Source organism: Hippopotamus amphibius, chromosome 4, assembly GCF_030028045.1.
Source record: "Hippopotamus amphibius kiboko isolate mHipAmp2 chromosome 4, mHipAmp2.hap2, whole genome shotgun sequence".
Classification (NCBI taxonomy): domain Eukaryota; kingdom Metazoa; phylum Chordata; class Mammalia; order Artiodactyla; family Hippopotamidae; genus Hippopotamus; species Hippopotamus amphibius.
Window position 1 is genome coordinate 12573424 of NC_080189.1, and position 70551 is coordinate 12643974.

Genomic DNA, 70551 nt, shown 5'->3' on the forward strand with positions numbered 1-70551 from the left:
CTTCTGCAATCAAGTGGCTCACAGTGTCCTAATAAACCCTCTTTTTCTGCCAAGACTCACCCTGTCCCTAAATACCTCAGAAAAAAAAAAGAGACCAAAGTCCCCCTTGCCTTCTGTCCAAGTTCCTGGGCCGGGAGTACCCCCACCCAATACCCCCCACCGCTCTTGCAGAGTTGACCCCACAGATGGACAACTGGCCACGCGTCCCAGCTCCAGCCCACCTCACCCATCTCCAGGCACCCAAGGGGCTGGGCATCCAAATCTTACCTATGACCGTGAGCCTGGTGCCTGGGCCAAAATACTGCTCATAGGAGCACAGAGGAGAAGCCCGGCACTCAAACTCCCCGCAGCTCCCAGCCGCTCCCGCCCCAGGTCCCAGCGCCCGGCTCCTCTGGCTCCAGCGCAAGGAGGGGACCAGGTGCCCTGATCAGGCTCGCACCGCGCGCTCCGCCTTTCATCCCCGCCCCGCTGCCGGCTGCCGGGCCCCGGACACTCACCCATCACGGTCAGCCGGCTGCCGGCCCCGAAGGTCAGGGTGGCGCCTGTAAAGCACAGCCCCGGGGCGCCCCACCAAAACCCGAGGCGCGCCGCCCGAGCTCACCTATCACCAGGAGCCTCGTGCCCGGCCCGAAGTACTGGATCTCTGAGTCACAGCCCCCCAGCACCGCGCAAAAACCCGCTGCGCATCCCACCGCGTCCCCGCTCACCTAGCACCAACAGCCGGGTGCCAGCGCCGAAGTACTGAGTATCTGTGCTCACAGCTTCAGGGCTCAGCACAAAAACGGGTCCTGAGACCCTGCTGGCGTCCTGATCACCCCACTCCCTTTCTAGAGCCCCAGGGCAACCCACTCACCTAGCACCAACAGCCGGGTGCCTCCACCGAAAATCTGAGGGTTATTACTCACAGCCCAGAGGCCCAGGACAAAAACCAGCTCTACCCTTTCCTGATGCCATGGACTCAGCCCAGGTCCCCACTGACCCTGAGTGCAGCCCCAAACGGAGATGGGCAGCTGCCTACCTCTCTCCATTCCGCCCTAGGGAGCACTCAGGGACCCCAGCTGCCCTCCTTACCCAGCACAGTCAGCTTGGAACCATTCCCAAAGTACAGCTGCCCGGTGTTCACACAGCCCTGGGGACCCAGGAGCAAACTTTGCCTTCTCAGAGAGCAGCCCAGGAGGGTCCAGCACAAACTCCCCCAAAGCCAAGTTTCCAGGGGCCGTCAGGCTGGGCAGCCCATCCTCCCTCCCACCTGGAGACACCTCCTTACCTAGCACAGTGAGCCGGGTCCCTGGCCCAAAGTGCAGCTCATCATAGAAGCACAGTGGGAAGGGGCTGCCAAGAATTCCTCCCCCTCCCTTCCTCCCCTGACACAGAATGGGGCTCCCCTCCTTCTCCTCTCTGGCTTCTCTCCTCCCACTTCTCTCCAGAACTAGCTAGACACGGTAATCTGGACACTGCATGAGGTCATCCTCAATTTGTAGAGAATCAGCTTGGCTTGGGGACATACAATGACTGTGAAATTGGAAGCGGTATTGGTGGTGGAGATTTTGCTGGACTGCAAAGTGTTCCAGGCTAGACCCTGCCTCTTTCTTCTTCTGTCACCTGCAAGCTCCCTGGCCTTAGTTTCTCCATCTGAAAAATGAAGTAATACCTTCCCCACAAGGTTGTTGTGAGTGCTTAATTACACACCTGCAAGTGTTTGTCAAAAGGCAAGTTTTCTGAAAAGCACTGAATCAGGATTCCACTTTGGCTTGATTCTTCACTTTCCTGGAAGCTGAGTGTGGAGCAGGGAGAGGTAGGGGTGATCACTGAGTCCAGGTCCCTGTGAGAACTTGTCAGGGACCTGCTGCAGAGACCTCTCCCAGCTACTCTCCCCATACAGCAGCCCACCCTGGGCAGGTGGAGCTATTTTCTGAGGCAGAGCTTTTTGTAAAAGCACCTCCTCTACCTGAATCATCGTGCTGCTCCCATAGTCCCACAATGTTACACCAGGATACAAAAATGTTCTCTCCTGTGGTCCCGTTCCCCAAACCACTGGAAAGAGGCAGGAAGTGCAGGTGGCAGAGGTTGGTCTGATTCAGTGGGGTGGGAAGAGACAAACTCAGAGTACATTGAAATTGGGGGGGGGGGCTTGGGAAATGGCAGGGTGCTAGTGGTGGGGGAGGGGGTCAGGGAGGCCCCTTCTGGACCATATGCCACTCTGAGGAGATCTCCTATGTCATCAGGGCTCCCCTCTGGGACTCACTGTGCCCACCTGCACAGACTGGCATTTATAGTGAGGGGGGTGGGAGGAGCATCCCTAGAGCAGGTGATGGCAACTTAGGGCAGGAGGACAGCCTGGAAAGCTCCGAGATTCCCCACTGCTTCCTGGGTGGGGTCCAAGCTCCTGTCCCTTCATTACCCCACAGACGTTTAATGCACACGCACTATATGGCAGGCCGCGTGCTGGTTGCAGGGACAGAGTCCACTCTCACAGCGGGAAGCCCCCACCTGCCTTTCCAGCCTATGACTCTCATCTGGGACCTCGCGGTCAGCTGAGCGGAAGTTCCCAGAAGTGTCTGACCCTGTAGTTTCATGTGCCACTCATGCCTCTGACCACCATGACCTCTCTCCCACGTGGATAATTGAGACCAATGCTTCCTTGGAAGAGTCTGCCACCCTCTCAGACTCTCCCCAGATGGTCCCGGTCAGAAACCGGGGGCTAGCCTCTGCCTGCATGTTAGCAGACAGCTCGCATTGCTATTCAAAGCATCACCTGTGTGCTAACAGTTTCTACCCATGAATTAGCTATCCCCCTGTGAACAGGGACGCTTCTTGGGGACAGTGACTTGGGTATCTTTGTTTTCTTGAAGGTTAATAGCAGATACTGCAGTGATATGTGCTTCATGAGCAGGCTACTCTGCTCATGTAAAGATGGAAACCTGTGTGTATGCATGTCTGTTGGTATATGTACAGACACCCATGTAGAATGCACGCATGTGTTGCAGTAGAGAGAGGGGGCTGTGTGCTGCAGGCCTGTGAGGAGGAGGGTAGATGGCTGTTTCAGGCAGGCCTTAGGGTGACATCTGCTCCTGAACTGGGTCACTTTGGGGGAACTCATTGATTCATTCACTTATTCCAAGATAGTTTATTGGGTTCGTACACTGAACCAAGGTAGTATGTCACATCACAAGGATGCTGTAATAAAACGTGACTTGGTCCTCAAGGAGCTGACCATCCAGTGAGGGTGTCCAACAAGGCAAGACGTAGTTTCCATCAAGTGTGGTCAGTGGCAGGAAGGAGATGCACACAGGGTACTGTGATAGGAAAGTGCAGGGGGCATTTAACCCAGTTATGTGGAGTAAGGGGCAAGGATGCTCCAGAGAAGCTACTTGCCGGGGAAAATGTCACTGCTGAATCTGCAAGGATGAGTCGGAGCTCACGTATGTGTCATTCCAGGTAGAGGGGTGCAACATGGCTTGAGGACTGAGGCTAGGTGTGGAGGACAATGGTGTGTCTTTTATGCCATCCAGAGGACTCTGGGTTAAATCATCATGCTGACAATGGGACAATAAAGAACTTTGGAAGTATTCCTGGAAATACCAATAGGGCTGATCCTTGACCATAGGGAACTTTATTTTCTGTCCACCCAGGACTGTTCAGGGACATATTCACACACATTTAATTCATTAGAGTAAAATCGATAACCAGCTTTGTAACTTAAACAGGAAGGTATACCTGCTACTGAGAATAGATAGTAATAGTGATTTCTCTTCTTCTCACCAAGAGTCACCTCTTGGTGATGAAGGAAGCTGAGTAGTGCCCTAGTGGAGAGGAGTGGGGGTTATGTAATGGCACCCAGCTTTGCTGGCCATGCGGACAAGACCACTTGGCGAGTGGACACAGTTGTGTAGGTAGGCTCTTCCTCAGAGCACCTTTGTCATGGTAGGATAGAAAATTCCTATAGGCAACACCACCATTTTTCTAGGCTGTTCCAGAATGCCTGTCTTTATATCCTTTCACAGGTACTTAAGTTTCCCTGACAATGAGGAGTAGTACCAGCCACAGCCTGGGTCCCTCCAACCACTACCTGAGGGGACTGCACTTTCTTGATACCGCTTGTTTCTACCCTGACTGGAGTCACAGGGGACTTCCGAGATGGATGGAAGAGATATCTAGACACTCACGAGGCAGAGTCAAGCCAGATCAGGCCATATTTATTGGCTGAGTCAGTTCAAGCCCTCTAGGATCCCCCCCACCCTGGGTTAGCGGGATCGTGGACATGAGTGTTTGGGGTGCATGCATATGGTAGGTAGATACTGGGATGAGTAGAGAGATGAGAGCAGCTCTTCTGAAGCACTGGGTAGGAATGCAAAAAGCAGAATTCACATCAGGGCAATAGCAGGCTGGAAGCTCCTGGCTCCCCCTCTCAGCTGGCTTCAGGAATCCTTTCTCTTGACCTGAAGAAGAGAAGGTTGGGGGTCACCAGGAGCCAGGAGTGCTGCAGACTAAGAAGAAGTGGTGTGTTCCACGGACAAGATGAATAGCAGGGCTCCCCCAGCATCCATCCATTGGGTTTTCAGGTGACGCCAGTTTCTCCTGCTGGGCATGGCTCTTCCATTGTGCTCCCAGAGGTACAAGGTGTCTTCTGAGGCACATGGGGGAATCTCCCTCTTCCTCTCTGCCCACCTCTAGTCCTGGCACGGTCTCTATGTTCTTGGTGTGAGTGGCTGTGTTTCAAGCATCACCTCTAACCTGCCCGCCCCATCCTGCCCTCGTCCTTACCGTGGCCATCAGCACCAGGGCGCTGACCAGCACAGCATACAGGGTGGCCTTCCCCAGGAGGATCTCATAGAGGATGGTGGCAGACAGGACGCCTTGATGATAGGACACTGTTGGCAGGAAGGGAGAGCAGGTAGGGACCTGTGAGCAGGGATCTCTGGTCTCCTTCCCTCCCTAACTCCCTCACCAGAGTCATGGGTTCTCCATTTCTATTTCCAGAGGAAAGAGCATGGGAGATGGAGACAAAGAAGGAGAGGGCCACTTACCCGAGGTGACACCACAGTCTGAAAGAAAAAGGCGGGGGGAGGGAAATGGATGAGAGACTCCATCATCTAAATCAGATTCAAAACTAAGCAAGCTTTTAGTCAACACAGACTCCCAGGCTCAGAGCAGCCTCCAGCCAGAGTCCTAGCACTGCCTTCCTTCTGTTGTGCCAGTGTGGCCACAGCATCCTTGAAAGTCATGGAACGTGGCAGCACTGAAGGGGATGGGGACCCACCTCTCAGACCCTGAGTTGTGCAGGCAGGTACGGAGGGGACCTATCAACACAGATGAGCATCTTGGGGAGGAAGGAGCCCGAGGTGCGCTGTCCACCCTCATGATGAGCTTTGGTCTTCTCACTCCCCCCCTTTATTCCATATCTAGTCTTTCTGTTCTTCTCCCTGCACCTCTCCGTGTGTCTGCTCTGACTCCTTCTTTGTCAAACCCTCCCAGACCCGCTCACCTGCTTGGCCCCAGGCCTCGGCACTGAGGTTCTGGGTGATGGGTTTGGGCCTGTCCTGCTTGGGCCAGTCGTCCTCGTCCGTGAGCCCGTGGAACTGGACTTGGCAGCGGAAGTGGTTGCGGGGGTTGGACCAGAAGGCGGCCGAGACCCTCAGCCGGCTGCTCAGACAGTAGCGGGAGTCATTGCGGCTGGGGTCCTCCCTGTAGGGCTGAGGGTCCGTGCTGACCCCGGTCTGGACCTGCTTCCCGTTCACCCACCAGCTCAGCTCCACGTGGTCGGGGTAGAAGTCCGTGGCCAGGCACACGAGCGTGGCCTTCTGGGTCCGGGCGATCTCTGCTTCCGATGGTTCGAACACAGCCACCTTGGGTGGGCTCACCTGGCTCAGGTCATCTGGAAGGGACGGGTTGGGACCAGGGGTGGCCCGAGAGTTGGCTGGGTGTGGCGGGGGCTGTGCAGGTAGGTGAGTTGGGGGGGGCAGGGTACAGGAGAAGGGGCCACAGGGTCATCATAAAATAGAATTACGAAGCAGGAGGACCTGTTTGCTTGGAGGTCACCACCCGCTCCTCTGTGGCTGGTCTCCCTCTGCCTGCCTGTCCCTTGTACTCACCTGACATCAGGCCTGTCTCCTGCGTCCCCAGCCCCTAAGGTGACCTAACAAATGGCCCTGCCCAACATTCTGAGCCATGTCTCTTCTTTCACGTTATTTGATTCTTGATCCATCAAGAAAAGCTTCCCTGTCTTTTTCTCTCCATAATACGAAATAGTTATTTACAGAGCACTGGACTGGAACCAGAATAACAGAATTAAAGCTTGGAACTGACGTTGCCCACTAAGGAAACTTCAGACAGTCTCTTAATGCCTCTGCATCATTTTTCCTGCTTGTGAAGGGAGAATCCCAACACTGACTGTCCAGAGTGGGTGGGAGATGACATGTTATAAGGATTCAGAAAGGCCCTGCCCTCAGCTGGGTCACTTGTCTGGGAGTCTGGGGGCTGAGGAGTAAAGGGGATTTGGGGATGAGGGGGTCATTTGAATGTGGGGGTGTTTCTTCGGATGACAGTGTACAGATGGCATACTGTTGTGCGCTCACGTGAGGACAGCCTTCTGTGTTAGGGTGTGCTCCTGAGAGTGGGAGGTTGTCTTTCTTTCTGGTGATTCAGCAGGTCATCCTAGCCATTCCTCTGCCTCCAGGTACCCCTGAGTTTCCTCAGCTCAGACAGAGAGCCATCTCCTTGGGTTTTGAATTCAGGCATCTTCAACCTTCTTTGCCCCTTTGCTTCCACACATTCTACTTTTCCCTACCAGCAAGCTCCCTAAATATGCATCTGAGATCATCAGAGCAACTTCTTCTCCCAGTGTTGTTGATACTACTAAGCCTCTAGTGTGTGCGGTCCTCGAGGCCCCAGGGGAAGGCATCCCAATTAAAGCCCCTGCAGCCTTCGCATCTGGCTGGCTCATTGCTTCTGGGCCCTCTCTACAGTCATTTTATCCTGCTCTTCGCTTTTCATTCACTTGCTTGTGTGTTTCTGAGCAATTCTGTTAAAAGGAAGACGTCTCATTCTACAGAGATCTAGTTTAGCCTGGAAGATGGAGAAAGTGTTCCTCTGACACTTCATATTTCCACGGATGTGACCTGACTTCAGGGCTGGCTTCATGGGTGGCTGTCCTGTGCAGTCACACAGGATCCTACACGTAGGAGGGCCCCTTGTTGATTGAATGCACTGGTGTCCTCAGTTTGAAATTCTGAATACTTTTTTAACAAGAGCCCGGGGTGTTCGTTTTGAGGTCGTTCTGCGTCCCATCAGGTCAGCGGCCCTGCCCCGCACTGCTCACCCTGCCGCTCATGCCTCTGTCCCTAGGCGCCTCCTGGCTGACCGGGCCTGAAATGGAAATCTCCTAACTTCTCTCTGCTGTCCTGGCTCCATCAGGCTTTCTGCTCTCAGCCTGGTTATTCGCTCTCCCCTCAAAGACCCTGCCTCTGGGATTCTACCAGCCCTCCAGAGGCACTACAGAATCTGCTCCTCTGACTCCCTCCCCCAGCAAACACTCAGCCCTTACTGGAAAAAGTAAAGATGCCTCTGGAGCCATGTGCTATGTTCCCCGTGATGTTGATGGGATGGCGGAATGGTGAGAAGCACCATCTTCCTTACACCCTGAGGCACTGACCACACGGCTTCATGATGAGGACAAAGTCAGTTCTCCCTCCATGATTGTGAGTCCCTGTGGGGTGAGGGTGGGCTTGCCCATGTGGGTGTATGTGTGTGTCCTGGTGAGCTTCTGTTACATGTGCTCGGATGTGGGCTGGACCAGCCTCAGGCAGAATTGTGAGGTTTATCTGTCCTGTGCCCAGCCCATCTCTCATACATACCCAGCCCCCCTCCCCGTTAGCCACATGCCACACCTGTCCCTCCTTTGGCACGGGGCTCCCCTCCCTCGTCAGTGGCCACCTAGGGGAGGGGCAGGGAGGGGACCACTGAGTTACAACAGGTTTGCTGGATACTGTCCATGTAGCTACTCTTGAAATCCTCACAGCAGATTTAGCAGTAGGTATTGCTGATGATATAGTATGCTAGAGGGAAGGTTCCCATAGATTCACTCACTCAAGGTCACTGGATCATGAAAGGGCCAGGGCTTGCGACTTGGGTTACCTGGCTCTGAGGTCTCCTGCTTTTCTCCACCCTGGCTGACCGCAGGAACCCAGCTTTCCTCTGGGAACAAACACTTCAGCTGAGCCCCGCTGGCTCCATCTTAACGAGCCTAACCACACACAGCGCTCGCTGTTGTCAAATAAGCCAGTAAATATACCAGTATTGAGGGGTTCTTCCCCTCTGGAAGCTCAGGGCTCCCATCACCAGGGGACCTTTAAGGTCCCTTTCCAGCACTAAGAGCCTAAGACACTCACCTCACAAGCAAAATATCTGCATTTTAAGGCATGTCCTGCACCATCTGGCTGTCTAACCTAGAAAGCTGCTGTGAGGAGGGAGGTTTTGGCTGGGGGTGAGGGGGGTCCTTTTGGTGAGTAAATCCACCCAATGGCCCAGGTTCCCCCCCAGCCCCTGTGTACTGTGCACACAGCCTGGCCGGCAGGGGTCGGGGGCTTAGGAGGAGAAGAAGAGGTTTTAAGCCTAACTTTAAGTCCAAACTTCTAAGCAGGAAATCTACAAACCCCGCTTGTGTTGATTCTTTCCCTCACTGCCTCCTGTTTATCTGTGTCTCTCATGTTTCTGTTCCCCTCTTGTCTGTCATCCTTTTCCCGCTTCTCTGTTCAGTGGAAGCCTCCACCTGCACCTCCACCTGCACCTCCCAGGAGCCGCGCTGCAGGGGCCACCATCCTGCGCTCTTCCCTGCTTGTTCCTGCCCCTCCAGCTCATTGTCCTTTGCAGCAGGGACACCCCCTCCTACCCTTCCCGCAGCCCAGGTTGCCCTCTTTGGTCTTCTTCTGCAATCAAGTGGCTCACAGTGTCCTAATAAACCCTCTTTTTCTGCCAAGACTCACCCTGTCCCTAAATACCTCAGAAAAAAAAAAAAGAGACCAAAGTCCCCCTTGCCTTCTGTCCAAGTTCCTGGGCCGGGAGTACCCCCACCCAATACCCCCCACCGCTCTTGCAGAGTTGACCCCACAGATGGACAACTGGCCACGCGTCCCAGCTCCAGCCCACCTCACCCATCTCCAGGCACCCAAGGGGCTGGGCATCCAAATCTTACCTATGACCGTGAGCCTGGTGCCTGGGCCAAAATACTGCTCATAGGAGCACAGAGGAGAAGCCCCGCACTCAAACTCCCCGCAGCTCCCAGCCGCTCCCGCCCCAGGTCCCAGCGCCCGGCTCCTCTGGCTCCAGCGCAAGGAGGGGACCAGGTGCCCTGATCAGGCTCGCACCGCGCGCTCCGCCTTTCATCCCCGCCCCGCTGCCGGCTGCCGGGCCCCGGACACTCACCCATCACGGTCAGCCGGCTGCCGGCCCCGAAGGTCAGGGTGGCGCCTGTAAAGCACAGCCCCGGGGCGCCCCACCAAAACCCGAGGCGCGCCGCCCGAGCTCACCTATCACCAGGAGCCTCGTGCCCGGCCCGAAGTACTGGATCTCTGAGTCACAGCCCCCCAGCTCCGCGCAAAAACCCGCTGCGCATCCCACCGCGTCCCCGCTCACCTAGCACCAACAGCCGGGTGCCAGCGCCGAAGTACTGAGTATCTGTGCTCACAGCTTCAGGGCTCAGCACAAAAACGGGTCCTGAGACCCTGCTGGCGTCCTGATCACCCCACTCCCTTTCTAGAGCCCCAGGGCAACCCACTCACCTAGCACCAACAGCCGGGTGCCTCCACCGAAAATCTGAGGGTTATTACTCACAGCCCGGAGGCCCAGGACAAAAACCAGCTCTACCCTTTCCTGATGCCATGGACTCAGCCCAGGTCCCCACCGACCCTGAGTGCAGCCCCAAAAGGAGATGGGCAGCTGCCTACCTCTCTCCATTCCGCCCTAGGGAGCACTCAGGGACCCCAGCTGCCCTCCTTACCCAGCACAGTCAGCTTGGAACCATTCCCAAAGTACAGCTGCCCGGTGTTCACACAGCCCTGGGGACCCAGGAGCAAACTTTGCCTTCTCAGAGAGCAGCCCAGGAGGGTCCAGCACAAACTCCCCCAAAGCCAAGTTTCCAGGGGCCGTCAGGCTGGGCAGCCCATCCTCCCTCCCACCTGGAGACACCTCCTTACCTAGCACAGTGAGCCGGGTCCCTGGCCCAAAGTGCAGCTCATCATAGAAGCACAGTGGGAAGGGGCTGCCAAGAATTCCTCCCCCTCCCTTCCTCCCCTGACACAGAATGGGGCTCCCCTCCTTCTCCTCTCTGGCTTCTCTCCTCCCACTTCTCTCCAGAACTAGCTAGACACGGTAATCTGGACACTGCATGAGGTCATCCTCAATTTGCAGAAAATCAGCTTGGCTTGGGGACATACAATGACTGTGAAATTGGAAGCGGTATTGGTGGTGGAGATTTTGCTGGACTGCAAAGTGTTCCAGGCTAGACCCTGCCTCTTTCTTCTTCTGTCACCTGCAAGCTCCCTGGCCTTAGTTTCTCCATCTGAAAAATGAAGTAATACCTTCCCCACAAGGTTGTTGTGAGTGCTTAATTACACACCTGCAAGTGTTTGTCAAAAGGCAAGTTTTCTGAAAAGCACTGAATCAGGATTCCACTTTGGCTTGATTCTTCACTTTCCTGGAAGCTGAGTGTGGAGCAGGGAGAGGTAGGGGTGATCACTGAGTCCAGGTCCCTGTGAGAACTTGTCAGGGACCTGCTGCAGAGACCTCTCCCAGCTACTCTCCCCATACAGCAGCCCACCCTGGGCAGGTGGAGCTATTTTCTGAGGCAGAGCTTTTTGTAAAAGCACCTCCTCTACCTGAATCATCGTGCTGCTCCCATAGTCCCACAATGTTACACCAGGATACAAAAATGTTCTCTCCTGTGGTCCCGTTCCCCAAACCACTGGAAAGAGGCAGGAAGTGCAGGTGGCAGAGGTTGGTCTGATTCAGTGGGGTGGGAAGAGACAAACTCAGAGTACATTGAAATTGGGGGGGGGGCTTGGGAAATGGCAGGGTGCTAGTGGTGGGGGAGGGGGTCAGGGAGGCCCCTTCTGGACCATATGCCACTCTGAGGAGATCTCCTATGTCATCAGGGCTCCCCTCTGGGACTCACTGTGCCCACCTGCACAGACTGGCATTTATAGTGAGGGGGGTGGGAGGAGCATCCCTAGAGCAGGTGATGGCAACTTAGGGCAGGAGGACAGCCTGGAAAGCTCCGAGATTCCCCACTGCTTCCTGGGTGGGGTCCAAGCTCCTGTCCCTTCATTACCCCACAGACGTTTAATGCACACGCACTATATGGCAGGCCGCGTGCTGGTTGCAGGGACAGAGTCCACTCTCACAGCGGGAAGCCCCCACCTGCCTTTCCAGCCTATGACTCTCATCTGGGACCTCGCGGTCAGCTGAGCGGAAGTTCCCAGAAGTGTCTGACCCTGTAGTTTCATGTGCCACTCATGCCTCTGACCACCATGACCTCTCTCCCACGTGGATAATTGAGACCAATGCTTCCTTGGAAGAGTCTGCCACCCTCTCAGACTCTCCCCAGATGGTCCCGGTCAGAAACCGGGGGCTAGCCTCTGCCTGCATGTTAGCAGACAGCTCGCATTGCTATTCAAAGCATCACCTGTGTGCTAACAGTTTCTACCCATGAATTAGCTATCCCCCTGTGAACAGGGACGCTTCTTGGGGACAGTGACTTGGGTATCTTTGTTTTCTTGAAGGTTAATAGCAGATACTGCAGTGATATGTGCTTCATGAGCAGGCTACTCTGCTCATGTAAAGATGGAAACCTGTGTGTATGCATGTCTGTTGGTATATGTACAGACACCCATGTAGAATGCACGCATGCGTTGCAGTAGAGAGAGGGGGCTGTGTGCTGCAGGCCTGTGAGGAGGAGGGTAGATGGCTGTTTCAGGCAGGCCTTAGGGTGACATCTGCTCCTGAACTGGGTCACTTTGGGGGAACTCATTGATTCATTCACTTATTCCAAGATAGTTTATTGGGTTCGTACACTGAACCAAGGTAGTATGTCACATCACAAGGATGCTGTAATAAAACGTGACTTGGTCCTCAAGGAGCTGACCATCCAGTGAGGGTGTCCAACAAGGCAAGACGTAGTTTCCATCAAGTGTGGTCAGTGGCAGGAAGGAGATGCACACAGGGTACTGTGATAGGAAAGTGCAGGGGGCATTTAACCCAGTTATGTGGAGTAAGGGGCAAGGATGCTCCAGAGAAGCTACTTGCCGGGGAAAATGTCACTGCTGAATCTGCAAGGATGAGTCGGAGCTCACATATGTGTCATTCCAGGTAGAGGGGTGCAACATGGCTTGAGGACTGAGGCTAGGTGTGGAGGACAATGGTGTGTCTTTTATGCCATCCAGAGGACTCTGGGTTAAATCATCATGCTGACAATGGGACAATAAAGAACTTTGGAAGTATTCCTGGAAATACCAATAGGGCTGATCCTTGACCATAGGGAACTTTATTTTCTGTCCACCCAGGACTGTTCAGGGACATATTCACACACATTTAATTCATTAGAGTAAAATCGATAACCAGCTTTGTAACTTAAACAGGAAGGTATACCTGCTACTGAGAATAGATAGTAATAGTGATTTCTCTTCTTCTCACCAAGAGTCACCTCTTGGTGATGAAGGAAGCTGAGTAGTGCCCTAGTGGAGAGGAGTGGGGGTTATGTAATGGCACCCAGCTTTGCTGGCCATGCGGACAAGACCACTTGGCGAGTGGACACAGTTGTGTAGGTAGGCTCTTCCTCAGAGCACCTTTGTCATGGTAGGATAGAAAATTCCTATAGGCAACACCACCATTTTTCTAGGCTGTTCCAGAATGCCTGTCTTTATATCCTTTCACAGGTACTTAAGTTTCCCTGACAATGAGGAGTAGTACCAGCCACAGCCTGGGTCCCTCCAACCACTACCTGAGGGGACTGCACTTTCTTGATACCGCTTGTTTCTACCCTGACTGGAGTCACAGGGGACTTCCGAGATGGATGGAAGAGATATCTAGACACTCACGAGGCAGAGTCAAGCCAGATCAGGCCATATTTATTGGCTGAGTCAGTTCAAGCCCTCTAGGATCCCCCCCACCCTGGGTTAGCGGGATCGTGGACATGAGTGTTTGGGGTGCATGCATATGGTAGGTAGATACTGGGATGAGTAGAGAGATGAGAGCAGCTCTTCTGAAGCACTGGGTAGGAATGCAAAAAGCAGAATTCACATCAGGGCAATAGCAGGCTGGAAGCTCCTGGCTCCCCCTCTCAGCTGGCTTCAGGAATCCTTTCTCTTGACCTGAAGAAGAGAAGGTTGGGGGTCACCAGGAGCCAGGAGTGCTGCAGACTAAGAAGAAGTGGTGTGTTCCACGGACAAGATGAATAGCAGGGCTCCCCCAGCATCCATCCATTGGGTTTTCAGGTGACGCCAGTTTCTCCTGCTGGGCATGGCTCTTCCATTGTGCTCCCAGAGGTACAAGGTGTCTTCTGAGGCACATGGGGGAATCTCCCTCTTCCTCTCTGCCCACCTCTAGTCCTGGCACGGTCTCTATGTTCTTGGTGTGAGTGGCTGTGTTTCAAGCATCACCTCTAACCTGCCCGCCCCATCCTGCCCTCGTCCTTACCGTGGCCATCAGCACCAGGGCGCTGACCAGCACAGCATACAGGGTGGCCTTCCCCAGGAGGATCTCATAGAGGATGGTGGCAGACAGGACGCCTTGATGATAGGACACTGTTGGCAGGAAGGGAGAGCAGGTAGGGACCTGTGAGCAGGGATCTCTGGTCTCCTTCCCTCCCTAACTCCCTCACCAGAGTCATGGGTTCTCCATTTCTATTTCCAGAGGAAAGAGCATGGGAGATGGAGACAAAGAAGGAGAGGGCCACTTACCCGAGGTGACACCACAGTCTGAAAGAAAAAGGCGGGGGGAGGGAAATGGATGAGAGACTCCATCATCTAAATCAGATTCAAAACTAAGCAAGCTTTTAGTCAACACAGACTCCCAGGCTCAGAGCAGCCTCCAGCCAGAGTCCTAGCACTGCCTTCCTTCTGTTGTGCCAGTGTGGCCACAGCATCCTTGAAAGTCATGGAACGTGGCAGCACTGAAGGGGATGGGGACCCACCTCTCAGACCCTGAGTTGTGCAGGCAGGTACGGAGGGGACCTATCAACACAGATGAGCATCTTGGGGAGGAAGGAGCCCGAGGTGCGCTGTCCACCCTCATGATGAGCTTTGGTCTTCTCACTCCCCCCCTTTATTCCATATCTAGTCTTTCTGTTCTTCTCCCTGCACCTCTCCGTGTGTCTGCTCTGACTCCTTCTTTGTCAAACCCTCCCAGACCCGCTTACTTGCTCGGCCCCAGGCCTCGGCACTGAGGTTCTGGGTGATGGGTTTGGGCCTGTCCTGCTTGGGCCAGTCGTCCTCGTCCGTGAGCCCGTGGAACTGGACTTGGCAGCGGAAGTGGTTGCGGGGGTTGGACCAGAAGGCGGCCGAGACCCTCAGCCGGCTGCTCAGACAGTAGCGGGAGTCATTGCGGCTGGGGTCCTCCCTGTAGGGCTGAGGGTCCGTGCTGACCCCGGTCTGGACCTGCTTCCCGTTCACCCACCAGCTCAGCTCCACGTGGTCGGGGTAGAAGTCTGTGGCCAGGCACACGAGCGTGGCCTTCTGGGTCCGGGCGATCTCTGCTTCCGATGGTTCGAACACAGCCACCTTGGGTGGGCTCACCTGGCTCAGGTCATCTGGAAGGGACAGGGGTTGGGACCAGGGGTGGGCTGAGAGTTGGCTGGGTGTGGCGGGGGCTGTGCAGGTAGGTGAGTTGGGGGGGGCAGGGTACAGGAGAAGGGGCCACAGGGTCATCATAAAATAGAATTACGAAGCAGGAGGACCTGTTTGCTTGGAGGTCACCACCCGCTCCTCTGTGGCTGGTCTCCCTCTGCCTGCCTGTCCCTTGTACTCACCTGACATCAGGCCTGTCTCCTGCGTCCCCAGCCCCTAAGGTGACCTAACAAATGGCCCTGCCCAACATTCTGAGCCATGTCTCTTCTTTCACGTTATTTGATTCTTGATCCATCAAGAAAAGCTTCCCTGTCTTTTTCTCTCCATAATACGAAATAGTTATTTACAGAGCACTGGACTGGAACCAGAATAACAGAATTAAAGCTTGGAACTGACGTTGCCCACTAAGGAAACTTCAGACAGTCTCTTAATGCCTCTGCATCATTTTTCCTGCTTGTGAAGGGAGAATCCCAACACTGACTGTCCAGAGTGGGTGGGAGATGACATGTTATAAGGATTCAGAAAGGCCCTGCCCTCAGCTGGGTCACTTGTCTGGGAGTCTGGGGGCTGAGGAGTAAAGGGGATTTGGGGATGAGGGGGTCATTTGAATGTGGGGGTGTTTCTTCGGATGACAGTGTACAGATGGCATACTGTTGTGCGCTCACGTGAGGACAGCCTTCTGTGTTAGGGTGTGCTCCTGAGAGTGGGAGGTTGTCTTTCTTTCTGGTGATTCAGCAGGTCATCCTAGCCATTCCTCTGCCTCCAGGTACCCCTGAGTTTCCTCAGCTCAGACAGAGAGCCATCTCCTTGGGTTTTGAATTCAGGCATCTTCAACCTTCTTTGCCCCTTTGCTTCCACACATTCTACTTTTCCCTACCAGCAAGCTCCCTAAATATGCATCTGAGATCATCAGAGCAACTTCTTCTCCCAGTGTTGTTGATACTACTAAGCCTCTAGTGTGTGCGGTCCTCGAGGCCCCAGGGGAAGGCATCCCAATTAAAGCCCCTGCAGCCTTCGCATCTGGCTGGCTCATTGCTTCTGGGCCCTCTCTACAGTCATTTTATCCTGCTCTTCGCTTTTTATTCACTTGCTTGTTTGTGTGTTTCTGAGCAATTCTGTTAAAAGGAAGACGTCTCATTCTAGAGAGATCTAGTTTAGCCTGGAAGATGGAGAAAGTGTTCCTCTGACACTTCATATTTCCACGGATGTGACCTGACTTCAGGGCTGGCTTCATGGGTGGCTGTCCTGTGCAGTCACACAGGATCCTACACGTAGGAGGGCCCCTTGTTGATTGAATGCACTGGTGTCCTCAGTTTGAAATTCTGAATACTTTTTTAACAAGAGCCCGGGGTGTTTGTTTTGAGGTTGTTCTGCGTCCCATCAGGTCAGCGGCCCTGCCCCGCACTGCTCACCCTGCCGCTCATTCCTCTGTCCCTAGGCGCCTCCTGGCTGACCGGGCCTGAAATGGAAATCTCCTAACTTCTCTCTGCTGTCCTGGCTCCATCAGGCTTTCTGCTCTCAGCCTGGTTATTTGCTCTCCCCTCAAAGACCCTGCCTCTGGGATTCTACCAGCCCTCCAGAGGCACTACAGAATCTGCTCCTCTGACTCCCTCCCCCAGCAAACACTCAGCCCTTACTGGAAAAAGTAAAGATGCCTCTGGAGCCATGTGCTATGTTCCCCGTGATGTTGATGGGATGGCGGAATGGTGAGAAGCACCATCTTCCTTACACCCTGAGGCACTGACCACACGGCTTCATGATGAGGACAAAGTCAGTTCTCCCTCCATGATTGTGAGTCCCTGTGGGGTGAGGGTGGGCTTGCCCATGTGGGTGTATGTGTGTGTCCTGGTGAGCTTCTGTTACATGTGCTCGGATGTGGGCTGGACCAGCCTCAGGCAGAATTGTGAGGTTTATCTGTCCTGTGCCCAGCCCATCTCTCATACATACCCAGCCCCCCTCCCCGTTAGCCACATGCCACACCTGTCCCTCCTTTGGCACGGGGCTCCCCTCCCTCGTCAGTGGCCACCTAGGGGAGGGGCAGGGAGGGGACCACTGAGTTACAACAGGTTTGCTGGATACTGTCCATGTAGCTACTCTTGAAATCCTCACAGCAGATTTAGCAGTAGGTATTGCTGATGATATAGTATGCTAGAGGGAAGGTTCCCATAGATTCACTCACTCAAGGTCACTGGATCATGAAAGGGCCAGGGCTTGCAACTTGGGTTACCTGGTTCTGAGGTCTCCTGCTTTTCTCCACCCTGGCTGACCGCAGGAACCCAGCTTTCCTCTGGGAACAAACACTTCAGCTGAGCCCCGCTGGCTCCATCTTAACGAGCCTAACCACACACAGCGCTCGCTGTTGTCAAATAAGCCAGTAAATATACCAGTATTGAGGGGTTCTTCCCCTCTGGAAGCTCAGGGCTCCCATCACCAGGGGACCTTTAAGGTCCCTTTCCAGCACTAAGAGCCTAAGACACTCACCTCACAAGCAAAATATCTGCATTTTAAGGCATGTCCTGCACCATCTGGCTGTCTAACCTAGAAAGCTGCTGTGAGGAGGGAGGTTTTGGCTGGGGGTGAGGGGGGTCCTTTTGGTGAGTAAATCCACCCAATGGCCCAGGTTCCCCCCCAGCCCCTGTGTACTGTGCACACAGCCTGGCCGGCAGGGGTCGGGGGCTTAGGAGGAGAAGAAGAGGTTTTAAGCCTAACTTTAAGTCCAAACTTCTAGGCAGGAAATCTACAAACCCCGCTTGTGTTGATTCTTTCCCTCACTGCCTCCTGTTTATCTGTGTCTCTCATGTTTCTGTTCCCCTCTTGTCTGTCATCCTTTTCCCGCTTCTCTGTTCAGTGGAAGCCTCCACCTGCACCTCCACCTGCACCTCCCAGGAGCCGGCGCTGCAGGGGCCACCATCCTGTGCTCTTCCCTGCTTGTTCCTGCCCCTCCAGCTCATTGTCCTTTGCAGCAGGGACACCCCCTCCTACTCTTCCCGCAGCCCAGATTGCCCTCTTTGGTTTTCTCCAACCAAGTGGCTCACATAGTCCTAACAAACCCTCTCTTTCCCCAGTGCTCACCCGGTCCCTAAATACCTCAAAAAAAAAAAAAAAAAGAGAGAGAGAGAGAGAGAGAATGAAGCCCCCTTTGCCCTCTGACTCTGTTCCAGGACCGGGAGCACAGCAACCCCTACCCCTTGTCCCTTGCAGACCTGACACCACAGGTGGACAACTGGCCGCGCGCCCCAGCTCCAGCCCACTCCACCCATCTCTGGCGACCCGAGGGGCTGGGAATGGAAGAAAGGGAGGCATCGGAATCTCACCTGTGACTGTGAGCCTGGTGCCTGGACCGAAATACCGCTCATAGGAGCACAGAGCCCCAGTCCCGCACGCAAACCCCTCAGCGCCCAGCCTCTCCTCCTCCGGCTCCCAGCGCCCTGCTCCAGCGCAGGGAGGGGACCAGGTGCCCGGATCAAGCCCGCCCCGCGCGCTCCGCCTTCCATCCCGTCCCGCAGCCGGCTGCCGAGCCGCGGACACTCACCCATCACGGTTAGCCGGCTGCCGGCCCCGAAGGTCGGGGTGGTGCCTGCCAAGCACAGCCCCGGGGTGACCCACCAAAACCCAAGGCGCGCCGCTCGCGCTCACCTATCACCAGGAGCCGCGTGCCCGGCCCGAAGTACTGGGTCTGTGAGTCACGGCCCCCCAGCCCCGCGCAAAAACCCCCCGAGTATCCCACCGCATCCCCAGCGGAGTCCCTACTCACCAAGCACTGACAGCCGGGTGCCAGCGCCAAAGTACTGAGTGTTTTGGCTCACAGCCAGGGGGCCCAGGACAAAAACCAGCTCTACCCTCTCCTGATGCCACGGACTCAAGCCCAGGTCCCCACCGACCCTGAGTGCAGCCCCAAACGGAGATGGGCAGCTGCCCACCTCTCTCCATCCCGCCCTAGGGAGCACTCAGGGACCCCAGCTGCCCTCCTTACCCAGCACAGTCAGCTTGGAACCATTCCCAAAGTACAGCTGCCCGGTGTTCACACAGCCCTGGGGACCCAGGAGCAAACTTTGTCTTCTCAGAGAGCAGCCCAGGAGGGTCCAGCACAAACTCCCCCAAAGCCAAGTTTCCAGGGGCCGTCAGGCTGGGCAGCCCATCCTCCCTCCCACCTGGAGACACCTCCTTACCTAGCACAGTGAGCCGGGTCCCTGGCCCGAAGTACTGCTCACTGTAGGAGCACAGTGGGAAGGGGCTGCCAAGAATTCCTCCCCCTCCCTTCCTCCCCTGACACAGAATGGGGCTCCCCTCCTTCTCCTCTCTGGCTTCTCTCCTCCCACTTCTCTCCAGAACTAGCTGGACATGGTAATCTGGACACTGCATGAGGTCATCCTCAATTTGCAGAAAATCAGCTTGGCTTGGGGACATACAATGACTGTGAAATTGGAAGCGGTATTGGTGGTGGAGATTTTGCTGGACTGCAAAGTGTTCCAGGCTAGACCCTGCCTCTTTCTTCTTCTGTCACCTGCAAGCTCCCTGGCCTTAGTTTCTCCATCTGAAAAATGGAGTAATACCTTCCCCACAGGGCTGCTGTGAGTGCTTAATTACACACCTGCAAGTGTTTGTCAAAAGACAAGTTTTCTGAAAAGCACTGAATCAGGATTCCACTTTGGCTCGATTCTTCGCTTTCCTGGAAGCTGTGTGTGGAGCAGGGAGAGGTAGGGGTGATCATTGAGTCTAGGTCCCTGTGAGACCCTGTCAGGGACCTGCTGCAGAGACCTCTCCCAGCTACTCTCCCCATACAGCAGCCCACCCTGGGCGGGTGGAGCTATTTTCTGAGGCAGAGCTTTTTGTAAAAGCACCTCCTCTACCTGAATCATCGTGCTCCCCCCCCCAGTCCCCACAATGTTACACTGTGATACAAAAATGTCCTCTCCTCTTTTCCTCCTCCCCCAACTATTGGGCAGAGGCAGGAAGTGCAGGTGGCAGAGGTTGGTCTGATTCAGTGGGGTGGGAAGAGATAAATTCAGAGTACACTGAAAGTGGGGAGGGGCTTGGGGAATGGCAGGGTGCTAGTGGTGGGGGAGGGGGGCAGGGAGGCCCCTTCTGGACCATATGCCACTCTGAGGAGATCTCCTATGTCATCAGGGCTCCCCTCTGGGACTCACTGTGCCCACCTGCACAGACTGGCATTTATAGCGAGGGGGGTGGGAGGAGCATCCCTAGAGCAGATGATGGCAACTTAGGGCAGAAGGACAGCCTGGAAAGCTCCGAGATTCCCCACTGCTTCCTGGGTGGGGTCCAAGCTCCTGTCCCTTCATTACCCCACAGACGTTTAATGCACACGCACTATATGGCAGGCCTCGTGCTGGTTGCAGGGACAGAGTCCACTCTCACAGCGGGAAGCCCCCACCTGCCTTTCCAGCCTTATGACCCTCATCTGGGACCTCGCCGCCAGCTGAGCGGAAGTTCCCAGAAGTGTCTGACCCTGTAGTTTCATGTGCCACTCATGCCTCTGACCACCATGACCTCTCTCCCACGTGGATAATTGAGACCAATGCTTCTTTGGAAGAGTCTGCTACCTTCTCAGACTCTCCCCAGATGGTCCCGGTCAGAAACCGGGGGCTAGCCTCTGCCTGCATGTTAGCAGACAGCTCGCATTGCTATTCAAAGCATCACCTGTGTGCTAACAGTTTCTACCCATGAATTAGCTATCCCCCTGTGAACAGGGAAGCTTCTTGAGGACAGTGACTTGTGTATCTTTGTTTTCTTGAAGGTTAATAGCAGATACTGCAGTGATATGTGCTTAATGAGCAGGCTACTCTGCCCATGCAGAGATGCAGACATACGTGTGTGCATGTCTGTTGGTATATGTACAGACACCCATGTAGAATGCATGCATGCGTTGCAGTAGAGAGAGGGGGCTGTGTGCTGCAGGCCTGTGAGGAGGAGGGTAGATGGCAGTTTCAGGCAGGCCTTAGGGTGACATCTGCTCCTGAATTGGGTCACTTTGGGGGAACTCATTGATTCATTCACTTATTCCAAGATAGTTTATTGGGCTCATACACTGAACCAAGGTACTATGTCACATCACAAGGATGCTGTAATAAAACGTGACTTGGTCCTCAAAGAGCTGACCATCCAGTGAGGGTATCCGACAAGGCAAGACGTAGTTTCCATCAAGTGTGGTCAGTGGCAGGAAGGAGGTGGGCACAGGGCATTGTGATAGGAAAGTGCAGGGGGCATTTCATCCAGCATCATGAGGGGTAAGATGCAGAGGCTTCTTATAGGGGAAGATAGCATCGGTAAGTCTTCAAAGTTTGATGGGAGTTTGTTTGTGTGTCATTCCAGGTAGAGGGGTGCAAGATGGCCTGAGAGCCAGTGGCTCAGGGGTTCAGGGTGACAGGAGTGAAGGTGAGTGAGGACAAAGAGGTGGAGGACAGTTGTGGTTCTTTCATGCCCTCCTGAGGACTGTGGGTTATATGAGGTTGAATCAAAAATTATCTGCACTCTGATTATATTAAAACTTATGTAAATTCTACGGCCAGAGTGCAGATAATTTTTGACTCACCCTTGTATCACCATGGTGACAGTGTGACAATAAAGAGCTTTTGAAGGATTTCTAGAAATAGCAATAGGGCTGGTCCTTGGTTTTAGGGAATTTTATTTTTCTATCCTCCCAGGACTGATCCAGCAATGTTTTTACCTCTATTTAATTCACTTGAGTGAAATTTATAAGTAGCTTTTTACCTTAAACTGCAAGATACATTTCCTACTGAGAAGAGATTTCCAAGTCAGTGACCTCTCTTCTTCTCATCTGGAAAGACTCTTTGCTGATGAAGGAAGCTGAGCAGTGTTCCCAGTGAGACCACTGAAATGGGTGTGGGTGATACAAATGACCTTGAGCTTTGTTGGACATATGGTCATAACCACTTGGCAGGTAGATACACCTGTGTAGCTCAGCTCTTTCTCAGAGTATCTTTGATCAAGTAGGACAGAAATTTCCTATAGGCAACACCACCATTTTTCTAGGCTGTTCCAGAATGTCTGTCTTTATATCCTTTCACAGGTACTTAAGTTTCCCTGACAATGAGGAGTAGTACCAGCCACAGCCTGGGTCCCTCCAACCGCTATCTGAGGGGACTGCACTTTCTTGATATCTCTTGTTTCTACCCTGACTGGAGTCACAAGAGACTTGCGAGATGGACAGAAGAGATATCTAGACACTCAGTCAAGCCAGATCAGGCCATATTTATTGGCTGAGTCAGTTCAGGCGCTCTAGGGTCCCCCCCACCCTGGGTTAGCGGGATCGTGGACATGAGTGTTTGGGGTGCGTGCACATGGTGGGTAGATACTGGGATGAGTAGAGAGATGAGAGCAGCTCTTCTGAAGCACTGGGTAGGAATGCAAAAAGCAGAATTCACATCAGGGCAATAGCAGGCTGGAAGCTCCTGGCTCCCCCTCTCAGCTGGCTTCAGGAATCCTTTCTCTTGACCTGAAGAAGAGAAGGTTGGGGGTTACCAGGAGCCAGGAGTGCTGCAGACTAAGAAGAAGTGGTGTGTTCCACTGACAAGATGAATAGCAGGGCTCCCCCAGCATCCATCCATTGGGTTTTCAGGTGACGCCAGTTTCTCCTGCTGGGCATGGCTCTTCCATTGTGCTCCCAGAGGTACAAGGTGTCTTCTGAGGCACATGGGGGAATCTCCCTCTTCCTCTCTGCCCACCTCTGGTCCTGGCATGGTCTCTATGTTCCTGGTGTGAGTGGCTGTGTTTCAAGCATCACCTCTAACCCGCCTGACCCATCCTGCCCTCCTCCTCACCATGGCCATCAGCACCAGGGCGCTGACCAGCACAGCATACAGGGTGGCCTTCCCCAGGAGGATCTCATAGAGGATGGTGGCAGACAGGACGCCTTGATGATAGGACACTGTTGGCAGGAAGGGAGAGCAGGTAGGGACCTGTGAGCAGGGATCTCTGGTCTCCTTCCCTCCCTAACTCCCTCACCAGAGTCATGGGTTCTCCATTTCTATTTCCAGAGGAAAGAGCATGGGAGATGGAGACAAAGAAGGAGAGGGCCACTTACCTGAGGTGACACCACAATCTGAAAGAAAAAGGTGGGGGGGAGGGAAATGGATGAGAGACTCCATCATCTAAACCAGATTCAAAAATCAGCCAGCCTTCCTCAGTCCAATAGATGGCAAGGTGCTAAATCTTGCCAATAGCCATGTGAGCTTGGACTCAGCTGAGCCTTCAGATAAGACTCCAGCCTTGGCTGACACCTGATTGCAGCCTCTTGAGGTAGACAACCCAGCTAAGTTATGCCCAAATTCCTGACCCACCAAAACTATACAATAATAAGTTTGTGGTATTTTGAGTTGCTTAAAAAAAACACAAACAACAAAAAACAAAAAGACAAAAAACTAAGCCAGCTTTTAGTCAACACAGACTCCCAGGCTCAGAGCAGCCTCCAGCCAGAGTCCTAGCACTGCCTTCCTTCTGTTGTGCCAGTGTGGCCACAGCATCCTTGAAAGTCATGGAACATGGCAGCACTGAAGGGGATGGGGACCCACCTCTCAGACCCTGAGTTGTGCAGGCAGGTACAGACGGGACCTATCAACACAGATGAGCATCTTGTGGAGGAATGAGCCCAAGGTGCCCTGTCCACCCTCATGATGGGCTTTGGTCTTCTCACTCCCCCCCCACCCCCATTCCATTTCTAGTCTTTCTGCTCTTGTCCCTGCATCTCTCCCTGTGTCTGGTCTGACTCCTTCTTTGTCAAACCCTCCCAGACCCGCTTACTTGCTCGGCCCCAGGCCTCGGCACTGAGGTTCTGGGTGATGGGTTTGGGCCCGTCCTGCTTGGACCAGTCGTCCTCGTCCGTGAGCCCGTGGAACTGGACTTGGCAGCGGAAGTGGTTGCGGGGGTTGGACCAGAAGGCGGCCGAGACCCTCAGCCGGCTGCTCAGACAGTAGCGGGAGTCATTGCGGCTGGGGTCCTCCCTGTAGGGCTGAGGGTCCGTGCTGACCCCGGTCTGGACCTGCTTCCCGTTCACCCACCAGCTCAGCTCCACGTGGTCGGGGTAGAAGTCCGTGGCCAGGCACACGAGCGTGGCCTTCTGGGTCCGGGCGATCTCTGCTTCCGATGGTTCGAACACAGCCACCTTGGGTGGGCTCACCTGGCTCAGGTCATCTGGAAGGGACAGGGGTTGGGACCAGGGGTGGGCTGAGAGTTGGCTGGGTGTGGCGGGGGCTGTGAGTGTGTGTGAGTTGTGGGGGGAGGGAAGGGGGCCATAGGGTCATCATAAAATGATGTAGTAGTAGGTTCTGCTTTTCAGGTGTCACCATCCCAATTTTTTGTTGCTAGTCTCCCTTCTCTTTCCCCCCACTTTCTGGTTTACCCTGTGGGCACACAGTACTGACTGCCTCCTCCATCTCCCTAAGGTGGCAGTACCTCCTGAAAAGTCGAAAAGTCCTATCCTTGGGTCCCTGTAGGATTATTAATCAGATGAGTATACCTGCCTATTTTCTTCCTAGTTCAAATCCCTCTTTAGTACACGGCTGTCTAATTTTTCAGACTTAGAAACAATTGTAGTAGAGTTGAATAAGCCTGGATTCTGAGGCAGAAGCAACACGATCGTGGGAACTAAACTGACTTTTTCTAATGACCATCTGCCTTTTCTTGCTGGGTGTGTGTGCTTACCTATTTGAGGAGGAGCACATATTAATTAGAATTAGCCATTCTTCTCTAGAAGAGATACTTTTCCCATTGCGTCTCACATCTTCTTTTCTCTATACTATACCCAGCTCACCTTTTGTTTTGATTTACATGTCCCCTGCTTTGTGGAGCCCACATGCCTCTGGCTGGTATCCTATCTGATGTTCCACACGGACTCCCACACCGGGGCACACGGGCTGTGTGGTAGCTTGCCCAGGATGGCTGCAGTCCCCCGAAAGAAACTGTTCATGGGTTGAACACTCTCTTATTTCCAGTGCCCAGCAAACCTCTCTACCCGCTTCAAATCTATGCTTTACATGCAGACAAGTAGCAAGAGCTTGAAAACGAACAAATCCCAAAGTTCGAGGGCTGGTTCATCAGAGGATTCATGTTATAAAGTCCCAGGCCCTTTTACATGCCTGACAGAAGGGAGAGAATTTCTGGAATTGTTGGAAGGCAGGCCCTCATGTGAAGACACGGAGGAATGAAAAAAAACCCAAAACAAAACAGGTCTACCTTTTAGGCACCTTCCTTGTTGCCAGAATGTATTGTACCCTGTTCGACTCTTTTCTGGGAATGAGTTTGTGGAGCAGAAATATGGCGAACCCAGATGTCTCCACTTTATCCAAGTTTGGGAAATGTTTCTAATGGGAAAATTGAGACATGGGTTTGGAAAAAGGCAAAATCTGTGCCACCGTGGTGGTAAACAACAGGTATGAAAAAGATGGCTGCAAGAGGGTGAGACCTTTGCAAAGGACTTTCACATAATTGAGTCCCTTACAATTTCAGGACTCCAAGAGACTATCATTGTCGACTCTGGTTTATACATTTCAGATGGCCTGAGACATGTAGGTCATTTTGCAAATTGCATGAGCCCCTCCTCCTCCAGAAGCCAGGCGTTTGGAAGCCCAGTGGTTTGTACTTTCCAATTTCCACGACACTCCCTGGTACGTGCCCCCTCCTGCAGGACTAAGCCTGCTCCAGCCAACCAATCTTGTAGGACCTCTGCGGTCCATTCCTCTGGCCGTTTCTATACCTCCAGCCCAGACTCGTCTTACGCTCGCCCCACTTCTCCCGCCTGCCTGCTTCCTCCCCAGGGTGGTAATGCTGTGTTAGTTTTTCACGATGGGCCTGTGACTTGATTATCTCAACACAGATCCTGAGATTTGACCTACTTCTCTTCTGTCTGCCTTGTCTGTTGCTAAGATGGTGTAAGTTTCCAGCTGTAACTGTTTATTCACCTACCTCCTCTGACCGCCCCCCCCCCCCCCAAGCGCAGTGCTCCCCAGGGACATCCCTGCAAGCTCACATGATGCCGTGACAAGGACTTCTGCCCTCAGGGCTCCGGAACCCCCCTCAAACCACCCCAGTCTCACCACGCTGCTCCCCCACTGCCCCCTGAGCCCTAAAACCACCTCAGGAAGACATACATGGATCTTGGAGACTAGTGGAGACGCGTGGAGACGGAGAGGAGGACAAGGAAGGCGAGGAGAGTGCTCTGAGCTGAAGGGAGGCGCTGGGGGGAGGATTTTAACATAGAAGACAGAGCTATTCCTCCAAATGGGGTCAACAGTGCAGGATCAGAGTTAGAATGGCGGGGGGCGGGGGTGGTTGGGAACGGAGAAGATGAGATAAGAAAAGGAAAGTAAAACACCTGCTAAAACAGGGGAGATGAGAGGAGTCCCGGAGAACAATGAGGAGAAAAGCAAGAAAACACAAAGCCTGGAGACGAAGGACAGAAGCACAGCTTGGAGCCCTTGGCTGAGGAGCCGGGCGGGAGCCGGAGATGCTCCGGGAGGGAAAGGCAGTCCTGACCCCATCCTTACACCCCCTCCCCTCCCGATACCTGTCACGGTGAGCCTGGTGCCGATCCCAAAGTGCAGGGGCGCATTATAGGAGCACAGCTGCAGGTGGCTGTGGCAAAACCCCCCGAGGCCTCAGCCAGAGGGCAAGACCGTGAGAAGAGGGATGGCCACCCTTCTCTCCCTAGATTCATGGCTCTGGACCAAAGGGATCGCCCTAGGAGAAAAGCCTAAGCACACTCTGGGGAAAGGGGGGAAGAGGAAGAGGCTTAGGAGGAGCCGGTCCACACACATAAGGAGGGACGAACCACCGACAGAAGAGGGTCACGGGCTGAAGGCCTAGAGGAGAAACAGAGGACGCAACCAAGCCGCACTAAAGCGGTGGCAGACCCAGCTCCTTGGAAGCCCCACAGGGATCAGAGTTTATGGAAGCCCCTTCCACCAGGGCTGGGAGGAGAGACAGACACTCCGGGTCCAAGGGACAATGGCCCTGCCTCCCGGGGCCTGCGTCTTACCCAGGACAGAGAGTCGAGTCCCGTCTCCAACGTACTGCACTTGGTGGCTCCGCAGCACAACACAGGTGTGGCAGATCTCAGAAAGGCCGGTGTGGGGCCCTTCTTTCCAGAAGCGAGCATCCCCCCCAGAACTTCTGGGGGGTTCTAGCACCTTCTCTCCTCACCCACACTCTCAGCCTTTCCTCTGCTGCGTTCTCAGTCCCTGCCTTCTTTATGGGGAACTTCTAGAACCCCAGCCTTACAACACACCATCCCCAGGGAAGACCTTTCCTTACCCAACACAGAAAGCTTGGTTCCGCTGCCGAAGTATAATCTTTCATTGGTCACACAACACTAAAGCCTGGTAGGGAAACTGCGCCTGTGCCTCCCATTCCTTCCTCCCTCTGTCCACCCGCAGCTCTCCTCTCCCTTTCCTTAGCGGAGTTTTAACTCCCGGAGGTGGAGGAGGTGACAACTGTACAACCAGAAAAGCTGTGGTCAGAGGACCAGTTCGGCCCTGGGTGACTCCCTACTTCACTCTCCTGTGTCTGTCTCCTTTCTGCGTGAGGGAGGAAAACGGCAGGACTGACAGATCCAAGGCCAGAGGCTCTCCCATCTACCATGGCCATCACGGGCACCCTCCATGGAGACAGGAGATGGACAAGGTGACCCCTTTCTGGCTGAGGCTACTTGCCTCCCGGTAGGGAAACCCAGGTTTGGCACAGCGAGTCCATGAAGATATTGGAGATGGAGGCTGTCCATCTCATTAGGACAAGAATTCAGACCTTTCTGATAAAAGCACGCTTTAACCTAGGCACCCAAGGCGGAGGCTCCATCGGGACCCTGCCCCTCCCTGTAGGTTCCCAGCCCTCCAGCCCTGACTGGCTTACCTACGACAGTGAGCCGGCTTCCCTCCCCAAAATAGTAGGTGTCTGCAAAGCACAGCCTCCCAGGTTCACTTCAAAACCTCCCCTTGTCGGCTGGGGCTCGGGGACAGTTTGGGGTTTCAGGGATCCCTTCCCTCCCAGAGCCACCAGCCCCCTTCAAACACACTGCATACCCTTCCACAGCTTTCCAGGGCCCCAGGACCCAGGAGCTGGGTCATCCCTTCCCTCCCACCTTCCCCAGGCGAGGGTCCTCCCTCATGGTACCTACCTAGAGACCCTGGTCTTACCTACAACCGTCAGCTTGGTCCCTGGGCCGAAGGTATAGTCATAGCACATTAGAATACAGCCACCCTACAACACACATTTGGGACCCGCCTTCCCCTCTGAGGGGCCAGGGAAGACCTGGACTCAGTCTTACCTACAACTGTGAGCTTGGTGCCTTCTCCAAAGAAGACTTCAGTGTTTGCACAGTGATGCGGAGCAAGGAGGAAAACAAACGTGATGTGTGCAGAGAGGAAGGGGTCTTGGTTGGTGTCTGGTGGACTCTGGGACTAGGAATCCCCTCCTATGCTTTATAGATATTGCACAGAAGAATATTTTTGACTTTTGATTCTTGGGGCCACAGAACATGGCCAGGGTCCATCCAGGGGGCCCTGTGCCCCCTTTTTTTTATTCTTCTTAAGGGCCCATCAGGAGGATGTGAGCCTGGGGAGGAGGGTAGGGTCCCAGAGACCTGTGACTATCCACGGAGGGCTGGGATAGTGCTGGCTTCTTCCTTCATAAAACGCATCACCTCCCACATACTTTCCCACTGACCTTGTCCTGGGTGGGGGTGGGATGGAGGTGGGATAAAGGGGTCTGTCTGAGGCCTTCACCCATGAGGCCACGGAGGCATTTTCTCACGTCTGGCCTTTCTGCCTGGAAGCTTCAGCTATGATCCAGGCCTGTCCTTCTCCATGGCCTTGGCTTGACAGGTGGATGGGAAGGCGGAGGAGGGGGGGTGGGCGGAGGCTTTCTGACCCTTGAGCCTGTGAGCCGGGAGAAGAGTGGACGGGTGGTGGGCATTGGGACAGGCAGAAAGGTTTTTGTAAAGGATCCCCGTCGGGTTGAATCACCGTGGCCCCCTGTCCCCACAACGTTACAGCTTTATACAAAAACGGCCCCTCCCTCCCATGGGTCCGCCCCTCGGAGGAGTCGGAGTCTGGGAGAAACCACCAGAGCAGCTGCCCCTTTGAGGGCATTGGAGAGTGAGGCGGGGACGTCACTACCTTCGGTGCGAGGTGGTGGTGGGGACAGATCAGGCCAGGGGGCTCCCTCCTCAGGCTCACGCCCTTTCTTCAGGGCCTTCTGAGCTCCTCAAAGCTGTGTGTTTGCATCGAGGGCTAGTTTCCATGGCATCCGCCCCTCTGCAAGCTGTCGTCATAGTAGCAGCCCCTTTCTATCCCGGGCCTGTCCCAGAAGCTGGGAACCCAGAGGTCACACCTTTCATCTGAGAATGGAATCCCTCAGTACCCAGACTGTGCCCCGTTGGCCCACCTCTGAATCTCCAGGGTGGTTGGGAGGAGAACTGGCCACGAGCTACACAGCGGTAGGGCTTTCCCAGGGGTAGATGAAGTGACAGCTGAGAGCTGTTATCTCTAACACGTGTGAGCTGAGGTGGGACCATGTGAGTCGTCAGCTGCCACACTTCTCACTGTGGACCTCAGACATCAGAGTTCAGAGGAGGGCAGTGGGGGAACCAGATGTGGAGAACTGGATGAATACAGTCTCAGGAACGTTCAAATGCAATTGCATGGCCACATGATCACGGTCAAGTTCTTCTCCCTCTTCTTCCTGAAGGGCAGAAACATTTTACGTTTTTGGTAGATATTTAATTTTCCCGGCACAAGATGACCTTGCAATTGAACCTCCAGTTGAGTCGTCTCCATCTCATTTCACTAGATGGCGCTTTAATTTGTTGCCTTTTAAACTGACAACATCTAGAAGAAAAAAAGACAAACTCAACCACATAGCGATAACACACATACAGGGGGAAGTAGACACGGAATTAAAAGATAAATGACAATATGGGAAAAGCATTAGCTATTCTCATCATAACGGATGATCTCCCCACGATCATGAACTCCTAGAAATCAATAAGAAAATAATCCAGCAGCCCAATAGAAATGGCAAAGAGCAGAGGTTCAGAAAAAAAGATCCAAATGGTGCTTAACTATAGGAAAAAACTAAAACCACATTGAAATGTCAGTTTTCACCAATTTGATTGAAAAACTGAGTTATGGAAGACCATTCTATTAGTTAGTTTCTGGTGAAGTATGCGCTTTTACACATTGATTGCTGGTAGGTTTGCGAAGTAATGCAACTCTTAATGGGAGCAATTTGGAAATATCTATAAAAATGACAGATGTGCTTACTTTTTCACCCAGAAATCCACCTTTCGGAATTTATCCTGCAATTACTCTTGCATACAAATAAAAAAAAGTGTGCAAAGTATTTGCATTATTTCGAATAGCAAAAAGATTGGGAAAAACTCATGTGCCCATTAGTAAGGGACTGGGTAGATAAATTGTGATACATTCACGAAACAGAATATTATTCAATTCTAAAAAAGAATGAAAATGTTTCATATTGCTATAGAAAGCTTTCTAAGATATACTGTTAACTGGATAAAAACAAGCTATAGAATAAGGTTTCTATATGCTACCTTTGTCTAACAAAGGGGTAAAATAAGAAATATACTTCTGCTTGTTTGATGCTGCTGAAGAAACACTGGAAGGATACAAAAGTGATGGATAAAAGTGATTACCTATTAAGAATGAGCGGAGGAGACAGAAACATAATATAAGTAAAATTAACATTTCTCAGTGTCAACTTTATTGTGTTGAATTTTGAGCTATAGATAGCTATTGTATTTTAAATAGATATTATCTATTTTATTTTAAAGTAAAACAATAAAATTTTAAAAGAAAAACAACAACAAAATACTGCTTTCAGTGATATTTTGAAATCTACCACTGCAAAAAAAAAATTGTTTTATTTACAAAGTCATTTTTTTTCCAAAGAAGATCAGTTTATACAAGAAGCTGTTGTATGGCCCCGAATTTGCTCAGTGAGTCTCCAATTACCTAGGACACTAGTGAAAAATACATACTTCTGAGTGGTCCCCAGGATATTTTGAGTTCAAAATCTCTAGGTTTCTTAATTTGTATTGAAATAAACAATTAAGTACAACATGATCCTGGGTATTTCCACTTCAGCACCAGTCGTGGGACCCACTGCTGGTCCTTGAGGAGAAGGCCAGGTGTTAGCAGGAAGCACAGCAGAGTGCGATCTGGTGTGCCACGAGCTGGCTGCAAAGGCACGGCTCTTAGAATTTAGGGGAAAAGGAAAAAGCGGAGACAGTCTGTTTATTTAACTCAGGAATAGTGACGTCTCACAGCAGCCCAATAAAAGGTCATTGATTGCTTTTATCCATCGCAAGGTGGCAAGGCCTCTTCCTTGTTCCCTTTCCACATCGAGGAACTTTCATCAATGTAGTGACTTACTCTGATCTAGTACTGAGTAGTATTTTCCTCTCTTACTCACCCTTTTTCCTGTCAGTAATTTACAAAGTAGGAGTTTCCTTTTGACTATCTAGCTGGGGACTCTCATCCCAACTTGGACTTACAAATAACACTACTACTTTGTCTTGGTTTCACAACTACGTTTTATCCTGATAGGGTTTGTCCCAGCTCTTTGGCACTCTGTCATCACACTGTTAGCAGGCCAAGTGCCCGCAAAGCTTGTTTTTTTGGGGGGGAGGGGGTGAAAGGAGCTCAGATCAGCAGTCAGGCTGGTGCGAGTGAGGTCATTCATCATCTTGGGCAGCAGAGGGCAGCCTTTCCCTATTTTTTGTTAGACCTAAGCGGCTGCAGTCTCAGCGTGGCCACTTGAGGGGGCGAGAAGAAAGTGGATAGTGCTCAGGGGGACCCACGGGGAAGCTGGTAGGTTACCTGTGTGGCTTTCTCAAGGTGTGTTTTCGGATGTAGGGAGGAGATACGCAAATAGCACCTATGTGTAATTTTTGAAATCTTTTGAGCCCGTCCATTGACCCATTTGAACTCAAACTTTGTCTCCGAATTTCCCCAGATGAAACTGAAATCTGAACAGGCTAAAGGGTGCCCCAGAGCGGCGCGGGATGAGAAGACAGCACCCCGGCCTCCTCACTTACGTTCCGGGGGCTCTGGTGGGCGCTGCACCTGAGCCGCGGAGGCCCCGCCCTCAGGCAAGCTCGCCTCCTGTAGCCAGACTGCGGGGCTCCCATCCACGCCCTCCACTTACATCTGTGGACCTTGGGCAAGTTACTGAGGCTTTTTAAACTCCAGTCTCCTTACCTGTGAAGCGGGAATGACGACGGTGCATGTAACACCCATCTCAGGAGCTCTTGCGAGACGTGAATGATACGCACAGAGGTTTATCAAGGTGCCTGCATGTAGTTAGTGAAGACGTCCGTGCCTGCTGTTTTCAGATAGTATTGGTCTAGGGCTCTCTCTACCACACTGGTCCCCACGCTCGGGCATTCATCAGGATGACCTGAAAGTCTTGTTCAACGCAAGCCGCTGGGCTCCATCTTAGAATTTCTGACTCTGTAGGTTTGGGGTGGGGCCCAAGAATTTGCATTTCTTGTAAATTCCCAGGTGATTCTGATGCTCCTGGTCCAGGGACCACACTTTGAGACCCATTCTTCTAGAAGCCTCTTTCTTCAGTACATTTGCCTCCACTCCTAGCTCATACTTCATTCATCCCATCACTGGGTGCCTATTCTATGCCAGCTGTTGTTTAATCAGTAGATATACCAGGATGAGTAAGACAAGATTTCTTCCATGAGAAGCTCGTGGTTGAAGGCCAAGGTAGACACAACCATATACACTCAGCAGCCTGAGCAGAACTGGTATAGAAGAAAGCATGGAAGAGAAGGAGGACTCCTTCCTCAGACCAGATGGTCCACGGGGCCAGTGCAGGGAGGTGGGGAAGAGGATCCGGAGCAGGAAGAGGGTGAAGGGGTGGGTGGGAAGGGCGTCAAACCAGATGGACCAGTAGTGTCCAGAGCCAGAGGTCAGAGGTGCATGCTTATTGGAGGAACCCCCAGGACTTCTGAGCACTGGAGCACAGCAGGGAAGAGGGTGAAGGAGACCGAGGCTGGAACACAGGCAGGGGCAGAGCAGGAAGAACCCTGTATCTCCATGATGAAGCGCTTGGCTTCTGCTTTGAAAGCTGTGGGAGATCAGGAAAGGTATTAGCCAGAAAGCAAATAATGTTCAGGACCTCTCTGAGTGCAGGGTTAGAAGATGGGAAGGAGGCCATCACCACTCAGGAAGAGCCGTGCGGTAGGGGATGAGCTGCAGAGATGTTGAATGGCAGAGCTGGAGTTGCAGCTGGAGAGCCCATGAGACGGGGTCGAGGAAGCAGGGGCTGGGCTTTGGGGCCAGGAACATCGGGGGTCAAACTCCAGACCTGCCATTTGCTGGATGAGGGATGTGGGTAAGCTAACAACCTTCTCTGAGCCTCTGTTTCCTTGTCTGTACCGCTGGAGTAATAAGCACTCCAGAGGGTGCAGGGGACTCAATGTGAAAGTGCCTATTAAGGACTCGGTACAGTGTGTTCATATCGGTACCACCACATGGGAAGAACGGAAGGCAAATGTCTCAGGAGCGTGAGGGATGGAGACCCAGGGAGCTCTCGTCTCCCTCAGACACATGAGCTGCTGGGAAATAGGGGCCAACGGCGCCCCTGCTGCCAGGAGGGAACACAGGCTGGGGCTCAGAGGGGACTCAGCAGAGGCCAAGGTGATTGGCACAGGTGCTTCCCCAGGTGTGGGTACCCGTGAGAGGAAGTATGGGCTCTTACAGACCACGCCCTACGTGTGCACACATCAGCCCCACACTCAAGACCCAGAGACGTACCAAGGCCAATGCAGCCTTTCTGAAATGACTTTTCCTCCAGAAAACCTCCCCCTCATTGTTATTTTCTGGGTTCCTTCTCTTTCATGCTGCTGCATTGGTGTACCATGGGACACATTTTGGGAAGTGGGGCACTCTGTTCATTCTGTAAGGGGTAGAGCCCTGTCTGACCTCGGATGGGAGGATGTTTCCCGGAGTGAGGCGGCCGGAGGGAGCAGGCTCAGACCTAGGCAATGAGAGTCACTTTATTAGCATAACGATGGGGGGGGGGGCGGGTAGGGGCTTTAGCTGTTGGCAGCGATGGTCTGCTGAATCCAGTCCACGTAGTTGCAGACCTTGGTGTAGACCCCAGGCTTGCCCTTCTGGGCACAGCCGTAGCCCCAGGAGACAATGCCCTGAAGCTCTCCGTTGCAGGCCACAGGGCCACCAGAGTCACCCTGGGGAGGAAGTGGTGGGACAACGTTTATAAAGAGAGAAGAGAGGGGAACCAGAGCCACACACAGTCTGAACCTTACAAGACCCCATTCCCGGTGGCTCTGTGGCTGCACAACCTCCTCAGGGTGAAGAGATGCCACACACACTAGACCCCGCCTTGTCTCTCCAGGAGACCACTGCCTGGGGGTCTGCGCTGTCAGCCCCACAGCCCTGGACACTCCAGTCCTGCTCCCAGGGAGGCTGCATGTCTGCGCAGGGGTCCCAGAGTGGCAGGGTCAAGGCACCTGGCAGGAATCCTTGCCTCCCTCCAGGAAGCCGGCGCAGACCATGTTGTTGGTGATCTCTCCGGGGTATGCGGCTTCACACTCAGCCTGACTCAGCAGTGGCGCCTCCAGGCACTGCAGCAGCTCCGGGTAGTTGGCTTTGAGGCGTAGGAAGAGATCAAGGAAAGAAAACGGTGGGTCAGGCCAGGGGATGGCAATCCAGTGCCGAACGTCGAGGGCGGCCAAACCCCCAAGGAACAGTGGGTTTCACGTCCCGACAAGGTCACGGCAGACCCTCCCTAGAGGTGCTCAAAGCAAGGGCTACATCTGTCCTATCTTTTGATATTTGGGCTCAACTCCTTGACACGTTGCATCTCTCTGGTACCCAGCAGAGAGCCCTGCATGTAGTAACCACTTGACATGAATTTGCAGACTGGAAGCAAAGGGGGCCCAGCTCAAGGGATGCTCCGTGCTGGGCAAGGTGTGTAGGTCGGAGCGTGAAGTTGTGAGGGTCCCACTTACAGCCAGAGCTCAGGGTGTTGCCCCAGCCAGAGATGAGGCACTCGGTGCCAGCAGGTGCACAGGCTCTGGGCAGAGCGATGGCAGCCACCCGGGCATTGGTGACCGCAGGCGAGGAGAGTTTGATCAGCAGGATGTCATTGTTCAGGGTCCAGCTGTTGTAGCTGGGGTGGCGGATGATCTTGGCCGCATTGATGAACTGCTCACCGCTCTCCACCACGTCAATGTTGTGTTCTCCCAGCCTCACCTGGATGCGGCTATTGCGGGAGAGGAAGCACAGTAAAGGCCTTTAGTCCACATCCCCGCGTGCCTCCTGGGTTCTCCCTGTGAGCAGGTGGGGGTGCAGGAATGTCACAGGGCAGCAGGGGGGCGGTGCAGGTGTGAGACCAACAACCTCCGTACTTCAGTGGGGATGGCAGTGGGGCAGGGATGCCTTCAAGGGGTCCCGCTGGGGACGCTCCTCCCTCTGCTTCTCCAGCCGCCTTTCCCCCACCCCTCGTGCATTCAGTGCCCTGGGCGCCACGGAGCCACTGCAGGTTCCCCAGGCATCCTTCATCCTCTGCAACCTTGCCAACTACAGGCAGTGACTTCTACTCCCTCCCTTCTTGCTCTGGTAAACACAAGCATCCCTCATGATCTAATCCAGCGCTTCTTAAAGTGCGGCCCCAGGACCTGCAGCATCAGCCTTACATGGGAACTCATTAGCAATCCAAAGTCTCGGTTTGCCCCAGACCCACTACATCAGAAACCCTGGGGGTGGGACCCGGCAATCTGTGCTTGAACAGGACCTCCAGGTGCTTCTTATGCGCACTCAGGTTTGAGAACCCTTGGTCTCGGCAGTGATCCTCAGCTCTGCCCGGAGAGTAGAATTGCCAGAGGCAGAGGGCGTCAAAAACTCACTAATATTCAGACCCTCTTCCTAAAAGGTCTGAGTTAAATAGGAACTAGGCATCTGCATATATATATACATACACACACATGTATACATATTAACATATTTTAGGTGGTTTTAATGTGTGGCCAACTGGCAAAGTTTACTTGTGTGAGGTCCTTGCCCGCTTTTCCCACTGGCCATTCCTACCCCAGAATGGTCCATCCCTGCTTGTAGGACCCACAGCCCTTGCTGTTTGAGCGATTGATTTGGGGTGTGAGTGACTTCTATCGGGTGCTCCCCCTTCACCCACAGCTCCTGCCAGCCAGCTGCCATCACCCACTTCTTGCCTCCCCCATCATCGTTCCTGGACCTCAGCAACACCCTGGATGGACCCCAGCCCTTCCAGAGGGCCCCGGGTGGCGGCTTCGGAGTCGGGGGCCCAGCACTTACGACTTGTAGCAGTGAGCCGCGGACACCACCCACTGGTCGCTGATGAGGGAGCCCCCGCAGAAGTGGTAGCCGGAGTTCAGGGACACCTGGTAGGGGACGGAATTCTTCTCGCAGGTGTAGCCCCCCACGATCTTGTCATCGTCGTCCGTGGGGAAGGCAACTGGAGCGGGGACAGGAAGGGAGAAGGCAGTTCAGCGGGGCCTGGGGGTGGAGCCCGGAGCCCCGCGGCGGGACCGCGGTGATTGGGAGTCCCGGACGAGCGCAGGGATGAGAGGGAGGCCACCGGGGAGCATCCCCGGCTTGTCTCACAGGAGGCTGCTCTCCCTAGCTGCTCTGTGTGTCCGCAGGGCACAGAGCTGGGGACCCTGCGGGGCCTCAGGCCCAGACCTCCACTGAGGTCACAGGGCAAGGACAAGACACCCCCTCACAGTGCACTCAGTGCGATAGGGTCTGAATGTGGTCCTCTCACCCACTGAATGCTTCTCTCTCTCTTATTCATCACCAGTCTACTCCCCATAGCAATTTCAGCACCAGCTTGTCACGATGGGTTGGCCTCACTAGGAAGATCGGACGCGTAGCCCTGGCTGTACCCAGCTCCTCCCTCTGTTCACATCTGCAGAGTGAGGCCAAGGACCCATTGCGCAGGACAAAGGTAATTACTGTTATGGGCCGATAGAACAGTGATTTGCAGCTGTGGATGGACATCTGGGAATCTTAACACTACCTGGGCAGCTTGAAAGGTCAAGGCCCTGGCCACACCCCAGGCTGGTGAATAGGACGCTGGCATGAGTCTTCTTTCCATCTCCCCAGCTGCATCCAAGGTTAGGAACAGCTACACGGGAGCTATCCTAAAGCTGTCGTGGCCAAGCCTCAAGTCCTGGTTCATTTCACAGATCATCCCCACCTGGTCTCCCTTTCTTGCCTCTCCCAACAAAGCCCTGAAATGGATGGGTGAGGGGGATGGGAGTGGAGTCTGGCAGAAGGGGAGAGAACGAGGCTTAAGAGAGCCTCAGAGCGGAAAGGAGGGGTGCTGGACAGGACGGTAGGATCTCCGTGCGCAGGTGCAACAGGAGAGGCAGGAGGAGGGGAGTGGGACCCGAAGCAACCATAGGACTCACCAGCCGCTCCCAGAAAGGCGAGGATCAGCAGCGGATTCATGGTGGAGAAGTGCAGCCGAGTGGCTGAGGCAGAGCCTTTATACCTCCCCAGGAGAGGGAGCAGGCATGGGTGAGGGTGGAGGGTCACCTCCCCCCGGTACAAACACACCTGCAGCTTTCCTGTTCCTGGAGTCTTGCATCAGTTCTGCTATGTTTAGCCACTCTGTGGATTCACGACTTATGGGTGATAAGGAAACGTAGCTTCTGAGGACAGGGAGGAAGACTGATTCGCAGGAGGAGTCTGGGATGAGGGAAACGGGGAGATAAGACCCTACATATCACAGCTGGGCTTTCTTAAACTACACGGAGGATATCAGGCTTAGGAAGGGGAGAGTGACCTGGGCCTCAGAGAATCCTCTGACCTCGTGGAGTTGATATTTGTGACAAACTTGACTGCTTGGTATCCTGGTCCCATGAGAGGAAAGAAGTCTTGACTAAGTCATACCTGTAAACACAAAGACCCTTCTCAAGGCTAAACCACTGGGTAGGAAGGTCAAATCCAAAGCCTTGGGGAACCAGGATCCCAACATCAAGAGGTGTTGAGATGGGAGAGGCAGAGTTTCTTATGAGTCTGGGCTTTCAAGCTGGTTCTCCTTCCTATCAAGGTTTGTGGAAAGGGGGTCATTTGGAAGGAGGAGGGGCCAAGGGTTAAGTAGGTGTTTACCTGATACATTGGGGGAAACAGAAGACCACTACCACATTTCTCCTCTTCCTTGTCTCCCTCACTGCTCATGTTGCCATAGGTTCTCATTAAGCAGCCTCCTGGTCACCCTAGCAACCTGCCCTAACGGTGATGAAAATTGCCCCCACCTGCTAGGAGCTTGATGGCCTGAGCTAGAATTGTGTGCTCCAGATCAGATATTAGAAAAGGTTTGAACAATGGTAAATTTGGGTCCTGATCAGAGAATCACCAGTAGGCAGAGAAATTGGCACACGATAAAAGTTGAGTATTGGGTGATTGAAAACAACATTGAAGGTGGAGGAATTCTGGAATTTTCTATTTTTGATGCAGTGGGCCTATTTTTCTGGGCTCAGTGCAGAGTGAATCTTGCCAGAAATGATCTCAGTTTGCAATCTGCCATGACCATTAAGACAGGACATCTATTGAGGCACAACCTGGCCAGAAGGGTGGAGATGCAACTGGCATCTGTGCTTGAGTCTAACAATGTGAACCAGGTGACTTCTCCTTCTCAGCTCCTCTGAGCTCAGGGTTCCTGATGGGCAGCAGTGGGCAAAGTTCACACATGAATTCTCGGAAAGGTAAATATGAGCAAATGTTCTGGAGATGGTGAACAAAGTCAGAAATGCTCAGAAGTCTGGTGGCAAGACAGGAAGTAGGCTGGAGGGATGGAGTAAATGGAAACAGAGTGAACTGGGGGAGGTGCAGCATGAGACTTGTGGGTAGAGAGGGACCCACAGGGCGTCTTCTGGTTCTGTGCCTGGCCTGCCTGGAAGCCAGCTTCTCCACGACAGGACACCCACTGCTCAGAGCTCTCCCCATCCTTACTGCACCTCTAATCCCTGATCTGATGGGCTCATATCTAGGCAGGGATACTGCTATATTTGTTTAGTGCCTGACAGCTTTTAAACGAAAGATCTTTCCCACACAGAAGCAGCAGTGTTATGCTGAATTTCTTTTTTTTTTTTCTGTTTCAATTAAGAGGTTTTTGGGGTTTTTTTTTTTCCAAATCTTTAGAGTATAATTGCTTTACACTGTTGTGCAGTTTCCACTGTACCACAAAGTGAATCAGCTATATGTATACATATGTCCCCATATCCCTTCTCTCTTGAGCCTCCCTTCCACCGTCCCTACCCCACCCCTCTAGGTCATCACCCATCATCGAGTTGATCTCCCTGTGTTATGCAGTTGCTTCCTGCTAGCCATCTATCTTACATTTGGTAGTGAATATATGTTTTTTTTTTTCTTTTTTTTTTTTATTATTTTTTTTGGGGGGTACACCAGGTTCAATCATCTGTTTTTATACACATATCCCCGTATTCCCTCCCTTCCTTGACTCCCCCCCTCAAGTCCCCCCCCACCCTCCCCGCCCCAGTCCTCTAAGGCATCTTCCATCCTCGAGTTGGACTCCCTTTGTTATACAACAACTTCCCACTGACTATTTTACAGTTGGTAGTATATACATGTCTGTGCTACTCTCTCGCTTCGTCTCATTTTCCCCTTCACCCCCCGCCCCCTCCCAAACCTCGAGTTCTCCAGTCCATTCTCTGTATCTGCATCCTTGTTCTTGTCTGGTAGTGAATATATGTTAATGCTACTCTCTCACTTCATTCTAGCTTCTCCTTCCCCCCACCCCCCCACCCTGTGTCCTCAAGTCTGTTCTCTACATCTGCATCTTTATTCTTCCCCTGCCACTGAGTTCATCAGTACCATTTGTTTTTTGGTTTTTTTTTTACATGACATATATATGCGTTAGCATACAGTATTTTCCTCTTTCTGACTTACTCTGTATGACAGACTCTAGCTCCATCCACATCACTACAAATAAGTCAGTTTCATTCCTTTTTATGGCTGAGTAATATTCCATTGTATATATGTGCCACATCTTCTTTATCCATTCATCTGTTGATGGGCATTTAGGTTGCTTCCATGTTCTGGCTATTGTAAATAGTGCTGCAATGAACATAAGGGTGCATGTATCTTTTTGGATTGTGGTTTTCTCAGGGTATATGCCCAGTAGTGGGATTGCTGGGTCATATAGTAGTTCTATTTTTAGTTTTTTAAGGAACCTCCATACTATTCTCCTTAGTGGCTGTATCAATTTACATTTCCACCAACAGTGCAGGAGGGTTCCCTTTTCTCTACAGCCTCTCCAGCATTTATTGTTTCTAGATTTATTGATGATGGCCATTGTGAGGTGATACCTCGTTGTGGTTTTGATTTTCATTTATCAAATGATTAGTGATGCTGAACATCTTCTCCTGTGTTTGTTGGCCATCTTTAAGTCTTCTTTGGAGAAATGTCTATTTAGGTCTTCTGCTCATTTTTGGATGGGGTTGGTTTTTTTTGATATTGAGCTGCATGAGCTGCTTGTATATTTTGCAGATAAATCCTTTGTCAATTGCTTCATTTGTAAATATTTTTCATTTGTGTTGAGTTTCAAGTTTTACTTTTCATAAATGTTTCAACTGTGAGGTGTGTAGAACAACACTATTTCCTTCTACAGAGGATGAGACTGAGAATCAGAAAGGTTCTCTCTTGCTGGAGAATGAGGTCTAAAAGTGGCAGAGCTGGCCTCAAGGCTGCTGGAATACAGGGAAAGTCCTGTGAAGCATGGGAACCACAGCAGATGGCAGCTAAGGGGTCAAGCCAAGGGACAAACTATATCCGGACCCCTCCTGATACTCGTGTCCCTGGCAGAAAGAGAAGCTTGAATTAATCTTCCACGAGCACCTGGCCTCACAGCCCTACCTTGCCATGGCCTTGGGCCCCACTGGGCCATGTTTAAGGCACAGGTAGCTCACCCAGGTGTGGAGACTCTGTAATAGAGGATTTTTTCATAAATATCATGAAGTATGCTGTTTTGTTTTGTCCTCTTATTGTGGGATCTTCATAGCAAGTCCTGCCTTAGAGGATAAGGAGAGACTCTTGCTGCAGATACCAGCATGCCCTGGACAGGTATGCGGAGGTGACCTTTGGTAGGAGATAGGAAATTATCTTGGGAAAAAGGAGAAAGCTTTTGAATTGGTGCTTGTGGCTCTGATTCTGTCTAAAAGGGAACCCCCATGTGTCTGTGCTTTTCTGTGTCTAAAGCTCTAAGACTAGCCTTCTCCTGATGTTTTGTGCTCCCCCTTAGAATCAACCATCACACCCACAATACAGTATGAGGTGAGTTTTGGTCAACGTATCAGAGGTCACCTTACAGGCAGAGAAGATAGATATAGTGGAGACCATTACCTCATACTCCAGGCTCAGATGTGTAGGATGCGTTTGGGTCCACCTTTGCCCAAATTCAATTGGTATAAGTCTCTGCGGCACTTAGCGCTGCTCATCCTGAATTGTGGATTCCTTTGTCTATTTCTCTGATATTTTCCTAGTTGATTTTTAGCTCTTGGCATATCAAGCCACTGCCTTTTCATTATGATAATGGGGAATCGTTTCAGTGTGCTTACTGTACCACATGTTGTGTGAGTCCTTCATGGACCTTTTTCACTTTATCATCACAACCACCTATGGGGTTGCCCATTTTATAGATGACAAGATATGCTTCATGGAGGGGAAGTCACTTTCTCAAGGTCACGCAGCCAGGAAGTAGTAGAGATGGGATTTAAGCACGGCAGCTCCACTCCAGAGTCCGCAAGCTCCACCAGAGAACGTTTGGCTTCCCTTCTCCTGATCTGATTCTCATACAGCCTTGTGAGTTGGGCAACAGATACCATTTTTTCCTTTTTACTAATGAAAAATCTAAAGCTAAGAGGTTCAGGGACTTCTCCAGGGTGACCCAGCTAAAGAATCCATAAATGACACCAGAACTTAGCTTTCCCTATGGAAGCTGAGTCCGTTTCCCATCATGCTGCTACATTGTGGTGTCTTTCAGACCTCCCATTGGTCTGAAAAGTAGATTTTTGTCAGATTCCAAATCATTAGTTTCTTTTTAAGAAATGCTTCCCTCCCCAAGTCCCCCAGCTCAGTATTTCTCCTCGGCTCTAGTCAGCTCCTCCTTGGCCCCCAGGTCCTTTACCACCTTCAACCAGATTGTCAGCTTCTTAGATGTCTTTCCTCCAAACTCCCAACTCCTTCCCTCTTCTGTGATTTTTTTCTAAACTACGTATTTTCCCCATTGAGCAATTTCTCTGTATCCAATAAGAACTATTTTCTTGAATGTCTCAGCCTGGGAATCACTGAATCTGGATAGTGAAGGGGTGGTGTCTGTGATCTGGAAAAACTCAAGAGTGAGACAGAGACTAGGGGCATAGACTGGTCACTGACTGGTGGGCTAAACAGAGTAGTGCCCTTCCTCCCCACCAGGCTACTGCTCCCCACCTTGAAGCAAGGAAGTTGGGCAAGTCTGCTTGCATATTTTATCTACTCTTCAGGGGTAAATGGGGGAGTCTGTAGCAAGTGAAGCTTTTTATCTAAAGATAGATTGGTTCCTATAATGTAATGGCCTTTCTGTTCACATTTCAGTCATTCCTTGTCTCATCCTGGGCTTATTAATGCTGCTTAAGTGACTCCAGAGTCTACTGAGAATAAGCAGAGGAAAGCCAATGAAGAGTCTGGGAGGAATACCCATGTGAGCTGTTATTATCGTAGCAGCCATGACTTGTACCACGATACTCAGAGTTTAAGAAATGACAGGTGTATGTATTTTTGTAAATCATATTAGATCCAGATGGAGCCCCACAAGTCAAGTTCAGTGATAAGCCCAGTCAGCTGAGCTCCCTCCACTCACTTAGCTTGCAAAAACTCTAGACTGTGTGGTCCACTTGGAAGGCAGCCAACTGGTCAGCCCACTTCCTATAAGCCGACCTGTCCAGGAGGACCTTCAAAAGGCTCCCAAGGCTCAGAACTGAGTGTTCAGTCCACACAGGAACTAACACAGTTCAAATCTGAGGACCGTCCAAGTTCAGAGCCACTGTGTTTGAGCAGGTTCTGGGCTTACGTCTCTAGACCCCATCACATCTGTTCCCTTTCCCAGCCCGGGGGTGGGGATGGGGGGCACAGGGGGTTGGCACACATGTTTTTGGGCCACCACTCTACTCAAACAGAAAGGTGAAATCCTCTGTTCCCTCCCTGTTATAACAATCTAGTTCATTTTTAATGGCCTTACATTGCCTAAACTCAAATGCTTTTTGTAGCGTTTTTCTCCAGGGAAATCCACATACTTGGCAAATGTTTCTCTTTTCTGCCGAATCACATTTATTTACTCAATGTATTAGTTTGCTAGGGCTGCCATAACAAAATACCGCAGACCAGGTGTCTTAAACAGCGGAAATCTATTTTCTCACAGTTCTGGGAGCCAGAAGTCCACGATCAAGGTGTTGATAAAAGAAACTTTCACCTATTGAGGTATGGAGAAGTCACTGTGGCTTGTATAGGAGTTAATTTGAATTTTATGCTAACTGAAACAGCCTGTTTGTAGCCTAGCATGCATATTGGGTTGGCCAAAAAGTTCATTTGGGTTTGTGAATCAGACGTTACAGAAAAACCCGAATGAACTTTTTGTCCAACCCAATACATTGTATGTCTGCTTTAATTATCAAAGAAAAGGGCACATTGACCAGAAGTAAAAAATATCTGTGTTAAAAAATAAAATGTTTCCCTTCCTGGGACGCCAGTGCTGATACTCCTGCAATGATATGACTCCCTTCCCAGGGGCCAAAGCCATACTGACTCACTGTGTTCGGGCTCATCTATTTTTTTTTTAAAACCTTGAAGGAATGTGTCCCTGACTTGTTTAATGCTCTTTGTTCTGACAAGATATAAAACTGGGCTGAAAACCATGCTTCTCGGGAGCAGTTCCTCGGAGTTATCTGAGAGGCTGTCTTCCGGGATATAGTCCTCAGTTTGGCTCAAAAAAGTTTGCTTCTATTCGTATTACAGGTTGTTTATTGATTATTTTTGTCAACAGTATCAACAGGGTTGGTTTCTCCTGAGGCCCCTCTCCTTGGCTTGCGGATGGCCTTCTTCTCTCTGTGTCTTCACGTGGCCCTTCTTCTGTGGGCACATCCCTGGTGTCTCTCCTTGTGCGTCCTAATCTTTTCTAATAAGGTCACCAACCAGATTGGATAAAGCCCCACCCTCATGGCCACATTTAAATTATTTCTTTAAAGATCCTATTTCCAAATACAGTTACATTCTGAGGACTGGGGGTTAGGACTGCAACATATGAGTTTTGGAGGAACACAGTTCAGTTCGTAATACCAAGTAAATACTTACTGAATGCCTGTGATGTTCCTGTACTTTTTCTAAGCTTTACGGAAACAGCAATGAAGACGATACAAAAGGTCCTTGCTTTTATGGCATCCTTGTGTATTTATGTGTGTGTGTGTGTCCATACATATGTTAGGAAGTATAGCTATGAAAGGCAGACAGTAAATTTAAATATGTGTGTGTGTGTCTATATATATATATATATATATAATGTGTATATAGTATATAGAGTTGATGCTTGAACAACATGGGGTTTGAACTACTCCAGTCTACTTATACATGGATTTTTTTTCAATAAATACTACAGTATTATACGATCTGAGGTTCACATTGGTCTGGCATACAGATGTCCTACCTGGGTATCTAGAGTACTTTATAATTTCCTTTCACCAAGAACAATCAGCATAATGCCATCAGTGTAATCGACTAGCACGATATCAAGATGACTAAGGGCCTTCTGACCTGTGTGTATGGATAGAGAACAGGCTAAATGCAGCCTTGAGATAAAATACTTAAGGGGTATTTCTGACTCTGCCACTTGAGGGCAAACTGTATCTGATTGTCTTTACTGAGTATTTCTAAACTCCTCTGGAAGAAATTTTATCCTCAACCTCCAGCAGCTACCCTTCCTGTCTGCGGATGGAGCCCTCCAGCTGGTCCTACCCATTCTCTCCCATCCCATCCTACCCATTCACACCCATCCCCACCCATCAGCACACAGGCAGCTGCATCTGCCCTAGAGCTGTGGTTTCCCCCTCCAGCCTGCCTCCCAGGGTTCTCAGGCTCACCCGGAGGGGAGCCAGGTAGTGGGGAGCAGGGGTTCTTGCTGAGACCTTTGATCTGTGCCCTGCACTGTGTCTCCAGCACTGCAGAAGTAAGAGCCACTGTCTTCAGGGATCCCATTGCTCACGGTCAGAACTGAGAATGTCAGGTTTGGGTGGCTAATGGGAAACTTGGCCTTGGGAAACCCACTCTCGTAAGTGGCCTCAGAGCCCTGATTCGCCGTGGCCATCAGCACCAAACTCTGTCCTGGAAGCTGACGGTACCAGTACATGAAGGTGACCTGGCTATCCACCTGACACTGGATTGTTGTGGAGGTCCCGCGTTGACAGATGTCCTTGCTTGGCTTTTAAGAGAGGAGAGCACCGGACACAGAGCCTAGTTACAGAGAGATAGAAAAACCCATGAGGGCTGACAAGCTTGTCCCCAGGCAGGAAGGTCTTTCACTATTTGCTGCAATATCACCTTGGCTCCCAAAGAATCCTGTAGCACTGTCTACACTTTGGTTTCATTCTGCCAAGTGTTATTGTGTCAGGATCCTCTAATCCAACATTCCCCACCCCCTGACTGGTGGCCTCAGACCCTCTCCTCCTCTTCTCAGCATCCACATGCACCCCAAGCCTCCCCCCAGGATAAGGCCATCATACCTAGTCCCAGGAGAAGCAGCAGAAGAGTCAACATCTTTAGATGTTCTCTTTGCAGAGAAAAGGCACTAAGACGTCAAATTCACGTTCATCTTCCTTCACCACCGTGGAGCTCATCCCTACTGGCTCTGTGCCCCTCCCGTCATAGGAAGTTGAGTTTCTGCAGAATATGGAGACTTGTCTGCCCCCTAGTGGAGCTGTGTGGCTCTTCACTTCAGCTGGATCTTCATTCACAAGGCTCCCAGCCGGCAACTGCGGTCTAGCCACCGTGTATCCACCACCGCCCCATCCATCATTATTGAGCACCACGTATGTGCTACTCCTTGGGTACAAAGCAAGAATGGGATGCACTATTGACCTCAGATAACTAAAGGTAAAATTTTAGAATATTAGGGAAACATAATTCAGAATTTCAACTGTCTGCTGAGTCTTTATTTTGGTTGTCCCAAACTCATTTTTCCTTCCCTGATAGCTACTCCGATAAAGTGGCTCCTACTTCTGAATCCATTCATGTTAACGAGTGGCACATGTATATGCAATGGAATATTACTCAACCATAAAAAAGAATGAAATTGTGCCATTTGCAGAGACATGGATAGACCTAGAGATTGTCATACAGAATGAAGTAAGTTAGAAAGAGAAAAACAAATAGCATATAATATTGCTTACATGTGGAATCTAGAAAAATGATACAGATAAACTTATTTGCAAAGCAGAAATAGAGACACAGACATAGAGAGCAAACCTATGGACACCAAGCAGGGAAGAGGGGATGGAATGAATTGGGAGGTTGGGATTGAAGTACATACACTATTGATACTATGTATAAAATAGATAACTAAAGAAAAACTACTGTATAGCACAGGGAACTCCACTCAACGCTCTGTGGTGATCTAAATGAGAAGGAAATCCAAAAAAGAGGGGATATATATATATATACATATATAACTGATTTGTTTTGCTGCACAGCAGAAACAAATACAACATTGCAAAGCAACTATACTCCAATAAAAATTAATAAAAAAAATAATAAATGGTATCCCCACTAGTTTTGTTGTCTAGGCTCAGAAATTCATCTTTATTGCCTCTTTTCTTCTCAGCTCCCTCATTCATTAATTCACAGCTTAAATGCATTGTCTCTATTGTCTCACATCTCCTCCTCATTTTGGTCATCTCATTCTAACTATTTGGTTCCTTTTCTACTCAATGGCTATTTATAATAAGGTCTCTTCTATTCTGATTCAGCTCAATGTGGACTATGAGACAGATCATCCCTGTGTAACATGTGACCACAGTGCTATGTGGTCCTTTTTTATCATCCACTTGACTTCCTCTATCATGTATTATGACTTCCTGAAACAGTTTAATACTTGTATAAAATCTGAGTTAATTTTTTTGAGCACTTACTTTTTACATGTGTTATTACAGTCTATCTATGAATTAGACTACTTAGGGAACTATGATCCCATTTTTATAGATTATGAAATTTTAGAGATTAGATGCAAAGACTTTATATAACCTAACCAAGTTCACATAATCCAAGAGAAAGTGACCGAGGCAGGACTCAAATCCACGTCTATGTGACACCAAAGCTCAAAAGTGAACATGGGTACCACTAGGGATCACCTCATGTTTGCAGTTGCTTTTGCCTTAGTAGAGCAGAAGTTGGTAGGTGACTGAGAACTACAGATTTAATACCCTAAAGGAAACAAGGGACCTCTAGAAAGAAATTCTTGCAAACTAACTTATTTCTTTGACTCTGAGATGCCATCTATTATAACGTGTACCTTTAAAAACTTAATTGTCATTTTTGGGTGGTGGTTAATTCTACTATGTTAGAAATGAATATTGATTACAGGATTTGCCAATATTTTAGAAAAATAAAACTGTGAAAAACAATTTACCTTATCATAGAGAAAATGTGGTATGTTAGGGATAATGATATTCCAGTAACCATTTTCTATGGGGTGTGTGTGTGTGTGTGTGTGTGTGTGTGTAGCCTCTACATCTATGGGAGATGCTAGAGACCGTGGTTCAAAATAAACCCCACTAAGTATTATCCTGGTAAAAGGTATAGACTATTTCAGGTTCTTTTTGGCCATGAAACATCAAATACATTAAAATCTCTTGGTCAAATATATCAAACTTTCTTCCAAAAGAACCCAAAATCTTTTTTCTGTTTTGGCAATCTTAAATTCTTCTGAAAATTGCCCAATTACTCACGGTGATGGCGTAAGTAAGAGTCTAAAACTGAAGGAAAAACTGACTCCCCATTCCACTTCCTTGATGTGATGCCGAGCTGCTCAAGGGTCCGGCAGATCAGCACAGATGTGGGGGTCTTCTCACTGTTGAGAGAGCTCCGAACAAAAAGCACTGGCAGGTTTTTGGACCCTGGGGTGGGAGAGGAGGGTGCGAAGGGGGGCGAGGCACTGAGTCAGAGTGAGGGAAGTGTCCCAGGATTCTCCCTCCTTCTCCCATGAGATGGCCTTGGCCTGAGAAAGCCCTCTGCCCAAAGCCCAAGGCCTCAGATAAAGAGACCTAGGAATGCAATCTCAGGACTAGGAATGCAAGTGTTGTAAAAAAGAATGACCAGCCCCAGGGATCTGAGTCCTTGAGTACAGCTCCCTTCAGAGACTGCAGGGCTCTGGCTGTGCCCCAGGGCAGATGTGGGGATGGCCAGTTCCCGCTATGCAACTGCAGGTAGGTGTATGTTTAACTTCATAACCAAAACGAAGCAAGGGGAGAGATGTTGGAAGAAGGCGTACTGTGGATCAGCACAGATGAGGAGAGGAACTGGGTCTGGGGATAGTGCTCTCTACCAGAGGCTTGGTTGAGGTGATGGCAGCTGTGATGGGGAAGGACCCAGGTAGCACAGACTCAGGGACTCATACCTGTTCTATCCTCTTGCAGTTGATTTTCTGAGTCTGGACGATGTTTGCTGTGAGAAGTAAAAAACTTCAAGGAGATTGTAGGACTCTCAGACACCCTGAAGGTACATGTTTGTGTACCGATGAGGTGTTCTCTTAAGAGGCGTTCTCTTATTTGATGTTATTCTGTGAAGGTATGTTTTTTCTCTTCTGGATGTTGGATCTCAGGTTGACCTGTGATTCCTGCCTTTTCTTTCTTTCTTTTTTTTTTTTAATTAATTTATTTTTTCTTGGCTGCACTGCTTGTGGAACTTCCCCGAGCAGGGATCGAAACTGTGCCCCCTGCACTGGAAGCATGGAGTCTTAACTACTGGACCTGCCTTTCCTTAAAGAAAGAATTCACGCCTTCATTTCAGTGGGACCTCTCACAAAGCACTGCACAAAATTTCTTTCAATAGTTCCCCTTGACCTTGTTTATTTTTATCCAAAGTCATATCTCTCATATAAACTTAACCCTGAATGTTGTAATACAAATTGATTTACATTTTTCTTTGAATTCCTCTACATAAAAATTTAGCACTGACTCAAAATATGTTTTCATATGCTTGTTTTGTCTCATTAATGGTTTTGCAAATTCCCTGCAGTTTGGGATTTCTAATACCCTTTACATTTCTTTTGTGCTCCCAAACAGAACAGGCTCACTTAATATTTACTGAGAGGATAGTAGATGCTTCATTCTTAAAAAATAAACAGATACAGGACAAAAAAAAAAATCTCACCTTTCTCTAGTTTATATACCAACACACACACACACACACCCCATACACAGAAATAGTAATAAGTAAATACTCAAATTGAACAATTTCCTCATATATTCTTTCAATCACTATGGAAGATAAAAACTAAGTTGACTGTCATACTGTTGGAAGGAAAAATTTAGTTTGGCATACAATTCTGTCCTTATCTTTCTGGAAATTATATTACACAAGTTACTGATTCTCTAAGAGAGGTTTTTCTTAAATAAAATGTCCTTTTTGTCCCTTTCAAGGTGGACTGCATCAAAATTTGAGGAATGAAGATATTGAAGGTCTGTGCCTAATTACCACTGTACCTAATTATCATTTTAAGCAGTAGCTAATAATCCACACAGAGAGCAGGAAACCTGTGGCTAAACTCCAGTCACTCAAGGTTTTCATCTGTCCCCCATGTTCCCTTTTCCCAAACTTCCAGTGCTCTGTTTTTCTTATATTCATGTCGATCTTTCATTTTCTCCATATGAAACATCAAAATGTGTGACTGTTTTATTGATTTACTTCTGTTTCCATGGCCTAGTCTTAGCTTCCTGGAATACTATAGTCATGATTAAAAAATACTGATATATTATCTCAAATCAATCTATGTAACTGAGCTTATAAAGAATAAATCAAGCCAAACTATATAAATTTAAAAAGATAAACAGACACACTTTCTCCAGTTGATTGTGAGTATAGATATAGCCTAATTTTTTTTTGGGGGGAGGGTAAAAGCAAAGGTTTATTTCTGGTTCCTCTCCACCGCGGGTGGGCTGGGGGCTCTGCCCTAGGTCTCCTCATTCAGGGATGTGGGCTGAAGCAGCAGCCACCGTCTCGAGCACCCACTTGTCTCCCAAGCAGAACTAAAGATAGGTCTGGAGGCCTCACATTGGCCATTAAATTCTCTGGCCTGGCAGTGACACGTGTCACTTCTGCTTACTAATCACTCACGGCAACGAATTTCACGCCCCCACCCCCAACCTCCAAGAACCAAGAAGTACAATCGCATCATCTGCCAGGAAGGTGAGAAGCCAGAGATACTTGGTGGACAGCATTCGCGATTAGTAGAGTCACCCATACAATATACATCTCCTCGGTCTCCTTCCTAGGAGGATGCTGACAACTTTGATTAGTTATCTCTCTCTCTCCCGTGCTGCCCATTAAGTTAGGCGCATCTCACCCTATTTCCTGTTTCAGGAATAGACCTGGATGCATTTCAGTCCATCAAAATAATCCTAACCTAGTTGTAATTGGTTCACGAAGGAATATGAGACATAATTCAGGTCAATGAGATGCTATGAGAGGCTGCAGGGCCTTTGGGGAAAGTTTTTCTCAATCTTCTAGGACAGCTTCTGGGAGTAACTCTCTTCTTCCTGCGTGTGAGGGAGAAAGCAAGGAAGCCCCACTGCAGCTTCAGATAAAGCCTAATTCTTACCACCTCCGGCATCAGAGTTTATTCCTTCCCTGATCAGAATTTTTCAATAAAACATTACTGACCATTCAGAGAACCTGGAGAAAGATTTATTTTTATCAGAGTTTTCCTCTTTATGGATTGAAGGAACAGAAGGCAAATTCTACACAGGTTGTCTGGAATCAGCACACGGACAATAAAGTTTATCTCACCGAAGGGTTTAGAATGTGTGAGTGCCCTCTAGCGAGGGCCCTCCATCCAGAGCAGTTACTGAGCGGAGTAGCAAATATATAGTAACAGGGACCGGGTAGGAAAGGAAAGGAAAAACTAATTTAAAAAATGACAGGGCAGGGCTTCCTCAGTGTGGATCTGAGAGAGGACACGCCTCCTCCTGGTTGGGGTAGAGTCTCGTGAATTTAGGGTTGGAAACATCATATAAGATTGGGCAGAATGGCCCCTGACTTAGAAAGGGGTGGCGAGAGCTGTCCTGGCCAAGATGTGCGGCTGTGCGCTTGGTTCCTCCTTACGTCTACCTTTCTTCTAAAGGGCACACGTGTGCCGCAGGAGCAGCATAACTCAGCCGTGACTTGGAGTCACCCCACTCCCACCCCACCCCCACCCCTGGCAACTGCCCTTTTTGTGCAGAGAGGATGTGGCTGTGTCACGCTGTGTATTAACTGCTGGCGCAGAGATACACAGACGTCTGGTTGGTGCTGGCCGACTCCAGGGTCAGAGGGAAACCCTCCTTCTTCTTCCTGGAGACGCTGTACCCACTGGGCATATCTCCTTCCTCAACACTGTTAAGACCGATTGAGTAATGGAGCAACCGCAGCCCCAGAGCCGGGTCTTGTCGATACCAGAACATTCTCTCATGGTCCATGTTCTGTATACATTCTATCACAGCCTTCTCTCCCATTCTTTTGATCAGATAGCTTGGAGTTTGGGTTACTTTTGTATCCATGAGGCCTGTGAAAAAGGGATGGAGGAGGTGAAAAAAAGAGGCCACCAGGAAGCCTGATGAGGGGAACATCTCATACCCAGGGTCTAGAAATAATAGGACAGGGGTTTGGAACCAACTCTCTGAACTCACCTACTCCCAGGAAGCAAAAGGCACAGAGGAGCCTGATTGCCATGGCAGGCTTGAGGCAAGAATGGGTCCTCTCCCAGGCCCAGGCTGCAGGCAGATTGGCTGTGAAGTCACTGTCCCGTCCACGCCCATGGTCCCTCAGCCAGCCCTCTTCTTCATGGCTGTGTGTGTGTGTGTGTGTGTGTGTGTGTGTGTGTGTGTGTGTGTAGAAAAAAGTTAACATAGTCTGTCTGATCTGTAGAAGGACCTGCTTACAAGGTGAGCCCTTGGCTTGATCTGGGAACTTGGAGTACGGGAGTGTGCCCACCATTGGGTAACTGGTGAGTGTGGTTCATTTCACCTAGAGTGCTGGCACTAACAGTGTAGTTTATGGTGAGCCCTGCTCTGTTTCTCTGAGTGTGGAATTCAGCATGTGCTAGGCAGGGACTACCTATGATGAGCTGCATCCGTTTGCTAGGGCTGCCATAACAAAGTCCCATAGAATGGGTGACCACAAAAATTGATTTTCTTTTTTTTCAATGGAATTCATGTTTAGTAATGACAGGCACCGTGCCCCCCCTTCCTCCTGCCCAGGCAGCAGCAGGGGTGGTGCAGGGACTGAGGCACATGCCCGCAGCAGCGAGGACGGCGGTCCCAAGAGTGATTTTCAGAAAATGAAAAAGGGCCCAGGGGCAGGCAGTGGTGCCCCCCACCAAGACACACCGAATTTCAAGACTTTGTATATAATATATCTCTGTGCTCCCGGGGGAGGAGAGGGACACCTGGCAGCATCCTGGAGGGGGGCCCAGGCAGCCCCAAACCATCCTGCCTCTTCAGCCACTTTAGTAGCTCAGACAACATCGCACTACAGGCACTCGCTGCTGCCGCCAGTGCTGCCATGATTTTCTCACTATTCTGGAATCTAGAGGTTTAAGATCAAGGTATTGGCAGCGTTGGTTTCTTCCGAGGCCTCTCTCCTTGGATGGTTGGTGGCCGTTCTCTCCCCCTATCCTCATGTTGTCTTCCCTCTGTGCGTGTGTCTGGGCCCTAATTGTCTCTTCTTATTAGGAATTAACTAGAGGTTATTATAATCCGGACATCAGACGTGAGATCCAATGGTTGTGATTGCTCCTTCCATAGCCTGTGGAAGCCCAAAGCTCTCACCACCATTTCTGCTCATTCTGGAGGGCTGCATTCTCCCAGCCTCCTTGGCTCTATGCCCTCCGACTTTCCCATGAACTCTTCTGCTCACACCAGATCAATTTCCAATATCAAGTTCATCAGCCTCTTTTGTTTCCCAAACTAGCTCGCACACAGCCAACATTCATAAGTACAGTAGATGTAGTGGATCGTGTAGGCTGGCTGACCCAGCACCAGGCCTTCTCCCTTGCCTGCCTCTGTTAAAGAGGATATAAAAGCTAATTGTTTCCTTTCACCCCTTGAGTTCAGGGAGGGCACGTCATGGCAGTAGAAACTTGCAGGGGGGCGGGGGGTCGGTTTCAGGGAAAGGTTTTATCTTCTTTAAAGAAGAACATGCCCAACATTGGTAGTCTTTCCCTTTTTCCCTTCTTCCTGCCTTGAATATGGATTTAAAATGTGAGCCCACGGCAGCTCCCTGAGGCAGCAGAACCTCTGTGTTGGAGGAGTGAGTTCTCAGGAGCAAAAGAGGAGACACCTCAACCCCAGCATTAAGACGAACACTTCTGCTGTTAATTTCTTACCACCATCCAACACGTTCCATTTTCTAGCCATTTTTTTATTATGCTACTTCTCCCTGAATGCAGTTTTACAGCCTTTAGGTATATACATGGCAACAGCTAGACACCAACAGGCTACATGAGGCAAGCATGAACACAAAAGCCAACAGAATAAGGATGCAAAGTGGAAATATAGAAAGTGACTAGGTCCTTGATGACATCATTGATTAGCTACATCCATGCCAACAACTGTGTACCTCTGGTTTTAGATAAACTCCAGGTGTCTGGTATTCTCTTACTTGCAGGCTAACATGCCCCTAACAGATGAAGAGGATTTTGGTGTGATATTTTGGGATTCCCAGGGGATGGGCCCTATCCCAATATGACTGGTAGTATTAAGGAATTAGAAATAATTTTGATAGGTAAGGTAATAGCATGGTAATATAAGAAGATATCATTTTTTTTAGAGCTTACTAAAATTTGGAGTAAAAGATTATGATCACGCCAAAATATATCAACTAAAAATGCGGAGAATAGAAGAATTTAAGATTTAAGATTATTTGTGTTTAAAATTTTAAACAGTGAAACAATACTGACTGTGAAGTGTAAGAGTTTTGTTTGATAACTACAAATTTTGGTTCGTACGTGAGATATTTTCTTGACTCTGAATTCAACTTTTAGTTGACATACGTGAACGTATTCTTATTTTGCAATTGTTGACTTTGTTAAATCTAAAGGACAAATCAACAGTATGCTGATTATTAGTGATTATTACATGACTGTTAATGAAAATAGCATTGCTGTATGGGGAGGGAGGAGGGGACGCTAAAATACTACTTGTTCTGGCAGACAGATAGGCTAGCTACGCCATGGCGGGAGGCAAAAAGTTCTGGGCCTTTCTGTTATTTGTTATGAAGGAGAGAAATTCCAAACGGAGAGATACTCAGGAGAAGTTTACTTTCACAGGGTCCTTTTGTCACAATCTCCTTCCTGTGCTCACAGCAGCAGTTTGGTGGCAGAGGGCCAACACGCTCACCCTGGGCCCGGTGACCCCAGCAGCTCGTGCGAAGGGCCTCTCCCCAGTTGAGCGCCCCTCCTACCCCCAGTCGCCACCGCTCCTCTCTGGGGCTGGAGATGATTGTGGAGCCCAAGACTAGAAAATCCTGTGTCTGAACCTGTGATGGTGAGGCTTTTACAGACATGCACGCGTCTAGGGCAGAAACGGGCAGCATCTGTGCTTAATCGTAGCATCACCCACGTGAAAATCTTTTTTCTTAGAGACTTTTTTATTCATCAGCTTTGCTATCTAAGCTGCTTATAAAAAAGGCTCTTCTCCAGAAAGAGAAATAAGGAGGTCATATTCTGATTAGGATTCTGGAAGGCATCGTAGAATCCTTGCATTGATATTTATTGAATGCTTGCTGTATGCCAGCCGCTGGGAGGACAGCCATGGACCACAGAAGCAGGCTCCACGCCTCACAGAGCTTCCGCTCGAATTTATCCTCCCGTATCTCACACGCAATGGGGAGATTTACATCAAAGAAGAACTCACTTCACTAAACTGCTGCAAAACTAAGATGTGTAAAGGGAGTGGTGTGTTCAGGACGTGACCAGAGACCTGCTGGGGAGCCTGGGAAGCGGTCATGAGATCCAGAGAGGAGCATGAGTTTGCAGGCTGACCTGGTGGGGGGAGCGGGATGGGCCGTTAGAGGTTATTTTCATAGACAGGTGATGGAATGCAGTTGTAAAATAACTCCGCATAAGGTGAAGTGAAGTGAACTGAAATCCAGGGACAAAGGCCTGAAGTTGGAAAGGCAGTTTGTTTGGAGGTGGAGTAGAATGGGACACTCAAATGCTGTTTTGGGGGAGGGTGGGGTTGGGGGACAGGGAAATGCAATAGGCTGGACAGTCCCCAGGGGCCCTGGGGAGAGTCCTTGAAGACCCAGTGTGGCAGCTAGAAAGATGCGCCCTGTAGCAGGTGGTGTGAAGAAAGCTGGATTGATGTCAGGTGACTTCTGTAAAGGGTCTGCGTAGAGGGGACCTATTGAAACAGCAAAAGAGAAGAAAGGAAAAGAGGTCGGTGAGAGCTCACCCACAGGTGTTGTCCTTTATGTGAGCTGGGGATGGGCTCCTCCTCACTGGGGCCCTGGAACTCCAAATGTCTCCTGGATGGGGATGGAGAAAGGATTCTATGAGCTTCTGTGAGCTTCTGTGGGTGGTAACTTCCCCTGAGAGGGGCAGGGCCCAGGAAGGCAGAGCCACCTCCCCCCATGGCAACCCTTCTGTGCAGAGAGGAAGTGGCTGTGCAGGGTTGTGGGTTAACTGCTGGCAGAAGTGTCTGAGAAGGGCTGGACCTCTGCAGGTTGGGAGAAACACTCAGCCTTATTTTAAAAGACACACGTCTCTTAGAGACTCCCGTCATTGCTCCTCCAGGCACCAACTGAGCAATAGATTAGTTGTAGCCCCATTCCTGGCTCTTGTCTGGATCATTACATATAGGTCACAGTACATATTTTGGTCACATACCCGTCACCTTCTTTCCTGACCCTGAAAGCTGATAAACTGGGATTTTAATGGCATTAGCACCCATGGACATTGTGGATAAAGAAGGATGGTACCCAGAGACAGAGCTCAGGAGAGAGCTGATATACAAACACCAGAGACAGGCTTAATGTAGGGGTCTGTCAAACCAAGCTCAAGGACATTCTACCTGTGCCCATGAACCGCCTATTCCAAGGAGACAAAGGGCCACACAGCAGAGGAGCCCCAGTGCTCATGGAAGGAGAGTTCATTGTGGGGTGTCTATGTTAGCTCTGGCATTAGTGAAACAAGACGTGGGTACTAGGGAGTCAGTGTGTGATATCTTGCCTGCCAGTTGCTCCTTCTGAAAACTGGGCAGTATGCCCATTTTCCCCATAGCACCGAATGGGATTTTCCTGTACAACTGGTCAACTTGGAATGAAAATCAGCTGGCGGCCTCTGTCTATAAACACAGGTTTATAGTGGTGTGTTCTTATCTTTTGTCTCTTTTTAAACTTCTTAAATCTCTACACACATTATTATTTCAGCATCACAAATTTTCATTGATGTATGGTGGTTGAATTTTCTAATTATTTCCATGGTCTGGATCCTTAGATTGAGTCTTCCTCATTCCTGGTGTCTCTCTAAACTCCTCAAAATTGCTTTTACCAATTTACCCAAATCTGCAAGTGTATACCCATCCCACTGACTCTCTTGTTACAAAGATTTCCATCTTCAGTGATTCCCCTTAGTGAGGGGCATCCAAAGTTCCCCTGGCCCTGAGCCTGCCCTGGGGGTGGCTGTCCCTCTGCAGTTTGAGGATGAAGTCATTTGTTACTGAGGACTGTGATGTAGAAGAAGGGAATGATTGTAAGGTCCACACCCCTTTTCTCTTTAATTCTTTCTTCATATCTACACCACCGTTCTGCCCACCCACTTTGCTGTGCAAACCTTGTGCTCTCTTTTTACCATCCTTTTATTTAGTTCAAACACTGAGATGCCTCTGTTCTCCTCATTTAACCCAGGTCTATAATATGTTTTCTGTTTAATACTTTCATCTTTTATTTTCATAAATTCCTGTTCACTTTCTCTACATATGTTTCTAAGAACATATCTCATGTCTATTTTTTACACTTGAGGAACTTGTCAGCAATCCCAAAAAAAGAAACTGGGAGAAAATTGTGGCTTCTCCATCTGAAATTAGAGAGACCTGGATTTCTGGATGGCCAGGGAAAACCTAACATCTTGTGCGTGCGTGTGTGTGTGTGTGTGTGTGTGTGTGTGTGTGTCCCTGTAACTGTCTGTCATTCTATATATGAATATATTCCTTTTTTATTTTTGCATGCAATTTGTATATATTTACTTTTAATTTTTTTGGTTTTTTCTCAAATATGAAGCACATAAAAGTTCAGCTATATGCAGGAAACACTTTTTAAGGATTGCTGCAAAACTCTGCTTCCTGACTGTCCTTCAAAAGTCCGTGGTTACTCACATGAAAACCTGGATAAATTGGTTTTCACCAAGACTGGCAGGGGGATTAAGTTTGTAGAATATGGTGAACTGAGTTTGAAGTACCAATGGAAATTTCAAGTCACATTACCACTTAGAAAGTTGCATAAATTGGGCTGAAGCTCAGATTAAATATCTGGCTAGAATACTGAATTTGATAGTTATTAGAATAGAGTTTTATTAAAGTAGTGAACTTTAATGATGTTGTTCAGGGAAAGTGTGTAAAGTAATAAGAAAAGGGGAAAAGATGGAATACTGGAGAAAAACATTTTTAATGGAAGAATAAAAATAGTAGTCTACCAAGGACATTGACAGTGAGTGAACCAAAAATTAAGATTAAAACTAATCATGAATAGTGTTCTGTCTTAGTCTGTTTGACTGCTATAACAACATACTACAGACTGGGTAGCTTATAAACAACAGAAACTATCGCCCACAGTTCTGGAGGTTGGAAGTCTGAGATCAGGGTGCCAGCATTATCTGGTGGAGGCTATTTTCTGGTTGTAGACTTCTTGTTGTAACCTCACTTCATGGAAGGGGCTAGAGAGTTCATTGGGGTCTCTTTTATAAGGTACTAATTTCATTCATGAAAGCTCCACCATTATGACCTGATCGTCTCCCAAAGGCCCCACCTCCTAATACCATAACATCTGCAATCAGAATTTCAACATTGGACTTCCCTGGTGGTGCAGTGCTTAAGAATCCTTGTGCCAATGCAGGGGACACAGGTTTGAGCCCTGCTCCAGGAAGATCCCATATGTAAGCCTGTGCACCACAAACACTGAGCCTGTGCTCTAGAGCCCATGCACCACAGCTACTGAGCCCACATGCTGCAACTATTGAAGCCTGCACACCAAGAGCCTGTGCTCTGCAACAAAGAGAAGCCACCACACTGAGAAGCCTGCCCACAGCAACAAAGACCCAATGCAGCCAAACAATGAATGAATTAATTAAATTAAAAAAAGAATTTCAACATAAATTGGGGGGGGGGGGTATAAACATCCAGACTGTAGCGTATTTTAACTCTAAAATATACTAAATTCTGTAGATATTTCTTTAGCATGTGTGAGATTAATTGAGGTAGAGGTTAGGCATTGGAAAAATTCCATAAGGAAGACCAAGACTGGATTCCTGTAAGGAACAGTTTAAAACCAGAACTCCCCTCATCCTAGAAAACAAAAAGGAGAGTAACCTGGTACCTAGGGCAGGTCTAAGTCAAGAATAAGGTTATCCTAGCTCTAAGCCCTGAAATAATGGAGGGAACTAGGTTTGTGTATTCTTCATAAGTATGAAGGGGTTTGTGGACATCATTGTCTCAGAGGCTCTCAGGGGCTGGGGGTCACTTGTGATGACTTCCAGGAACTAAGAATAAGTTTATGGATATAGAATCTATTTCACAAGGAAAAGTCTTTGGTTTTATAACCTCCACTGACATCTTTGATTTAATTTGTATCATTCTATTTATATTAAGAATATGATAAAAGGGACAATGGAAACCCAGCTTGCACCTAAAGAGCAGCAACTTTTGTAGTTCAGAAATGTCTAGGTAAGTCTTTCAAAAAGGAGAGGATGTTCCCCTGGAAGTTTCTGTGTCTGACAGCATGGATGCTCCCAGGAGAGAGCTCACCTTGAAGTGAGCATGGGGTTGGGGGCCTGGCAGGATAGACTGACCCAGTAATACAGCCATAGTTCTTGGAAAGATGAGCAGATTCAGCTGGGTTTTTGTTGCCAGAATTTGTGTCTTGGATGAGGTCCTCTGCATCCCCTCATTCCAGGGTATAAGTACTATTTTAGCAGTTGGTAAGGAATGTATGAAATTGAACTTTTACACTAAAATCTCAGTAAGACATTGAGGATCAGAGCACACACCTGCAGTCTTGCCCCTCCAACGGGAAGGAAAAGAAAAAGGTTGAGCAAAATGCTTCCTCTTGTACTTCATCGACAGAGGTGCCACTCCACAGGGAACTATACCTGAGAGTGATGATGGAACCCACTGGGAGCAATAATAGGTCTGCTGCATTGCATTGCTTGGCAGATGGAATGGTACAGAGATGAAGCATCTACAGTGGCCGGCAGGTATTTTAGGGCCCAACAAGAAAAGAAAATCCCACGGATACAGTGGTACCCAAGAGAGGCAACATCCTGGTCTAGATGACATACAGCACAGAGTAAACAGGGGCTGGAGTAGAGAAAGAATAAAACTCTACCAGAGTACATGACTTATTTTGTTTACATACCCATATGAAACCCCCTGGCATCTCCCCAGAGTATGTGTGGGAGAGGACTTTGCAGGGGACTTAGATCCTGGAGTAGTCAGAGGGGTATTGGGAAGATGATCTAAGAGAAGACTGATTTATTCATGCATTTAACACAACTCTTTTCAGGCACTCTGGTAAGTATGGAGATTAAAAAAAGTAACCAATATAGGCACCATCTCTCCTGTCATTAACTTCAAGATTTATTCGTGTAAATTTTAAATAGCAAACAATCAAGTGTGTTAATCGCCCTGAGGACAGAAGTTCATGCTGTCCTAAGATCACATAGCAGAGGAACTAACCCAGTCAGGCACTCGAGGAAATCTTCCTGGAGGAATGAGCTCTGAATTGGCATGCGGAGAAATCATCAGTTAGGTATCCAGGCAGAGAAGGAGAGGAAGAGCACTCTAGGGAGAGTGATATTATTGGTGAAGGCCCAGGAGTGAGCCAGCGTAGGACACATCTGGGGACCTGAGGGAGGTGGACTCTGTACGCTAGAATGGAAAGCAGTTGAGGTAACTGAAGGAAAGAAGACATTCCCATTAGGAAGGTAGACAGGTGCAAAGTCTGTATCTTGGAGGATATTGAGAGGCTTGTGAAGTACCATAAACCTGAGACGTTAGCTAAGAGAGTGAAAAACACTGATGAGTTTTAAGCTCCAGGGTGGTTTGTGGGTGGGGCAGGTAGCAAACGGAAAGGTGGATACGGAATCCAGGTGAGAGACCACATTTTCTGGATAACAGTGTTCTCAGTGAGGTTAGAAAAATTAGTAAAATTCACAAGGAATTTAATACTGAGAAGTGTGCAGGGGATGGATGGATTGGATGTGGAAGGAAAGTATCTGAGAGATGGTGAGGACGACGCCTACATCTCTGGCCTGGGCATCTGGGGGGATGGCAGACCATTTGCAGAGATGAGGAAAACGGGAGACATCAGGTTTAGTAAACAACTCAGATGTGCTATTTCCCCAGGTGACAAAACCTCCAGGAACAGGACCTGAAATGTGCGATGAAATTTTGTTGAGTGATTGGGTTGAAAATGAAATCTTCAGTTTGGGCAACAATGACGCTCAGTAAGGAGGAAGGATTGCAACACATGTAAAATTCCTTTTCCAGGAAAGGAATTCTTCACCCCTGGTGCTAGACGGAACACAGATAGCTTGTCCGGCCTGTACGTTGGAAAGCTCATTGTTACCAGAAGTAATAGGAGGGCACATTGCAGAGGGGCTGCCTTGCTCAGAGTGCCCACATCTGGGGAGTCAGGGAAGGACTCCTGTGGGCACTGATGGTGCGGGAAGTTTTCCTCTTGGTTGGGTGGGGCCTCCCAAGGGAGGAGCCTCCCTGCTCTGGCGGCTGCCCTTTTTGTGCAGAGAGCAGCTGGCTCTGCCGCGCTGTGGATAAACTGCTGGCACAGAGGTACAGGGAGGTCTGGTTGGTGCTGGCCGACTCCAGGGTCAGGGGGAAATCCGGCTTCTTTGTTCGAGAGACAGTGTACCCATCAGGGATATCTCCATCTTCAGTGAGTCCAACATTCCTTGAAAAGTAGATCAGCTTTGGACCCAGCCCTGGGTCTTGTCGATACCAGTACATGGCCTCATGGTTCGAATGCTGAGAACAAGTCAATATCACCCTCTTCCTGGTCTCTGTGATCTGGTATCTCGGGCTCTGGATCACGTTGGCTTCCAGGGGGCCTATAGGGAAAGGAGACAGAACTAGAGACAGCTGGGGAGTCGCCCTGTGCTGCAGCTTCTAGGAAAGGGCTTGAGCTAAGACCTGCAAGTGATGGCCAAGGCATGCCCATGGGTTCTGGGACTCACCTGCTCCCAGGAGACAAAGCAGGACACAGCCCAGGAGCCGGGCGCCCATGGCAGTGTCACTCGCTCTGCCAGCCCTGGGGGCCCTAGCTGGTTTCGGTGATGTCTCTCTCTCTCTCTGCAGCTACCTGATCTTCATTTTCAGGGGAGAAGCCACTCCCCTTTCCTTAGAGGGCTGAAGGATAACACAGGTGATCAGTCCTGGCCAATGTGGGCTGGCAAGGCTTCTGGTCCCTGTCATTTTCCTTGCCCTCCTCTGAGGCTGCTGGTTTCTATGCATTTGCCAATGTCTTCTTAGCACACGCTTGTCGAAGTTGAAAAATATTTCTGTATTTTGGATCTTTATGATGAAAAGCGGTATAACAGATTTGATTAGCACTTAGAAATGTGAGAACGTGAAACTCACGCTATCATCAAAACATACTTTTTCTACTTTAGAAGTCCTCATTTCTACTCTGTAGAAAAAAATTCCAAGTATATTCCTATCTTTGTCTATCCACGGGTATATTTGTTTAGTCACTGCCTTTTAAAAGAGTCTCATGTGTAAAAACTTAGCCAAATCCACATCATGGGCTATTTCATTAGTCTGTATCCAGTTCAAGATCCTAGACTCAGGGCTCTTTTCTCGTTAGCAGATTTTTAGTAGCAGGTGTGAGAAGCTGCTTTCCTCAAGGCTGGTGTTGGATGTATCTTTCTTCTTTCTCCTCTTCTCTCTCCTCTTAAAGGGACTGTGTAGGGCAGAGGCGAGATCTGCCTTCTTCAATGACCTCTGATTTTTACCAGTCAGCTCAGTTTCTTTGCAGCTCGTGGGGTGCGCTTTGCTCTTTTGTGGTCTCCAGATGTGGCTCCTCATGGAAGGGTTCTGTCGCTGGATATTGCATGGCAGCCAGGCTGTGTTTTCTGCTCTGGACCAAAGTCATGGGGAGCTCTGCCTATAGCTGGGGTGTCACAGCATCTTCTTAACTCCTGCAGCAGCTCACACATTGCTCCTTTTCTGGGGCACGATGTCCTTCCTGCTTTGAGGTGACTTTCCTGGGGTTGCTGAGAGTATGTACCCCCTTGAACACCTTTGAGCTTTTCTTGAGCTTTGTTGGAACCAAAGGATTCTTGGGGAGAGGGGAGAAGGAGAGGGAAGGACATTGCCCCATCCTCCTAATTGCTTCAGCCACAGCTAGAGCTTTGCAGGACCCTTCTGTATTTTGCTGAACCATTTTCATCTCCAGGCAAGAAGCGGGTCCTCATCAGTTCTTCGGCTGCCCTCAAACCTCAGAGATGGCTTTCTTGTCCCCAGTCCCCTCGTGGTGGAGGTTCAGGTCCAACAGTCCCTGTTCCATCCAAGTAAGGGAGATATGATTGCTGTCATGACATTACCTCTGCTCTAAGGAGGAGAGTTCTTTCGTTTTTATATTTCTGTGCCATTCCTTTTTGGAAAAGACTGTGGGGAGCAAACTCGGCTCTACTTTAGTCCTGGGCAAGTCCTCCATATCCTAGCTATGGGTACAAGTGCTCTTGAGAAAAAAAAAAAAAGCAGTTTTAATTCTCAAGAAACTGCCTCAAGTAAATAACTTTGTGTTATTCAGTAAACCTTGTCATCCCAAATTGCATCTTTTGAAATCTTTCATGGTTTATCCACATCCACAAAACTAAACTCACTATCTATTTATACTCCTGTCCATTGGATTTCCCAAGTTTCCATGGTGCTTCTAACGTCCAAGAGGTGGACAATTACAACTCAAAGGTTTATAATTTATCCCAAGTACTTTCCATATTAGATTAACTCAAGATTTAGGAGGCAGCTACTTCTATATTCCTACCCCTCCAGAAGCTAATTCACTCTCCGCAGACCCACGCTTCTCTCTCCCTTCTCCATCCTGCTGGCTGTGAGGCTGCTCTGGTCTCTTCTTTCTCAACATCAACCAAGACACTAAAATGGTCCCTGATTTCCTTGTACAGGAGCCAGTTCCTCTACCTTCCCACCCTTCCTTCCTGGAACCTTTCCTCTGATCTCTCTTTCCCAAGACCACCACACTCAAGAGTTTGGGGAACTTCACTTCCCCAATGTGGACCATGCTCCTGTGTCCTTAACAAAAGGACTGGGAAGAAAACAGAATCCTCTAGATGTCCAGGAGCTCTGAAATGTCCCCTCCATCTTTTGTACCTTAATGTAATGCTTTTCACTCCACACTGTCCATCTCCACATATCTTTCCCTGTGCCTTGTCAGTGTTTGCTCTTAGCCTCCTCCTCTGAGGCACCATGCAGTAAATCTCTTGCATCTCTCATCATCCTTCCTGGGTGACAGTCTCTTGAGAACAATAACTATGCCTGCCTCCACCCAACTGAGGAACCATTTCTTCAGAATCCCTGCAAGTAGAACACATTGGTCCCTTTAAATATATAGCAATATTTTTTCTATGGGTGACCTTGAGCACAGATACAGACTACAGACTACAGAATTTTCAGCACTTCAAATCCTGTTTTGCTTCTGTTCAGACCATTTTTGATTCTGAGGAAGTCACTCTACCTTGCATATTTTTCTATACTATATGATTAACCTTAAAAAACCTTGTGAGAGATATTTGTATATTGAGTTTTCTTTTAATTGGTGATACAATATTCAATTTTATCAAACCTCTCATCAATGTCTGAAATGTAAATTTATATTAAGGAATATGTTAGTGCCCTCTAGTGGAATAATACTGCAGTAGGCAGACTAATGGCTCCTTTAAGATGTGCAAGTTCTAATCCTCACATCCTGTGAATGTTCAGATTGCAAAAGGGAATTAAGGTAGTGATGCAATTAAGGTTGCTAATCAGCTGGCCTTGAGCTACGGACAGTAGCTCTTCTGACCTCCAGAACTATAAGATAATAAATTTGTGTTGTTTTAAGCCAGTAAGTGTGTGGTAACTTGTTATAGAAGCAATAGAAAACAAATACAACCACCAACACTAAAAATTTGTGGCACGATGTGGTAACAAAGCATTTAAGATGGGAAAAGCAAAGAAACCATAAACAAAACAAAAGACAACTTATGGACTGGGAGAAAATATTTGCAAATGATGCAACTGACAAGGGATTACTTTCCAAAATATACAAACAGCATATACAACTCAGTATCAAAACAAAACCAATGATTAAATCAAAAATGGGTAGAAGACCTAAAGACACATTTCTCCAAAGGAGACATACAGATGGCCAACAAGTACATGAAAGGATGTTCAACATTGCTAATTACTAGAGAAATGCAAATCAAAACTATGAGATATCACTTCATACCAGTCAGAATGACCATCATCAAAAACTCCACAAATAATAAATGCCGAAGAGGGTGTTGAGAAAAGGGAACCCTCCTACACTGTTGGTGGGAATGTAAATTGGTGCGGCCACTATGGAGAATAGTATGGTGAATCCTTAAAAAACTAAAAATAGAGTTACCATATGATCCAGCAATCCCACTCCTGGATGTATATCCAGAGAAAACCATAATTTGAAAAGATACATGCACCCCAATGTTCATTGTAGCACTATTTACAATAGCCAAAGACATGGAAGCAACCTAAATGTCCATCGACAGAGGAATGGATAAAGAAGATGTGATACATATATACCACGGAATATTACTCAGCCATAAAAGAATGAAATAACACCATTTGCAGCAACATGAGTGGACCTAGAGATTGTCATACTAAGTGAAGTAAGTAGACAGTGAAAGAAAAATATCATATGGTATCACTTACATGTGGAATCTAAAAAAAAAAAAAACGATACAAATGAACTTATTTACAAAACAGGAACAGACTCACAGACACAGAAAACAAACTTCTGGTTACCAAAGGGGAAAGGGACGGGGAGGGATAATGAAGAGTGTGGCATTAACAGATATACACTACCATATATTAAGTAAACAACAAGGTCCTACTGTATAGCACAGGGAACTATATTCAATCTCTTGTAATAAATAGAATAGAAAGAAACCTGAAAGTATATATAACTGAATCACTTTGTTATACACCTGAAATTAACACAACATTATAAATCAACTACACTTCAATTAAAATTTTAAAAAAATGGGACAAGCAGAGGAAAAGATGGTAACCAGCATGCAGGGCTCTGGGCAGTCTTGCGTGGGTGAGGGGAGCACCTAAGGGCAAGGTCACTGCACACCTTGGGTTTGCCATTTTTGTGCAGGGGATGTGGTTGCATTGATCAATTGCTGGTGCACAGGGACTCGGATGTCCCTGGAAGAGTCAGGGATCAAGGGGAGATCATTCTTTCCTTCCTTCCTTCTTTCCTTCCTTCCCCCCCCTCTCTCTCTCACACAGTCTCCATCTCCCTCTTACTTTCCCTCTGCCTTCTTGAGTGTGTTTGTATGGTCACCTTACAGAGGAATGAAGCCAGAAAGTGAATGAACTTCTCTGATGTTCTCAGTAACAAGGACAAATTCCAATCTCCTGCTATTTGAAAGGTGACTCCCTGTGTCACAACCTCCTGGCCTTCCTCAGCAGCAGCGCCCTGGTGGCTCTGCGCTACTTAGCAGAGGCCACACACACACTGTGCCGGACACTGACTGTCAGATCAAAGGAAGGAATTCTTCCCAGGAGAACAGTCCCCCAATGAAGCTGCAATGACTGTGGGGCTCCCTGCTGGAACATTCTGACCCTAAACCTGCGGAGATGAGGCATTTGCAGAAAGGGGGTATGTCAGGAGAATAAACTGGTAGCATCTACCTTTTAAAAATGCATCATCTGTTTCAAATTGCCATCCTTAGCCCTTTGCTTCTTAGGCTACTCGCAGCGTGGCTTTCTTCATCAGCCGCCTTCTTGCAGCTGCTTGGAAGTAGGGCTGTTAGTTTTCTATTGTTGCTACAACAAATTATTGCAAACTTAGTGGCTTAAAACAACACTAATTAATTATCTTACCATAGGTTAGAAGTTTGACATGTGTCTCACTGTGTTGAAATCAAAGCGTGCAGGGCTGTGTGCCTGTCTGCGAGCTTTAGGGGAGAATCTGTCTTTGCCTTTTTCAGCTCCTAGAGACCACTCATGTTCCTTGGCCCCCTTCCTCCATCTTCAAAGCCAGCAACAGTGGGTGGAATCCTTCTCACATCATGCTGAGGCCAGCTGCTTTTAAGGACCCATGAGTTTAATTGGGTCCACCTGGATAATCCAGGCGACTCTTCCTATCTTCAGGTCGACTGATTAGCAAATTTAGGTGCATCTACAAACCTAGTTCTCTTTTCTCATGTAAGGTAACATATTCACAGGTTCCAAGGACTAGGGCATGAACATTGATGGGGTGGGGGTGTCATTATTCTGCCTATCAGGGACCCTTAGCCAGATAAAGGAAGGTAAATCTGGAAACTGGTTAAACTTGAGAAATAGAATTTTTTCAGGAGAAGAGAGGAAGCAAGTGCAGAATCACATCATTGTAGACATTGCTGAATTACTTGTCCATTCTTTAATGGACATAAAATGAATAGTGATTATGTGTCAGATGCTGTTTTAGACTAAGGGATTATAGACAGGGACATAAAAGATGTGTTGATTATGTTCGATCATTCATTGAACTTGTATGTCATGCCTCGAGGAAGCTACTGGAGAAGGAATGAAGGAAAGACACGTCTTTTCACTATAAAGATTTTATAGCTCAATGGGAAGAGAGCCAAATCAATAAACAATATAACTTGGTGCTTACAAAAAAGGGAGGATTGTGTAAGGCGTGGTGAGGTTACAGAAGAAGGATCCCACAGTCTTCTTGGGAACACAGAACACATTTCACATAGCGCTATTGTTTTAGGTAATATTGGGAAGATCAAAATGAGTTTGTCAGATGTGCCATGCAAGGAAAATAGTATGCGCTGCCTGTTTGAAGGTTACTTGAGCAGCACTGAACTCTTGTAAAGTGAGTGAGAATGTGAGCAGTAGGTGTGGCTGGATTTTCTAGTAGGGCTGTGATCATAGAAAACCTTAAATATCTAGGAAGTTTACTACGTCATGTTTCCTTCCTAGATGTTTTACTTATGTCTTTTCCCCAAACCCACAACGATACCCAGGACTCTTCTGGCCCATATCAAGTTAGGAAACTAAAAAAAGATTTAGTGGATTGAAGAAAAAAACCGAACTTTTCAGCATGGTACATTCAGGTGTTATGCTTTAAGATCTGGTGAATATACAGAGACTAGTGGCCTGGCCTCCTTGTTGGGCACCTGCAATAAATGCCACACCTTCCTTTACTGCAACCCAGTATCAGTATATTGATTTTAACTGCTTGAGTGCAAGTGGACCCATGTTTGGTTTGGTAACAGAGGGAGAAAGAGAAGAGCCTAATGCCATTTTAAGAATTCTTCTCTCTCTCAAAAACAAGTACCATATGCTAACTCATATATATGGAATCTAAAAAAATGTTACTGATGAACCCAGTGACAGGGCAAGAATAAAGATGCAGATGCAAAGAATGAACTTGAGGACAGGGGGTTGGGGGGTGGGGGGTGAAGGGGAAGCTGGGATGAAGTGAGAGAGTAGCATAGACATATATACACTACCAACTGTAAAATAGATAGCTAGTAGGAAGTTGCTGTATAACAAAGGGAGATCAACTCGATGATGATGATGCCTTAGAGGCCCAGGACAGGGAGGGTGGGAGGGAGTCACAGGAGGGAGGGGATATAGGGATATATGTATAAATACAACTGATTCACTTTGGTGTATCTCAAAAGCTGGTACAAGAGTGTAAAGCAATTATATTCCAATAAAGAGTTAAAAAACAACAACAATTCTTCTCTCTCTCTAAGAAAGTACTTTTCTCTCCTCCTCTTATTTTTTTTATCACTCTCCATCTAAGGCAGCTGGTGGCAAGTCAGTTCTGCTTCACTCATTAATATTTGTTACCCTGACAAGATCCCTGTTGTCTCATCCTGGAAGAGTAGGTCAATTCACAAGAAAAACAATTTGTTTCCCAAGATTTAAACAGTGCCCAATTACCCCAAATTTCTTCTCCAGGAAATATTCACAGATTTGCTGATAACAATATCACATTAAATATCATCATATAAACTGGACTTTTATATGCGTTGTTTTTCTGAGGCCCACCTTGAAGTTGTTGGTTTTCTGACTCGTTTGAATTTCAAAAGATTGGGCTTTCTCCCTCAATAACTGATGAACTGGTAATAAACTATTACCATGTTAGGCTACTCAAAATTCATAAGGACAAAGCTAATTATATCTTGCTTTCCCTCTGCTAATTAATTTTATTCTCTTCAGAAAAGTTCTCTCAAACTTCACTGCATCCTTTGACTGCTGTTCTGCCCATTTTTTAAAATTGCTTTTCTCAACTCAGGGTCAAAAACCATTTTGTTCCTTATCCAGAAGAACACTTGATGTCCTTCCAGTAGGAGCCAGATCTATTCCACCTCCTCACCTTTCCCTTCTAGACCTTCCCGTTCCTCCCTTTACCAAAGACCACTCCATTCTACTTTTATATTGTGTCCCTGATAAAACAGTAGGAAGAGAACTTGATCTACTGCATGGCCATCTCTCAAGTATTTGTGAATTCTAACTTAATGCAATTAACTGTTTGCTCTCTGAATGTCTTGTCCTGATTTTCTTGGCATTTGTTCCTCCATGATCCTTGCCTGAGCCCCTCCCCTTTGAGTGTAGGTGGAACCTGTGAATATGATGAACTGTCACTCCTATTATTGTTAAGTTATTTGGTAGAAGGGATCTAAACTAGTGAGTCTATCCTAGTCTAATCACACAAGCCTTTTAAAAGCTGTTTTCTCCAGCTGGTAGCAGAGGGGAAGGCCAGAGAGCTTTTTGAAGCCTAAGAAAGATCTGATGTGCATTTCTGTTTTTGAAGATGGAGGAGACCAGAGAGAGGCTGCAAGGAACTGAGGGCAACCCCCAATGGACAGCCAATGAGGAAACTGGGTCTCTAGTCCTACAACCCGAAGGAATTGAATTCTGCCAATGTTAGGGATGAGCTGGGAGGAGGATCAAGGCTCCAGAAGAGAATTCCACCAGATGACACCTTGATTTCAGCTGTGTGAGACCTTAAGCAGAGAACTCAGTTGCCTCACTCCCACCCCAGTCTTCCTGGACTTCTGACATACTGAACTGTAAAATAATAAATTGGCATTGGTTTCACCTGCTTAATTTGCGATGAATTGTTACAACACAGCAATAGAAAACTAATACAGTTGGTTATCACCCAACATCCTCCTTTGGGGAACTACATAGTGAACTTAAAAGTTCTGCTCCTTAATCATCCCTGAATACAAACACATTTCATTTCTTCTCACCTCCCACCCCTCCCTCTCACACACAGACACTAAGCTTTTCCTCCCCCTGGGTGATCCTAAATCCACACGTTGTCTGAAAAGTTTTCACTACCCTCTGCATCCTCTTTTACTAACCCTCAGGCCACCCCATGTCTGAGGACAGCCCAATCCCCTACCTATACCTATTTTCCTGTACAACATGATCAGTCATTGAGAGACTCATTGAAGAATCTTTGAAGATCTTTGTGCAGCTGAGGGTTTTTTTTTTTTCTTTACTTAATTGAACAGAATTCAATTTCATCAAAATTTTCTTACATCTGAATCTGAAAATTGAAGTTTATCTTAGAAAATATTTACTTTGGATTGATAGCCTCTAGTTGAGTGGAATGTCAAGCAGAAGAAAAGATTTTGATTACAATAGGGAGGGTGTTGGAGGGACAATAATGGGAAGAGGGAAGTAAAGAAGACTAAGGTCAGGGCAGGACTTCAGAGCAGGCTTTAGAAAAAACCTCTCGTTGGGGTCAGGAATCTTGAGGATGGTGTCCCCTCACTCCTTGGTTTGCCTTTCTTTTTGTGCAAAGAGGAAGCAGCCGTGCAGCGCTGTGGAGTCACTGCTGGCACAGAGGTACACAGATGTCTGGCTGGTGCTGGCAGACTCCAGGGTCAGAGGGAAATGTTCCAACTC

At 49.1% G+C, this 70551-nt stretch overlaps 2 protein-coding genes and 3 gene segments (V, D, J or C); all 5 read right to left on the reverse strand.

Annotated features, from left to right (window-relative positions):
* Positions 1-1028, reverse strand: part of LOC130851803 (T cell receptor beta constant 1-like) — a 4794-nt gene extending 3766 nt beyond the window's left edge. Inside the window, 4 exon segments of the C gene segment in view lie at positions 498-542; positions 602-643; positions 708-827; positions 1019-1028. Of these exon segments, the coding sequence occupies positions 498-542; positions 602-643; positions 708-827; positions 1019-1028 (217 nt within the window).
* Positions 1029-4174: 3146 nt separating this feature from the next.
* LOC130851804 (T cell receptor beta constant 1-like) lies at positions 4175-9951 on the reverse strand. The segment is given in 7 exon segments: positions 4175-4439; positions 4765-4871; positions 5028-5045; positions 5486-5875; positions 9421-9465; positions 9631-9750; positions 9942-9951. Coding segments are annotated over 7 exon segments (711 nt in total).
* A 3145-nt stretch (positions 9952-13096) lies between these two features.
* On the reverse strand, positions 13097-45700 carry LOC130851805 (M1-specific T cell receptor beta chain-like). Its single transcript, XM_057732539.1, is given in 12 exon segments — positions 13097-13361; positions 13687-13793; positions 13950-13967; positions 14408-14797; positions 19004-19169; positions 22294-22308; positions 22634-22740; positions 22897-22914; positions 23613-24002; positions 27998-28061; positions 45093-45397; positions 45667-45700. Coding segments are annotated over 12 exon segments (1635 nt in total). The 3' UTR covers positions 13097-13340.
* On the reverse strand, positions 33888-37354 carry LOC130851012 (anionic trypsin). Its single transcript, XM_057730677.1, has 5 exons — positions 37309-37354; positions 36191-36350; positions 34870-35123; positions 34369-34505; positions 33888-34086 (listed from the first exon to the last, which is right to left on the reverse strand). Exons 1-5 carry the CDS (start codon positions 37346-37348, stop codon positions 33934-33936), a joined length of 744 nt encoding a protein of 247 aa, XP_057586660.1. The 5' UTR covers positions 37349-37354; the 3' UTR covers positions 33888-33933.
* Positions 45701-60643: 14943 nt separating the features above from the next.
* Positions 60644-61644, reverse strand: LOC130851806 (T cell receptor beta variable 27-like). The segment is given in 3 exon segments: positions 60644-60664; positions 60974-61469; positions 61596-61644. Coding segments are annotated over 3 exon segments (566 nt in total).
* Between the last annotated feature and the right edge of the window lie 8907 nt (positions 61645-70551).

Bases quoted from the DNA above. Each gene is read 5' to 3' on its own strand.
- LOC130851012 (XM_057730677.1), bottom strand. From the start codon at position 37,348: ATGAATCCGCTGCTGATCCTCGCCTTTCTGGGAGCGGCTG. The intron at 36,351-37,308 runs GTGAGTCCTATG...TCCCCGCTCCAG, and splicing joins CGCCTTTCTGGGAGCGGCTG to TTGCCTTCCCCACGGACGAC. The intron at 34,506-34,869 runs GTAAGTGGGACC...TACGCCTCAAAG, and splicing joins CAACACCCTGAGCTCTGGCT to CCAACTACCCGGAGCTGCTG.